The sequence below is a fragment of the Vigna unguiculata genome, chromosome 10, assembly GCF_004118075.2.
Source record: "Vigna unguiculata cultivar IT97K-499-35 chromosome 10, ASM411807v1, whole genome shotgun sequence".
Lineage (NCBI taxonomy): Eukaryota > Viridiplantae > Streptophyta > Magnoliopsida > Fabales > Fabaceae > Vigna > Vigna unguiculata.
Genome location: NC_040288.1, coordinates 32,294,809 through 32,366,897, shown reverse-complemented (window position 1 = coordinate 32,366,897; position 72,089 = coordinate 32,294,809). Strand labels below are relative to the sequence as shown.

The window sequence follows — 72,089 nt, the reverse complement described above, 5'->3', positions numbered from 1 at the left end:
ATTGATGTTCTATTTCTAAATATACCCTTGACTTCTTTTTTTCTTTCCTGATATTGTCAAGTCTCTGGCAAATTATATTTTTTGCTCAGCTTGTTTAAGACTTAAGTTAGCTTTTGGGTTACACTTTTTAAATCTGTTTCCTTTTTAGTATACGCAAATGCCACTGTAATCCTTTGTCTATGCCAGTGGATGCTATAGGTAACTGATAAGTGGCCAAGATTGGCTCCATAATGTTTGAGCCTAATAGTAATCCTAGTGAAAGGGATACAATATTATGTATTGTGGTATATTAATCATGGTGTTAGTATGACACATCCTATCTCGTTGACGGATATTCCTATGTGTTATTACTGAATAATAATAGAGATTTTGTACTTTTCAGTCATTTCATGTCAGCAGCATGGAAGTGGTGGACTTTCTGGATAAATTCTTGGCCATGAATCCTGATCCCAGGTACTAAGGTCACATTCTTGTAAGTTGTAACTGTAGCTAACTAGAAAAACGTGTATTGCTTAGTACAGTGGGAGGCTAACATTATTAACTGATATTTGGTGGTAAGCATTTGAAATATTGATGATAATCAGTGTTGAGTTTTTACTTGAATTAATGGTGTTAATACATTCCAAAACGAAATAACCTTCTTTGTGGACATGGTTGTTGAAATACTTACGGTTGCTAACTTAATGTATATCCTTGCAAGACGTCTCTTGAAAGAAATTCTTCACAGGAAGTCTTAGAAACCAAGAATTGAAATGAGAAAGAAAATAAATTTTGGACTGAATGTGATCAAAAGAACAAGAAATAGGAGAGCACTCTCTCAGAAGGTTTATCCTTTACGAAGGATCTCCTTTCAATTTACAATGTCATCAAATCTGAATTTCTCCTATCCTTCCCATATATATATATATATATATATATATATATATATATATATATATATATAACGGGAATCTTTAACGATAATCTATAAGGTACAAGTACACCAAGTACCTCTCCATTGAGCTATAGAAACCTATCGCAAGCTAGTTAATCCTCCTGTCCGTGATTATTGCTGGCAATTCTCAGCTAAAAATCTATCCATCTTGCATTTGCATTTATACACATTGGGGTAAAGACATTAAAGTAAGATAATGGTTTTTGCATCCATGTTTTAGTTCAATATTTTTTTTTGCTTTTTTTACTAGCAACTGTAACCTATATATGTTGTATTTGGTGAACTTTACCACTTGTATCACGGACTCTCTATCTTGCTTACAGTGGTCGTGCCCAATATCATGACTTCTTGAGGGTTTTAAGACTTAAGGCTTGCCCGCTATCTGCAAAGGTAAGTCATCAAATAGCTTGAAATTTCTTTAATATCGAGGGATTAAATCAAGATTTGATGTTGCGATCTGCATATCTTGTTACATTCTGTACTTCCATTTGCGTGACATGGTTTATGGTATATTATTATTAGAATGCTAAAAGATTTTTACTTGGAATTTTGAAATAATGTTTTCTGCATTCAGTTTTTCTTCCTTTTCTGTGGCATTTTTTCAGCTTAGCAAAATTTATTCTAATTTCCTCTTTTTCATTTGTCTACTTTCTGTTGCCAAAACCTGAACTCGAGCGTGACTTGAGAGTTCACTTTGCTGCCTTTTTCATCTTATTATATTATGTTTTATATTTTATTACAGATATTTTCATTCATTGATGTGGAGAAGTGTGGGACAATTACTTTCAGACAGGTAACTATCTGTGATGATGATGTACCACGTTTCTGTGCTATATTGAAGATTGTTAGTAGCAAATAATACTATGACATCTGTATGCACTTTTTTTTTTTTTTGTGCAAAACCAATAACTGCAACACAAGGTTCAAATTGTTCTTGTTTGATTACAACACTTACGTCTTGTGCACTCGCTTGTAATTGCATGTTGCTTCCAGTTCTTGTATGGATCTGCCCATGTGATGTCGCAACCAGGGTTCCATCAAGCCTGTGAAGAAGCCTTTGCTGGGTGTGGTGGTGCAGTAAAGCCCTATATTGTAGAACAAGAGGTATTGTAATCTTTCACCTTCCTATTCATTCGCCTTTACAAAGTGTATGGTTATCTCTAACATGTTTTCAATTCCCTTCAAACTCAGTTACGAGATTTCATCCAACCTGTTATCATCAGCTGGAATGCGGATGAGGTGATTTACATTTAATCTTCTTTCTCTGCATTGTTTGTCATTAAAAATTAAAATTCTTAAACTCTTTGTAGCTTGGCTGACTTAAACTGGTTACTTGTAGGTCAATGAACTTTTTATGTTATTTGATAACGATAACGATGGAAGAGTTGACAAAAATGATTTTGTTTCATGCCTTAGAAGAAATCCTCTTCTCATTGCATTTTTTACACCTCAACCAAAGCAAAAGGAATTTGAAGGTAATGGAGTGATAGAGATAGTGTGATGAATGAATCTCACATTTGATAAGATAGTCTGGCTTTTTAGGATGTTGTCTTTTTTGTGGACTACAAAGAAAAGAAATCAGTAGGGGATTCTTGGTGAATACATACAGTGTAGGGTGCAGTTGCCTCATCTTTTTTTTTTTCAATTTTTTTACTTTGCTCTGATTAATTACTCATGAAGCTTAAATATTATGAAGATCTGTGCCATCCGTTCTCTTTTTTTTTTTTTTTTTAATATTTAGCTATAGGTGAGTTTTCACAGGTAGATGTGAGTAACCTGGGTGTTGTGATCACACTGATCCAACATTTGAGTTTTAGTTCAGATGGGTCAGTGTGGTTCATGTAGAGTTTGAGCCATCGTGTCAATTTGTAACAAACATTATAACTGTAATTTTCAAAGATGTGAACATGATGAAAGTTGGATTTAGATTTGAGTCTCAATGAAAGACTGACATATGCTGCTTTAGAATGTTATCATAATTTCGTATATTTGTTATGTTGAGAAATAACTCTCAGATTAACAACCTCCATGCTTTAGAAATTAATATATAAGAATTAGAGTTAGCACATTCTCATTCTCTTACATTAGATGGAAAGAAAATAATATTGAAAGAAATCAAATATGTATTATCATGTTTTATTCTAAACAATGTTTATCCAAATGTAATCAAATATTATTTTAGTAATAATTATGTTAAAGTCTATTATTAGTATTACGTGTTAAAACTATTTAGATCTAAATTGGTTAAGAAATTTAAAATAGATCTTTTTTTTTAATAAATCATATAAAGGAATCATATAATAAATCAAAGGTAGATTTTTTTAATTAGCATTGTATTAAATTTTAAACCCATCTTAAAACAATATTTTATTTTTAGGTAATTATGGTGAGTAATTTCCATAAAAAAGTTTAGGCCACCCTTTATTTTAGCCACAAACCGACCCATAATTTATTGAAAGAAAAAGTGATACCAAACTTTTTCAATGAATTAAAATTATAATATATACGAAAATTAGCAACATAATATGTGTTATAGGTTCATTTTGAATTATGAAACGTTTGGATTATGATATATAATTTACATTATAAGTTAATTGTGCAATGTTGAATTAAATTTAAATTTTATTTTTTGAAATGATATTAAAATCGGATAAAGTTTGTACTAGTTAAGTTTGTTAGATTTAATGTACCACATATTACGAGTTTTATATAGTTATACATTCAAGATGTTTAGATGTTTAGTTAATAATGTGAGGAGTGTATTAAAAAGTTTGTTACCAAATATAAAATAAAATTATGATATATAACTGAATGTAAAATTTATTTTATAAATAACTTTAGTTTCTCTTTCTTATCAATCATATAACTTTTTTATATATTAATTAATTTAAAATTGTAATTTACATATAAAGTTTCAAATTAGATTTTTTTATTAAATATCGAAATCTTGTTTAAGGAATCCAAATATTAGTTATTTTCATAAAACTTAATATAAAAAATTTTACTTTTCAAATATATTTTAACATTTTCATATAGTAAAAACTAAATTGCTATACCCAACACAATCCATAATCTTAAAAGATACATTTTAAAACAATTCAATTTCCAAACATTTAATTTTTTGTAAATTTGAAATTCCATAAATGATTTGTAACTATAGATTGTATCTAACCACCAAATTGACATGAATGAACTTGTCTCTCTTTTCCACTACACTTGCCTCCACAATTAGATGGAAAATCTTATTCAGTTAAAGTAAGGTATCTTCAACTTATCATCACCACCATTCATTTTTATCAAATGATGTGTATAAATGTTGATCACACAAATTATTACCCTTAACCATTAAACAAAACCTAACCAATCCCCTCATCCTATAATTCCAATGTCAACACACAAATACCTTACTTTTGTCATAATATATCTAATATAGTGGTAATTAAATTCATCATTATGAACTTATAATTTATTTCATGAGTTAGAATGATTTGAAAGATGTCAAAAATACATATGGTTGATTAAGTATTTATATGATGAATTGATATGCTATGTAAAAACAAAAATGTGGATTAATTCACCCGAGAAAAGGGGCAAGAGAATTGTTTGAGATGTTCTAAAATTACAATTTTAAACCTAAAAACTATTTTATCACTTCTTCAATATTACTAAATAGAAATATGCTGTTAAAATTTTATATATTAACTATGGTAATATTGACAAATTTGTTTTATAGTAAAGATTGAATAAGTTAAAAATGTAAATATTTTAAAGTCTTAAATATTAAATAAATAAATAATTAATAAAATTTCGTAATGAAGTTTTTGATTAAGTTGATTGATAAAAAAAAATAAATAACGATTAATGACTGTATTATTTCAGTCGCAACTGGTTTTGTGATTTAATATTAAATTGATTTTTGTGATGGAAACTGTTTCGGTTGCTAATTTGTATTTGAACATTTCAAATATCGAAAAAAACAAATTGGTATGTATGAAAGCATTGATTCTTCTACTGAACTATTTCGATGGCTAAACACTTGTACATAAATACAACTAATATTATTTTTTCTATTTCTTTGCTACATTTTTATAAAACATATTTTTTGTTAAGTAACATAAAACATAGTTATGACATGTCAGTTTTATGATTATTTTTAATATTATTATTTATATAGTTTTTCGTGTCATGTCATTTTATGTTTACTGTTTATATTTATCATTCATGAAATGTTTAAGAGAATATTATTTTGAATTTAACGTGTTATATTATTATATTTTAGCATAAAATAAAAACAATTATATCCCTTTGAACTAAATCTTATAAATGTTAAGTTTGTTAATCAAAATTTCTCATAATTGTTATGTTTACTAAACAATGCTTTTTTATCAACAAAAACTTAATTTAAAAAAGTATCAATTTGAATATATGATATTAATTGTTAAATATATTCACAAGAATTAAAATTAAAGTTCAAACTACAATATATAATATATTTCAATCAAATAAAATTTAAAATCAACATATGCAATAAGTAATATTATGTTTAAGTATATGTGGTGGAAATATAATGTATGTGCTAGAAAGATAAGAAGATTATGATAGAACAGAGGTGTGGATATATGTATGGACTTAGAACAATCATAACAAACTCTATTTTATTTTTTATATAAATTATTTGTCTTCACTTATGTTATCATTGTCATGTGTCCTTGTCATCTTTCTCCTTGTACAACCTTCAAATGTAGGTATGACACTTTTTTTTCTGTCTTTTTTAGTTTTCATGGTTAGGGTTTGCTTCTTCATGTTTAGAGAGAGGGTGGGTTTGAAAATTCATTGTTTTTATTGTATCCTCACAATTTAGATAATAATTAATACAATTGTCATATCTTCATTCTTAGTATTGATATTTTATGTATTTCCATTTAAGACTTCTTTTGTCTTCGTTCATTGTTCCCCTTTATTCAAATAATTTTGTTCATCAAATTATTCATAATTAATTTGTTTTAATTTATGCTTTTACAAGAATGCTGCAAACCATATCCCATCACTACTAAACATATTCAATTTCAAACAAAATACATAAGTGTGTTAATTTTAAATCTTAAATATGTATAGATACATTAATATAAAAGTAATATATATATATATATATATATATATATATATATATATATATATATATATATATATATATATATGTATATATCACTTCTCAACGTAGAGTACTAACAAAATGGTAATTTGTTCTTGGGTCGGTCATGGATATGGATATGAGATTTTGTTTCATGGTATGATTTTTGTAGAGTTTTTTTTTATATAGGGTTAAATATGTTTGTAATTCCTAAATTTTGATTCAAAATTGATATTTATACTTATCCGAAATTTTGATATATTTTAGTCTTTATATTTTAAAATATGAATGGACATAGTCTTTTTAACTCAATTATGCTTAATTTTTTTTATGTGCTTGACAGATAAAAAAAATTAACATGATTAAGTTAAAATGATCATATCCATCTATTTTTAAAATTTGAGAACCAAAATATATCAAAATTTTGGACAAAAATGAATCTCAATTTCTCATCAAAATTCAGAAAGAAAAACATAATTAACTCTTTGATTTAAATTGGAATTTGTTGAAACCAAGATTAATGATCTTCATAATAGATATTAAACCATATGAGAGATGTACAACAAAACAAAAAACTCTTCCACCAATTAATGAAAAAGATATACTTTGTTTTATTTGAAATGCAACTTTCTTCTACTCCCAAACAAGATTAATGAAATAAAGTTTGAAAAAAGTACGACTTGGAAGTTTATAAAATTATAAATATCTATGTTTTGATGTACTATGATACTTTTATGCATCATGATTTTACCATTTTTTTATTCTTTGCTTGGACCAACGAATTCTTAAAAAAACATGTTCTTCATTACCAGATTTTTTTTGTATCAATATATTGTCATAAATTTTATATTTTTGTGATCTACGTTTGTTTTGTAAAAGTGAAAACAATAGTATAAAAAATCTTAAATAGGTGACCGATAATAAACTTAATCAGTCGCTAAAGGACATAACAAATCTTACTAATCATTAAACTTAATTATTCTCTAAATATTGCCAAAATAGCATTATCGCCATTGAAATTGTCAAATCAATCGTCTAATCTATCACTAACCAACACCTTCGAATGGTCACAAATTCAGTAAATAGAATTTAATCACTTAATTAATCAATCAATCTATTGCCAAATTGTAGTCACTAAACCAATTAGTCTCTAATTTAATCTTTGAGTAGTAGCCATTGATTCTCTCGTTTACCTTAAATTTGTTATAGTGATGGATACAATTTTTTTCTTTAAATTGGTTACTAATGAAATTAATTTATTAAATTTAACTACTCACAAATTAGTCATTATTACCTATTTTCTTATTGTCATGTAAGATTAAAATTTTGATTTGATATAACAAAATATTAGGATGTGTGGTTTTTAATACATAATTATAAAACAATTTTATACAAACTAGAGTAAAAATTTTTGTGTAAATTTTTATGAACCTTAAAAAGTTGAAATCAAGTGTTTTTTGTATAGTTTGAATAGACTAAGCCGCTTAAATATTAATATTAAGTTGGTATTAAGGGACAAACAAACACAAATGATGTTAAATATATATATATATATATATATATATATATATATATATATAATATTTATTATAATATGTATTCGAACTTAAATTAACTTGAACGTCGGAATATCTTATTTAATATCATCCGAATAATTTGGACGATTTAGAAGATTGAAAACTCACGAAAACAAATAAAGCACAGTGTTCGACTGAACTTATAAAATTAATTAGTATTTTGTGAGATATTTATAAAATAATATATTTTATTTATAAGATTTTATTATTTCTTTAAGATATAATATCTCATTATATAATAATTGATTATCTAATATATCCAAGATATACTATTTCATTTTCTTCAAATAACAAAATCTCTTTACTCATGGTTAAGGAAGTTTATAAATATAATTTTATAGTAAAATTTTGTAGTGTACGAGTGGTGTACTTAGCGATAAAGTTATGGGTTTTAAATTGGAATCAGTTTAGACAGAAAATTAAAAAAAGAGAGGTGAAGGTTAAAGGGATGAAGGTGCCATTTATGAGAATTTCTATTCTCATTTCCAAAACAAGAAACTTAACCATAATTCTACTTTTTTTTTTCTCTTCTCCTTCCCTTTCATCTTCTTCAAAGATTCCAAGTTCTCATCTCTAATTTTCTTATGCCTCCAATAGATCAAGTTATTAGTTACTTAACTAGTAAGAGTTGAAGTATTTTCTTTGACCAAGTTCTCTTAAAGGTTTTGAATGAAATTGTTTTAGGTTTTTGTGGGGAGAAATGGAAGTTCTAAATATTACATCTTATGGGTATTTAATATTTAAGACCTTTTTAGCTGATCAAGGTGCTATATTGACGTTTTGTTTCACCCTTTCTTTACATTTTCTAGTTTTTTTTTAGATCACAAGGAATATTAAGGTAAGTAAATCCAACTAGCATTTAAATTTTGTTTTAGACATGTATAACACATTTGGGTTGCATGTTGGCATATACGATTTTCATGTGTTGAAAATTTAAATTAAGTTGATGTAATTCTCAAATAGATGGCTTTTTATGATATGTGAATACATGGTTATTTTAATGATTGATGTGGATGCTAAATTATATATGATGTCTTCAAGCGTGTTTTGGATCATAAAAAGTTATAAGACTAAATGATTGGCAAGAAACATTTGCATCGATATATTGAAGCTGAGATGTTGAGTTTAAATTATAAGTGAGTTTGAATAAATTCATACAATGACTTTGAAAGTTGGAATTTTGGATATGTTTTGAGTGCTCATATTTTCATTGATCTTAGTAGTTAGATAACTTGTAGTCAATCATGATAAGGATGAAGTACGTATTTAGATATGTGTATCTATACAAACAAAAACAACACCCATCATTCCTTCATAAATTATGTGTATGCTATAAAGGTTTGAATCAATGATTTCAATTGAAAAAGGAACTCATCAGTAAACTCAAATTTACTAACGAATTTTACCGATGAATTTTAAAATTTAAATTATCGATAAATATTTTTATCGGTAGTTAATCTATAGGTACCGATGAATATTTCCATGAATAATGTATCTGATGGTAAATTTCGTTAGTAAATTTCATCAATAGTTTAATGTATCTAACAGTCAATTTTTTCGGTAAATTTTGTCGGTAATTTATAATTTCTATTATAGATGAATTTTTTTGTCAATAAATTCATTGGTAAAATGATCGAAAAAATTATCACCAAGTTTAATGAGATTTTATTTTTATATATTAAGGAGAGATGGGTGATAAAAAGAAGAGAAGGACAAGGAAAGGAGGATGAGGAATATGAGGAGGGAAAAAAGAAATAGGAAGCGAAAGAGGAGGAGGAGGAGGCTAATAATGAGAGTGGTGCATCATTGAAGGTGGCGCGATGACAGCTCGATGATTGTGGTGGCTGAAGTTAAAGGAGAAAAGGAGGAGGAGGAGCACAAGGGGGTGGCAATGGACGTAGTGACAAAGGCAGTGGAAGCGAGGCGAGAAGGAGAGGAGGAAGAAGAAGAAACAAGGGAAAAAAAAAAGGAAGATGAGGAGGAATTATACTCAATCATGACATTTACCAACATATTTTATCGATAGTCAGAATTTGTCATTAAGTACCAACGGATAATTACCGATGGGTAAGTGGTCATTGATAATTTCCAACGGTTTTCATGATTCGATGGTGAAATTTATCAACGACCATTTTATTGACAAATATTTTGCCATTAGTAAACTTGAATCATTGATGAATTTTGTCTACTATCGACGAATTGTGTTTGTCAGTAATACACAATTTTCTTGTAGTAAAAGTACCACTTTAAGATGAAGATCTTATCTTTATCTTCGTAATGAGCTTTTGAAGAATCAGCACTTGCTTCTTATAAGATATTATGATAAGATTAAAAATATAAGAAACCATCCTTAAAAGTGCTCTCGCAAGTTCAAATTTGCATATATCTCGAAAGTTATTTACAAAAGGTGATGATGGCTATTTATAACCAAAGCCATCCAAAATTTACAATTAAAAGATACCTAAATGCACTTATAATGACATGTAAATGTTAGATCTAAATCTCTTAATGTGTTGGACAAAAATCAAAGAAGAAAAGGGATAAAAAAGAAAAGGAAAGGAAAATTTGAATTTCAAAAGTTTCTGCATCTAGATAAAGGGTTAAGATCAATCTCATATTTTTCATTCTTGTGTAAAATTCCCTATGCTTGCCTCACATTGACTTCACATTGTTTCCTTTCATCTTCAATGAAAATGAGAAGGTATGAAATATTTGGCCATTTTTTCTTTACCTCATCCTTACACCTATGATTCTCTATTTGTACTCCTCTTGACCACACTATTTAATAATATTTGGGCTTGCAAAAGTCTAACTAAAGTCTATAATAAACATTACAAATTGTACTTAAATACAATAGTTTATTCTTAAAGTTAGAAGACAAATTACTAGTAAGAAAAAAGTACAATGAAAGTAAATGTTAAACAATAACAATCAATGTAATTTTTTTTCTATAAATACAAATAATTTATTTTATTTACTAATAAAGATCTTTCCCATCCAAGCACTCATTGGGTATAATTTATACATATTTCCTTGGATTAAATTAATGTATCAAATGATATATTTACATTAAATTTGAGAAAATTTTGAACAAAATTCAAAATAAGTAATCAATATCTTATTGCATATATTCCTTAAGTGAGATAAGATAAAGACTGAGATTAAGGTTTCAAACCTTAGAGCTCATCACTCAAGTGATCAAGTATCACTCGGGCGAGGAGGGATAAGATAACTTAGTAGTTAGATGGAAGGGAAGAGAGAGAAAGATCGTGGGTTTGAATCCTCTATTAACAATTTGGAGAAATAAGTTTGGTTTGATGAGTTTAGAAGGGAAAGTGAGAGATGGGTTTAACTCCTCTACTAACAAAAAAACTAATAACTAACATTTGTCGATGACTTTTTATTTTTTATTTTTTATCAACAACAAAAAATATTACTGGAATAAATATGATGCTTTATCCAAAAAGTTTATATACACAAAAAAATATAAATAATAAGCACAAACAATACAATTTCTACTTCCCAATCATTGAGACTTTTCAATAAATAAACAAGTTCATTGTAAATCAAAATCACAACCTTGATTGTTTTTGTTATCATTCAAATAAATACAAATGAAGAATAATTAGGTTGGTGACAAGTATAAGTCCATTACAAATTGTATAAATAGAGGGTCCAAGTAAAGTAGTTTGTTACATTGATTGTTGCATTAATATTTGAACGTTCAGACCCTTTCTGACTTAAGTATCAGAGTACCTTTTGTAGGTGTCATCCCAGCACTACTACGTGAACAAGAGTTTTATACTATCAAACGAACTAAGGATAACCACAAGCAAACAAAGTTAAGGGGAGTGAAGAATTGAATTATCTGGGAGTTGTTGGTACTTGACTGGCTAGTTTCAACAATACTACTGTGATTGTTACAAATGTACGAGATCAAGTGATTTCTTGGTCCTCCACAGGTACTTGTGGATTCAAGGATACACGAAGGGGAACACCTTTTGTCGCTCAAACCGCACTAGAAAATGTTATTTGAACAATATAAATCAAGACATACAACAAACAGAAATCATGATAAAAGGGCCTGACCTCGTAGGAGATACAACATTAAAAGATATTTGTACAAGTGGTATAATATTAAATAATATATGAGATATAACTGTTATGTCACATAATGGATATAGATCTCCTAAAAAAACATATATAAAACTAAAAATAAACATGAAAAATAGTTCAACAGAAAAAAATAAAATAAAACAAGTCGAGAGTTTGATCAAAATAATTAGTATGGTTCAAGAAAAATTAAGATTTTGTAGTATATATATTATTTTACTATGATGTATATTATTTTATTTTCAATGTGAAGTTACAAAATGTTGCTCTCAAACTTGATATATAGCATGATGGTGATGAAGGTAGTCTACTATGAACCATGGAAAGGAATGCATGTGACTTATATTGGATTTGTCTCCTCAAATAACAAGAATAGTGTTTTGAGTACCTTGTTAGAGTGGGATGTGACATGTATGACCATCATAAACTGAAGCAATGTCATAACATGTTTACACCAGCATAATAAATAGCTAAAGTTTGCAAAGCTGACACATTTATTTCTTTCTTGTGTCCATTTAGACAGATGAGAAAGGGTATTGGGTGGTAATTTTGGTTATAGTAAGACTTAAATCATCATTATTTTTCTTACAGATTATAAGATAAGAATGATATGCATTGGCACATGCCACCAATTTATTGAAAATCTATAAGAACACATACATAAAGTTAAAGTTGGGAAAAATACAAAGATACAACTAATTAAATCCAAAATAAGTCCACAAGATAAGGCTATGACAAACATAATAATGTGACATTGTTTCTTAAGTAAGAGGTCACCTTTACACTATTTTAGTGAATCATTTTCTTAGTTGTCAATTAGCACAACTTATGACAATCATTTACTTGTTTGGATTGAGTAGAGGTGTTATTTAATGATATTTTTTGTTTCAAGAAAAAAATATAAAATTCTTTTATTATGTACTAGTTTATGTATATACTATTCGTCAAATCCTAGAATATTAAATGAGTTTACGAAATTTATGTAGTTTACATCACCTAATTGAATTAGACTTTATTCTATAGACTAAGGAACAAATTTTGAAAAAAATAAGTTACTTACTTCAAGAATGACTTATTATTAGATTGAATAAAAATATTCTTTGGTGATCAATATTCTTTACTTCACGAGAGAAAAAAAAAATCAAATATCCTACTATTCTTTTTGTACTTTGTAATTTCTAACTAAAAAAATATTATGTATATTGTGATTCACTTGTCAAAATCCTAGATATAATTTACAATGTTGGAATTAATTAATAAAATTAATTTAATTATGGAATTGATGCAAAATATAATAATAGATTCAAATGTAATTTAATAAAATATAAAAATCTGTTGATTATTATGAAAATTTATAATAAAATAAAATAAAAATCGAAATGATGGAAGTTAGTTAATAAAAGGATTTAGGTTTCGGTTCTAATTATAAGATTTCTCACGGTTAACCATCACATAATGCGTAAAAAAAAAAGACAAAAAAGAAATGTGGTGCAAAGGAGAATAAAAAAATGATAAAATATATTATTATTGGATCATTCATTGATGAAGTTTATCGAAGATTATCAATGTTATGATTTATGTGAAATGTGAGAATTATAAATCTTAAAATCTATAAATTAGTTTTCTGAAATTGAATTGGAAATATAGAAAAACTATAATATCAGTATTAATGTCAGTAGAACATATTTTCTATCACATATCAATGTCCAATTGCATAAATTTCATCATTTTCGGTTCTTGTGTTTAGAAAATTTAACTGTTTGGTGAAGAAAACTTTATTACATATATTAGGAATACTGTTATTAGAAGAATAAATAAATAAATATATATATATATATATATATATATATATATATAAAATTAACGAAAGATACGATAAATCACATAAAAAATTGACATTATTTTCAACTTAAATTATGAATATTTATGAATTTAATTTTTTATTTTTATTTTTATGAGACGTGGGACTTTTACTCGATCTTGAATTCCTAAAGTATAACTATTTATAAATTAAATAGAATGAAAAATAATATTAAAAAATACAATAGAGGAGATAGAGGAGGGACCAGAATTGAGTGAAAATAATTGAATTGATGAAAGGAAGAAGGCCTCGCGAGCCGACAAACATTTGAACTGACAATGATATGATATCTGCAAAAACGTTATCTTGTACGCTCACACTTCCCTTTCACAAACACTATAAATCACAATTTTTCCAAACTTTCCCTTTTTCTTTTTATCAAATTTATATTCCTCATTTTCTTCTTCCGAATAAAAAATGGATAATAATTAAAATATTAAAAATATTCAACAAAATTCATTAACAAATGTAATGACCGCAAAATTGAAAAATACTATCAAATGAAAACGTTAATGGAGATACAATGATAACCTATCAATTATTCTGTAAATTGGTATCTAAAAATTTTTAATAACTAAAATTAATTATTAATGAAATTTTTTTGTATTATATTTTAAAAAACGTGAGAAACATTAGTACAATTTAAGGGGAAAAAATGTTGTAGGGTCATATCTTATGTAGGATTAATTTTATGGATAACTATTGTTTTTTATGAGTGAATATTTTTTAATGTTATTGTACTTATTTTGTATATCTGACTTTAGGCTATCAGAAAGTACTAATAATATTATTCTTGTTAAAGATAAATAGTGACAGATTCATAATGTATAAATATGAAGTTAAAAGTACGAATTTCGTTTGAAAAATTCGTGTTCATTCCATAGCATATACAATTTCCACTCCTTTGCATGCAAATAGGATGAAACAAAAATGTGTATGAAGAAAGATTAATATGTTTAGGAATTTTTTGTTGCAACTTGTACTGAAAACTAGTGTTAGATTTTCATATATACAATTGTAAGAATAATTTGGTAAGGCATGAAATAACACACTCTTTAAAGAACTTCACTGCAACCCAAAACCTATTCGACAACAATGCATCAAAAAATCTTCACAATTGATAGACTATGACAATTGTCGTTGACAAAGAGATTCAATGATAATTACCACTCATGCTCTACATTTTTATGTGAAAGCGACAGATTAGTTTTCTTCCTAAAAACAATATAGGATTAAATATGTTTAGTACTAAACTTAATTAATTTAAGGGTTAAATATGTTTTTGGTCCTTCAAGTTTCAGCGAAATTTGGAATTAGTCCCTCATCAAAACTTTTGACCAATTTAGTCCTTCATCTTTCAAAATACGTGAATTTAGTCCTTTTAACCAAATTTTGTTAAGTTTATTTGACGTTTCAATCGTATTTCATGATAGTATTTAAATTATTTACATTGTTTGACACATTTTTGCTTCAATGTTAACTTAAATACTATCATGAAATGCGCTTGAAACATCAGATAAACTTAACAAAATTTTGTTAAAAGGACTAAATTCACACATTTTGAAAGATGAAGGACTAAATTGGTATAAAGTTTTGATGAGGGACTAATTCCAAAATTCACTGAAACTTGAGGGACCAAAAACATATTTAACCCTTAATTTAAAATTCACTTTTGTCTCAAAATTTTTTGATATAATATAATCTCAAACTTGAATACAAACTTAGATGTTTTTTTCCTTTGTTTTCGCAACTCATCTTTGTCTTTAAGAAACATTATTAGGGTCCATCACTTTCTTTCTTGAAATATGCCTCAAAAAGACTAATGAATGAAGGGTATTTAAACTTTTCTTATCCTAGACTCCTAAGTCGGAGTCTAAGAGAAATAAGAGTTCATCTCTTAATAGAGGACTAAGAAAAATTGTTTTCGCTTTCATGAGACGACATTAATGTTCAGATCCCAAATCTGTCAAGTGACATTATTATGATCAATCATTACATTTGAGATATTGTTCGTTTTAAAACTTGTAATTCCGTCACAATTTTGTTCTTTAAAGATGTCTCAAAAGAAGATTAAATAAAAAAGAGGTATTTAAATTTCCCTCATAAACTATGTGAGACGGTTAGGTATACTCGAACACTATATAAGTAAATTATATATATATAAAATTGTTGTTTTGCATATACAGGTGGGGCAAACGTGCATAAGGGTGTGGTGGATATTACACAGATAAGGTCCTCTCACACTTATATTCATATATTCGTGGTTGTTTCCTTCATCTGAATCTTTATCTTATCCCCAACAAAGCGTGGACCCATATTTGCATGCAAATGCTCTTCTCTTACATCTTTCCATTTCATTTTTCTGTTACTTTTTACGCACTGTTCTCAGTTCTTCTGAATTTCCTCTCACAATCTGTTATCTATGATTATTATTAGTTAATTCCTGTTCATGTGATCTTATATGGAAAATGAAATTATCGGTAAGAATCCAAGTGTGAGTCTAAATCCCATGTTGAATAGAAATGAGAAAGTATGAGTACTATATAATAATCAAAATCCATAAACTTATTGTCTTAAGGTTTTGGATTGAGAATGATGCCGATGCCTGATGTGATTGGGCTCAGGTCTCATTGGTATTAGTTCTCTCCGGTAAAATCACTCTGTAAACCTAACCGTCATTTATAAGTTCAGAGTTTAAAGGTTAAGTTGAACAAACTGGTAAAGAGGATTGAAGAATAATTAATTAACACTTAATAGCTCTGATATCAGCATTTGTTTTATTTTTTGACAGAAGCAATGTTTGTTTATGTTTAGAGACAAAAATATAGAGAAGAAGCCTCCACTAAATCTGATCTATCATATTTTTTTATTGGAAATCAAATGTTAATATAATATTCTGTCAACAATGTAATGAATAAAAAAATGCATCTCCTCAAAGTGATAATATAAATAATATATATTATTGTTAAATTTGATGACTGTTATCAAATTTATCTCCCTCTTACAGCGGTAATATAGTAGTTAAATTATAAACTTTTATACTATTATATTTAAATTCAAAATTAGACCTATTTTATTTTAAGTTCCAAACAATCTTAGTGTATTTAAAATATCGTTGTTATGGTTATACTACCGTCTTCAAGTCTTAATTAAACTCATATTTTTGTTAATTTGACTCATCAAAAGAGTATAATACAATAATGTTAATTTATACAAATTAATCATTTTGTATTGGATGTGAATTTTGTTTTTGTTTACTATCACTCGAAACTATTTTTTACACAAATAACTTTCCTATTGCTATATATATCATATTCATGAAAGAGATAGTGTGGTAAAGAAAATTAAACCTTCTTAAGTGTTTATATTAAAAAAATAAACTAATTGTAAATATAAGTGGTTTTGAAAATATTTTTTATAATTTTCTAGATAAAAATAAAAAATAGAAAATAACTTATATGTGTAAAAAAAAATTGCACTTATTTAATCATAAATAAATTTATTGACTTTTATGAAAATGATTTGATGTAAGAGGAAAGGAAAGAGTAATTTGTTCTAAGAATATTAGTGGTTTAAATAAGATAAAGTATAAACATTTTATCAGTTAATTTAAAGAGTTATAAGTAGAAAATTTTAACTGTTCAAATAATTTCTATTATAAATAAAAAATTATATTTAGTTTGTGAATTCAAATATAAATCAGTCTTTAATATTAGTTATTAATGTTTTACTAAGGATTTTGTCCTTAAAAGTTATGTTGATGATATTGATCACTAAGTAATTCTTTACCAATTATATTGACGACTTCATGTAATATTTTATTTATTATGATTTTTTTAATTTGGTTTATTAATACATTATATATTTCGTATCCATCTCTACACTAATTTCTTTTCGATTTAGTGTATTACTATGTAAAAAGAAAGGAAAACACCCAAATTATGAGACCCTTTATTAAATCGATAGACTTCTTCTTAAAATAATTATGAATTAATCTATTAATTTATAAAATATTTTTGTTTTATTCTAAACTAGCATACACACAGACACTGTCGCGTCTGTATGTATGTATTTTTTAAATATACTTGATATTACGTTAATTGGTGATGATAATGTAATGTTATTAAGTTAATATATAAAAAAAATTATATTTATTAAAAATAAAGTGAAATATTTCAGAAAAGATGAAAAATAACTGTCGATAAATAGAGAAAAAGAGAATAACAAAAATAGATAATTTTATAAAAAAATTTGTAAAAATAACGGTCAATTTTTAAAAATTTAATAAATAATTATATTTTAAAGGATAAAATTGATATTTTAAAATATAGATAAAAAGAGACAATCACTTTTATATATTGTTATAAATAACTAGCAGACAAATTTAAATTAAAAGAAAAAAACAGTTGATAAGCTATTAACTATTGGACCAACTAGAGAACACATTAATGGACCAAGCACAGAAGATATGATAAGGAATAATGTCCGATTAAAGAAGATACCCACATTTTTGTGATTATATTTTTTGTATTGAATTGAATATGAAACTTAGTTCAGAGATTAATAAGACGATGAAATTGAAGAATTTAGAAATTCTTTTACAAAATTAAATATTTAAAGAAATTATTTTACAATGAATTAAAAAGTCGTAATATCAATAACTATTTGTTTACAAAAATACGATACAGATTAAGGAAATACAATGTGAAAATGTAAAAATAAAATCCAGTTTAAAAATCAATTTTCTTATTTACACAATTTCGAAATTTATTTTTAATCATGTACATAATTATTAGAATTATTATCATAATTATTATAGGAGATATACAAAAAATAGTATTTTCTTATACGAATTATTATAAATTAGTATCGTTTAAAATAATTCTTTACAAAAAATAATTGTTACATTTGTGAATATCTTAATTATTATATTTGTTAAATAAGTAATTTAAATTATATAAAATATTTTTTAAATAAGGTCGTATTAGACATTGGTATGAACTTTGACATTTCAATTATGTTGACACTTTAAAATTCATCAATCATATGTCATGACATGAAAATTCACTAAAAATAACAAATAAAATAATATAAAAACATGGGGGATCATACTAATTCTATGATAAAAATTACACTTTACGTACCATACACAAATTATACCTATTGTGAACAAAATCTAAATAAGTACATTGAGGTAAAACGTTAAACCACATATTATTTCTATGAATCAAAACTATTAGCAATATAATTTCGCTCACAAAAAACATGAGAAACTTTGAAATGCATGTTTAATAATTGATGTTATTTTCCTCTAAAACTCTAAAGAACCACTCATTAATATGAAAAGTCATGATAAATTAAAGAAGAATTACTATCCAACAAAGCCTCTGAAAATTTTCCCTTCACGCATGCTTCAAAGTATAAATGACCTTCATAAACTTAGTATAAATAAAAGTTTACACTTCTAAAAAAGCTGAAAACTCCTCACATATTCACCCCAATTTCCTCTAAACATATTAACATATGAAGTTTAATAGAACAATCCTTCTAGTTTTAGTGCAAAAAAATCAAAGACAATATTATTTATATATTTATTAGATTATTTACAATCACACGCATTAATTCCTTAATTTAAAAAATAGTAGAAGGAAAATAAGTAGATCCTGAAATTTAATCATCTCTAAATCATCCAGCACATAAAATAGTTTCACTATATTTTTCTATAAAATTTTCCCAATAAAAATTTCAAAAAAAGACTATTTCAAAAGTTATAAAAGATGGTTTTACTAATAAATTTTTCATATTTTTCTTTATTTTAAATAATTATTGCTTAATATATATATATATATATATATATATATATATATATTGTAAATAATTGTTTTAATATTTTTTACATAAATATTTTTCTAAAAAGGATTTTTTTTTTCAAACCAATTGCTTTTCTAAAACAATTACTTTTAAAATCCCCAAAACTATACATTCTATTTATTTTTTAAATAAAAAGAAAAAAAATTCAAAATTCTGCCATGGTATTCTGGTCAAACTTCCGTAATCTCGTATAGGATTTGAATTCTGAATCAGTACAATAAACCATTCTATTTAACTGATTTTTCAATATATTGGATTTTGGAATAAAAAAATAAAAGTATGGTGGAAAAGAATTATGAATTTAGTACTGTATTTAGAAAGAATATTCTCAAATAGAAACTCATGTAAATAAAAAGAAATGTGGCACGAAATAAAAGGAAGAGAAGTGTAGTGACATCATTAGATTAGGTTTAGGGTTGAAGAAATGAGATGATTTATAATTTTTTTTGTGGTGTTGGATGTTGGATAATAAATGCATGTCTGAGTGTGGTCCCCTTCATTGGTTTGTTCTCTCTTACATTGGCATGTGTTGTGTCAGTGTCCACACACGTTTTGGTTGCCACATAAACCTAAGTACTTTCACATAAATGGCATATCTCATCTTCACTCACCTCACAACGTCACAACGGAACCACTGCCACATAAATACTCACATGCCATCCTCTTCATCCATTTCAACAACTTTTAAATTTACTTCAAACAAGATTAACTTAGACATCACATTCTAACTATTCCTCCATCATTTATCGTCATATTAAAATTTATTAAAAAATTATATTTTATCAAATATATATATATATATATATATATATTATAAAAAATATTGAGATAAAATATTAAACTACATATATTATTTTATTACGAATAAAAATTAAATTAGTTATTTATCAACACAATAATTTTTTTAACTTTCATTTATTCATTATTTTTTTTCTCTTCTCAAACATCACTCAACAATATAGAAAAGTAGATTTTACTTGACGAGCCAGCATCTTAACTTGCTAACCCGACTACAATTAAGTAGGTTAGACTAGATTTTTGAACCTGTGAACCCGATGTAGTCTAGTCTGCCTAGTTCGTCAACCCACATATCTACGGAACGGATTGGGTTAGCCCGTCAACCTGTGAATAAATAAAAATCCTTATACTTCAACCTTTGTTTGATTGTCACACAACACTAAGAGAGTTACACGCACATGAACGAAGCAAATCACTATGAAATTCGATGGTGCCATTGTGTTCCTCTTCTCTTTTCATCTTCACTACAAACCAGTCGTTCTTATTCTTTACTGTGAAATCAATGCACTTCACTGTGTTCTTCTTCTCCTCTCGTCTTCGTTGTGAAATCTTGTCGTTCTTCTTCTTTATTGCAAAATCACATGCAAATCATGTCACTTTCATTCTTCTCCAATGACTGTGGGTGTGCCTCTCCTCCCTCATTTTATTTTGATTGTTCATCCTCTCAGTTCGTAATAGCTTGATGAATCATGATTGGTTTAATCTATTTTTATTGTTTCCGAGCCTATGTGAGGCTTTACTTGTTCTATGTTTTCAATCCTTGAATTTTTTTTTGTGTTTTGCCCTTATTTTCTCCTTCTTTGATTAGGGTTCCTTTGCATTATCTTCCTTTTTGGTTTTAGCAATTGATTTTTTTTTGCCTTGATTTTCTCATTCTCTCATTAGGGTTTCTTTGCACAAATTTTGTTGTGATTTTCTCCTTCTTTGATTAGGGTTTTTTTGTATTGTTTTGTGTAAGATTTTCTGTGTAAGAAACAAAATTTAAAATTGACGGATCAACTCGTCAACCTACTAACCTATTTTTAAGTAACAAATCAATCAAACTCGATTCACTTTTAACATGTCAACGGTTCGGGATAAAACACACCAAATTGGTCCGTTTTGCCATACTTTCTAAACAAAACCTTCATCATTTTTCTTTTCATCTCCTTCATTTTCCTTGTTACATCAAACAACCGCAACAAAATGTTTTAAACCAACCACATTTCATGGATTACTATACTATGTTAAATTAGTGATATGTGTAGGTAATGTTTGTAAGACAATAATAATTGACAGCTATAAGATTGATAAAAAAATGTAGGGACTAAAGAGGAATTTAATTTAATGAAAAGACAAGGTACTAAGACCAATAATAGAAACAATATTGAGAAATTGCAAGTTAATATCTCATGGAAACAATGATATAAAATCATATACTGAGTAACTATCATGTCAAATAATTTTTATGAATCTTCTGTCGTTCTGTTGTCCCTGACAATAATATCTAACTACGAGGACTAGAAATAAATAAATAAACATATACAGTAGTGAATTTTATGAATATTGCTAAACACAAATGCTCAATGTTCCAGATGTTATTAGTCCTTATCTTTTGCTATAAATAATTTGTAATAATATCATGATTAAAAATAGTCAAATTTTTGTTTGGAGACTAGGAATAAAATTAGAAATAAAAAAATAACTCAATTTTAAGAAAATAGTATATGGAAACAAGGTAATTAATATTGCCGTAAACAAATAAAAAGTGGTATATAATGCAAGTTTGTCTTTGATATTGGATTGTGCAGAACTATAGGGAAATACCAGTTAACGTAATTTTAAGTAACTCTTGTCATACGTTTGGTTCCATATTAAAAATTATTTCCTATCCGGTAAGAATTCCATGTTTAATTAAGGTTTTTCTTTTTTAAGAAATGTGCCAACAATAATTTTCCTTTACTTTTTCTTATATAAAATAATATAGTGTGAAGATGAATTTGTGTAGATTTGAGTAGATGGATATGTGTGTTTTTTTTAGTAAATTTAGAAAATAAAGTGAGTAGATTTGAAGATAAATTTTGTGAGAGTTAGTGAGTGATTTGAGTATGTGATAAATTAAAAAAAAAAACTTTTAATAAATAAAATTTGAAGATTACTAAAATACCCTTGATGGTAAAAATATATGAAATGATTTTTTATTAGTTAAAAATACTAAATTTTAAAAAATATTATTTAATAATTTTTAATAAAAAAATTAATAAAAACATAAATTACATTAAATTATTATTATTATTTTTACAATAATTACTATTATTTGAAATATTATTATTAATTATTATATATATTATTTTTATAATTTATTGTTATATTTAATTACTATATATATTATTTATTATGATTTAATTATATATATAATTTAATATATTAATATTATATATTTAATTATTATACATATTTATATATATATATATATTATTATTAATTATTATTATTATATATATATATATATATATATATATATATTATTACAACACATTACTCAACACACACAATACTGGTTACGTAACCGATGTCACTCTTCACACTGCACCAGCACCGGTTACGTAATCGGTGCCACAAACACATACATCATTGCACCAGTATGTAACCGGTGTGCAACCCCTCACATGCATTCACACCCCAACCCATCTCCTTCACTCACATGCCCACACCAACACCGGTTCACTTCCTTCACACCAGTGCATGCCATTACATAACACCACCACCACTGGTTCACTCCACCCACACCAGTGCATCACCACTCACCTTAGAACAATGAGAGACAAGCATGGTAATGTCCACCTCCAAACCTTCCAAGAACATTCACAATCACACACGCACACAACAACCCATTTAATGGCAAAGTTCACGTGCTTGGTGAAAATAACCGAACTGTAGGGTTAATTTGGTAAAATTAACTATAACACTCTCAAATCCTTGCATATATGTGAAGATGGAATATGGTAGGGATCCTGCAAATCGATTCACATCCGCGCAAAAGAACAACGACCAACGCATAAATCCATATGTGCAAATATACACAAACAGTGTCATCCACACAAAGGACCACTGCATAAATATAGGAAGTGTATACCTACTATAAAAAAACAATTAAGAGGAATTCTCAATGACATAATATAGTATCATTTATAACAAATTTTATTTTCTAATTTATAATAGTACCTATGATGCACTGATATTTCAATTTGGGTAACATATTCGTGTTTAACATATATATATATATATATATATATATATATATATATGTGTGTGTGTGTGTGTGTGTGTGTGTGTGTGATACTTTAGTATACTTTACCAATACTAAAGTATCTAATCTAATCTATAAAGCAATGATATTTTTATGATGATAATAATTTATGTTGATAACTTTCATACATATGATTTTAATTTGGACACAATAACAATCATATTTTTAGGAATTATTATACATTTTTAATATGTATATAACACATATCGTATCCTATCATTTTCAAAATAAATGTATCGACGTATCAGATACATATCATATCTGATACACAAATCATATTAAATATGCGTATCATATCAAATACACGTATCGTATTTATACATCATAAGTTAATACATAATCAATTTTCAATCTAACACGTAAAAAGTCATTCTCATTGTGAATGCTCAATAATAAGAATGGATCCCATAATTCAAGCATATAAAACGTTTATTTATCCATAAAAGTACATAAATATACATTTGGTCCCTATTTTTGCTGTTTTTATTCAATTTGATTCTTATTTTCGTTTTGTGTTCAATTAGGTTTTGATTTTCGTCAAATTGTGGTCAATATGGTCCTTTTCACTAACGGTGTTTAAATAGTTAACGTTTTTGAACAGTACATGTCACGTGTCAGCTCCTAATTTTTTTGATTTTTTAAAATTTTTTTATTCAAAAAAATTTGTCCACGTGTCAAGTCACAATTGTGCCACGTGTTAGTTTGTAGTATTATTATTTTTTTTGTTAAATTTAGTCCCTATATTCGTTATTTTTGTTCAATTTAGTCTCAATTTTTGTTTAAATAAATCAATTTTCTCCCTTTTAATTTGACACTAAATTTAATATCTTTTATACAAATTATATTAATATTTTTCAAATTTGACATTTGAATTTATTATTTTTTAAATTCAATTATAAATTATTAAATTTAATTATAAATGGAAGAAATTTTTTATATTTAATTATTAAATAGAATATAATTATTTAAAATATTATAAGAATATAGTTATTAAATATTTTTTTCTAATATTTATATTCTAAAATACTTTTAAAATTGATATATAAAAATATTTTAAATATTCAAAACATTTTAAAAAAATAAACTAATATTTGTAAAATTAACATTTAAATATAAAATATTTTAGATTTTAATATCTAAAATGCAATAAAAATATTAAATATTTTAAATTTAAATATGAATTTTACAAATGTTAATATATATTTTTAAAATTTTAATAATTATATTTTAATAATATTTAAATAATTATATTGTATTTAACAATTGAATCTAAGAATTATATTCAATTTATAATTAAATTTTATAATTTATAATTGAATTTAAAAAATAACTAATAGTAATGTTAATTTTAAAAATTAAATGATTATATTTTAACAAAATTTGGGACTAAATTAAACAAAAATAACGAATATAGGGACTAAATTTGAATAAAAATAACGAATATCGGGACTAAATTGAAAAAAAAAGAAATAATACAACCACAAACTGACACGTGGCACTAGCATTGACACGTGACACAATTGTAACTTGACACGTGGACATATTTTTTGAAATTAAAAAATTTAAAAAAACTTAAAAAACAATTTTTAAATTTTTTTTAAAAATTTTAAAAAATTTTTAAAAAACCAGGAACTGACACGTAGGATGTACTGTTCAAAAACGTTAACTATTTAAACACCGTTAGTCAAAATGACCAAATTGACCATAATTTGACGAAAATGAGGACCTAATTGAATACAAAACGAAAATAGGGACCAAATTGAATAAAAATAACAAAAATAGGGACCAAATATATATTTAAGCCTTTTTTAATATGTATATAGCACATATAATATCCTATCATTTTCAAAATAAATGTATCGACATATCTAGGGATGTCAAAAATATCTGTACCCGCGGGTATCCGCGGATAAAACCTGCAATGGGTAAGGAACAAATATTAAAAATGGATACCCGCTACCCGTGAGTATGAGTATTTTTGATACCCGCATGTTAACGGGGCGGGTACGGGTATCATAGTATCTGTACCCGTGGATACCCGTACCCGCTAAACTTTAATGCACAAAAATACCCTTATATATATATATATATATATATATATATATATATATATATATATATATATATTAGTAAAAAATATTCTAATCTAATATTTTCTAAGCTGCACATCTTATTTTCTTTTGTCTTCATTCTTCCAGCTTCAAGTATTGGTACGTCGTCTTCTTCTAAGTACACCCCTTTGACATTCTTCTCTTTCCCTTCTTTGAAATTAGGCATATACATTAAACTCTATATAGACAATGACATTTATGGTATGCTTACTGTCAAAAGATGGAATCAAAATAAGAATACTTGACACATGATAGTTGGAGTTTATTATTTGATTATTTTTCAGGAATCAATCGCAGAAACTGGACTTGTTGATCAAAACACTAATTAAAGAATTTTCATTGTATTGAACGTCATTTTATATTTATTTTTATAATTATTTGGACTTGTATGGACTTGAGTTTGTTTGAATTTTATTTAAAATTTATGACAGTGATGTATTTTATTTTATTTTATTTGAATTTATGATTAAATATTTATTTTTTAAATAATTTTGTAAATACCCGCGGGTACCCGTGGATATCCGTCTATGAAAAAAATAGACAGGTACCCGCATAATGGATACCCGACGGATATGAGTACGGGTACAGAGCAAATATTTATCCAGCGGGTAGGATACGGGGGAGCTACTACCCGTACCCTACCCGCCCTGTTGACATCCCTAGACGTATTATATACATATCGTATCCAATACATGAATTTGTATCAAATATACATATCATATCAAATACACGTATCGTATTCATACATCATAAATTAATACATAATCAATTTTCAACCTAACACGTAAAAACTCATTCTCACTGTGAATGCTCAATAATAAGAATAGATCCCATAATTCGAGCATATAAAACGTTTTTGTATCCATAAAAGTAGAAAAATCATTAATATATTAACTCATACTACCTATAAAAAAGTCAGCACAAGTTGCAAAACCAAAACTTTCACAAACTATATTATCATCCATGTTAACCTTAATCCAACTAACATTCGAAAACTAAAAAAAAAAAACTTATATATGAAAAATATTTCTCACCAATCTATATTTGTGTCCAACAATATTTCAACAAGTTACTTCTAATAGAATATACATATGATGAATAAAGAAAAAAAAAAGAGATAGGTAAATAGAAAAAAAAATGCTTTAAAAAGTAACTGATAGAAAATAAATTAGAGGATATATATCTTATTCACGCAAATCGGTAAGTTTACTATTCTATATTGTATTCGTTTCTTTGTTAAATAATAATTTATATTCCAATTTTAAGAAGATGTCGTTTTTTTCAGCATTATTTTGTTGCAAAGTATGATATAATTAGTAAACAATTTTTCTTTTAAGCATGAGATTAAAAGTTTAATCTTTGGTCGATGTGTCTTGTTATAAAAAATATAGTTATTGAGAAATTAACCACCTATGCACCTTAACTTTAAAACTAACTTCATATCATCAAACCACTTAAAAAAGAGAATTAGGCTAATTTTAAAGTAAATACATGCTAATTAGATTTTTTATTTGCAGGGTATTCTCTTGTAAAAACAAATGTGGTTTCATTTTTTTTTTTAAATTTATCACATTAAATAACGTGAAGTATTAGTTAAATAGTCATATACTGTTTTTTACTCCTAAAATTGTACATAATAAATATTTTTATATAATTAAAATGTATAATAAATAAATGCTTTTGAGTGTATAAATCATATTATAAAAATTCATAATTTTTCCTACCACAAACCCAATAGTTCGACATCACTTAGAAGCTCAAGGCCTAAAACGGTTTAAATACTTTTTCCTCCTTTCATCCACCAAAGTATAGCTTATGCTCTAAAATGGACAATATCTCGGATAAGGGATCAAAACATTGGTGTTCATCATGGGGTCGATAACAGAATCATCGATCCCGTGGGACTGATAATGAAATCCTTAATCCATCAAATTCTCCTTCAGGAATGATCTACTCATTCTTTTTAGATTTCAACTGAGGGTTTATGTTCCTACCACATACTATCCCTTAGACCTCAACAGGTAGGCTTGAGGTGAGATTATTATGTTTGTGGCATGAACAATACTAAATATTTTTTTTTTATATAACTATGTTAAATCTATGGTAAATAACTTATAACCTATTACAATATTTTCTTAATTATTGTTAAATTTTAATAATTAAAATTAAATTTAGAACTAAAGACATGAAAAATGATAAGTTGAAACATGTAAGAGGTTAAGAAAATAAAACTCTAAAAGCTTTACCATTAAATAAAAGGTTTAATTAATCGTAAGGTACCCAGTTTGGTACTAGAGTGTCAAATTAGTACCCGCTTTTAAAAAAGTGTCAATTGCATCCCAACTTTTGAAAATTGCTTCAATTAGGTCCCTTTCAGACAGAGTTGACTAACGCCGTTAGTCAACGTGCCACGTGTCAATCTGTAGTTTTTTTGATTTTTTTTTAAAAAAATTTAATTTTTTTTTAATTTTTTAATTTTTTTTAAAAAAAAATTAAAAATGCCACGTGTCAAGTCCCTGTGTGTGCCACGTGGCATTGTCAGTGCCACGTGTCAGTGTCACTATTAGATGTCATTGTTTTGATTTCGATTTGGTCCCCACATATGTCTTTTTGTTTCAATTTAGTACCTAAGTATGAGTATCTGATTCAATTTTGTCCCAATTTTTTTTTAATAATTAAAATATTTTTGTAATCCATTTTTTATAAGATTAAAAATAATTAAGTATAAATATTTTTACAAAATTAAGTACTAATATTTATAATGTTTCTCTCAATTTCAGACCAAATTTATTATTTGTATGAATGTTATGCTATTTATAAGTACTAAAATGACTTTTACCACTAAATTTTAATATAAATATCAAATACTTAATTTTTTTTAAACTTTTATACTTAATTACTTTTAATTTTATTAAAAAATATTTTAATTATTAAAAATTATTAGGTCAAAATTGAATCAAATACACATAAGTAGGTACTAACTTGAAACGAAAAAACATAAATGGGGACCAAATTGAAATCAAAACAATGACATCTAATAGTGACACTGACACGTGGCATTACAATGCCACGTGGCACTGACAATGCCACGTGGCACACACAGGGACTTGACACGTGGCATTTTTATTTTTTTTTAAATTTAAAAAACAAATTTAAAAATTAAAAAAAAAATAAATTTTTTTTAAAAAAAAAATCAAAAAAACCACAGATTGACACGTGGCACGTTGACTAACGGCGTTAGTCAACTCTGTCTGAAAGGGACCTAATTGAAGCAATTTTCAAAAGTTGGGATACAATTGACACTTTTTTAAAAGCGGGTACCAATTTGACACTCTAGTACCAAACTGGGTACCTTACGATTAATTAAACCTAAATAAAATGTTCTAAAACTATTGTAAAAGAAAGACAATGAAGGACATTGTTTCATTTTTAATTTATATAAACGGCATGTTTATTTTTATAAATTTTTGGAAATAAATATTCGTCGCTAAACAAGTGGACCAATTTAATAAAATCTTTTTCTCTTTTGATTTATATTGATTATGATATGTATTTCACTTCGTATCCTTTTAATTAAATTTATTTAATAGTCATAAATTTCAACAAACTTACTATATATAACAAAACAACTAAAGAATATTATAAACAAATATTATATTGTCTTGTATGGTAAAATTAAATTCTAATTATAATCTCCCTGATAGGATTAGTAAGAGGGTTCATAGTAGTTGCTTTTTAAAGTTAAATAAATTTTAAACAACTTCATGTCCACCATTAATGACAATATTTAATGCAAAGAATGTAAAAGGATCTAAGTCCTACTAATTATAATTTATTTTTGAAAGAGCTTAGGACATAAATATATTAAAGTCGAAAAGTCTTCAATTCGTTCGCTTTAGAAATCTCCACCCAATTGACTAAAAATATGGTATAAAACTATAGAGAATTTGTGAACAAAAATCACTAACTGACATTGCTCATACCATTCATTTATACAAACAACTTGTATAAGAAAATATACATTTACTTGTATAGAAAGATAACTTTTCTTTTCTTCAAGTTTAAATATTAGAACATTATAATTATATAAATATTAAATAACAATTAAAATAATAATTGAATAAACATTAAATAATTATATAAAAATAAAAATAATTAATTGTAACTTTAAAAATAAGTTGTGGATCTAGAGATTAAAGAAAAAATAGTATGAGTTTATTAATTTAAAACAAGAAAGACATGAAAATAAATATTGAAACGAGTATAAAGGCAAACATTTAAAATATATACATTTTCATCATCTATAAAAATAAAATATTAAATTAAATTAAATTATAATTATAATTAAATTAAATTAAATTTTAATTATCATTAAATTTGACATAATAAAATATACTACTAATTTTAATTTTAATTAAATTTAACTTCATAAAATATAAATTAAATTTTAATTTTAATTTTTTTGCGAGTAATGGGTACCCGCGGGTACAAATAGTATGATACCCGCACCCGACCCGTTTATAAGCGGGTATTAAAATACCCGCTATCCGCGGATAATAAATACCCGCGGGTACTAACTATCCGTCACGGATTTTATCTATGAATATCCACGGGCACGAGTATTTTTGCTATCCCTAATTACGATTGAGGGAACGATTTTCCTAAATTTTCTCATTTTATATTTATATATATTTTAAAATTATATTAACATCTTATTATAAAAAAATGATTTACATTCGATCAAAATTAACTCAAATGACAAAAGGCGAACATATAACTTATGATTAGCATTAACATTATGTCTATGAATTAGTTGATTCTAAATGCCTCAATATTATGATGTTAGGGTGTGTTCACTTTAATGGTACGGAGAGTGGGTGGATGAGTTTAAGTGAATTTGAAAGTATTGCATGTGTTATTTTTTTTAAAGGATTTAGAGGTGATGTTGAATGAATTTAAAACTAAAATTTGTGAACGTTTGAGTGATTTGATATATGTGATAGATTAAAAAAATGCTTTAATAGATATAATAGATAGATTACCAAATTGTCCTTTATATAAAAATTGGTATAAATTTATATTTGTACGAGTTACATGTATTTTGTTTTTTTTTTAAATACTAAAATCAATTTTTTAATAATATATTTTTTAGTAATATATTGTAATAAATTTTAAGTAGTAATTGTGAAAGCCAATATTTTTTTTATTAACAATGTTATGGAAGTGTGTAAAGTGGGATCGAATCTAAGATAGGTGAGATCGGATCCAAGGAAGTGTTTCGATCGATTCTAAGGTAGATGAGATTAGATCCAGTTTGTAATGGATCGATTATGCAGAAATGGGGATCAGATCCCTCTCTCCATACTCTTGTTTTAGATCCGTTCCAAGGTGATGGGATCAGATCCCTCTCTCCATACTCTTGTCTGGATCCATTCCAAAGCATGATTTGATTTGAGGGTAAAATGGTATTTATTGAAGGTATCCACTAAAATCTGCTCCAACAATGCAAAATTGAAAAATCACCCTATCCCGCAAATCATCACCTTTCCTCGCTCTCATATCCACTTAAACGAACATCCATCTAACCTCCTAATCCTTCTTCGCATTTATTTCGAAATAGGTAATTCCCTTAATGTCGACTTGCATCAACTGACTAACATTAACTTAAATTATATTCATTGATGATTTCTTCACATAAAGTGTTGAGAAACTTAATGAGATCGTACATTTGACTAGCAACATGTTTATGAACCACTCTTACATGAAAAACTTAGATAAGTTTTTATCAATAGTGTATTCAATGAGTTAGGTGTTAACTTATGGTGGGATAAATTTAATATGAGTGTTAAGGTGTCAAGTGACAAAATCTACAACATATTAAAATATATTTAAAGATTATACATCTTATTAGCCACGTGCCAATTTATATGTATGATTATGGTTTACAATGAAAAGGGAAAATTCACCCTTCTTTATTATCAACTCAGTTCTCATGCTCCACAAGAATACAAGTTTATCTCGAAGCCTTTCAATTGTGGTGGTTAATTTGTATTTTCCAATCTTTTTTGTTTTATGGGTTAATTTTGTGTCGTTAGATATTAAATTGTTTGTGCTTGGTGTTCTTAATATGCTTGTGCTCGTGCTTGTAGTTTGATTTGCTTGATACTGACATATGATTTTATTTGTATTAATTTTGATTATTGATGTTATTTTTTGAAAATAATTTTGGTTGTTTGATGTGTAGGTGATATATGACCTTCGTTGCATTGCCATGTGTGACTTGTTTTAAGTATTTTATCAGTTCTAACAAATCTCATGCTATGTGTTTTAGTGGTCTGTCTTACCTCTTTATTCTAAGAACATATGATTTGAGTTCTTACCAGTCAAGATTGGAAAAAGTAAGACCTTGAATGTGTTTCATATTGTTTTTTGTTTTAGATTATGCAGTTTAATGTTTTTCAATGTTCTCAAAACCTATTTTTTGGTTCTTCATTTATAATTTTGTTTTCTTATTCAATTTGTAGTCTCCTGCTTGATCCAAATTTGTTGTTTTAGAGTAGATTAGTGATTTTAAATATATCTCATGCATACTTATATTCATTCAAATATGATCCAACCATCTACATTGCATAATTCACAGTTTTAGTTCTTAGAGGCATTTTATCAAACAATTTGTTTAGTTTTCTTTTGATTTCTAGACTTGTTTGTTTTATCCTAAATATCATTTGCATATTGCTAAACTTTTGCTCGGTTTGAATGGCCAAACTTATACAAAACAACTACTTAAAAAATCGACTTCCTTGGATTTTGGATATTTGTTTGAATGTTATGCAACTATACAATTCAACAAATTACATTTATTTGAATCTTATTGTTTTTTTGTTTTCCTAGTTTAATAATTTAGTTGGTTGTCTTTTAGTTTCGCATGTTCCTCTTTTATCTGTTGTGCCTGAGATTGGTAGAGTAGTCTCCTTGCATGTGATGAATGTATGAGATTGGTAGAGTACCCTCCTTGTATTTGAATTCTAATATAAGCAACTATGGTTTCAACCTTGGATTGAGTTGTGATTGTTAATTATGTGTATACTTAACCTAATCAAATTGCATTTTCCATCCATTCTCATCATTCCAAACTAATTCCATTCATTGTGGTTTGATAATGCATAGTTAATCATGTATTTTCTGCATTTTAATCTTCATAGCATATTTCCTTACATCATTCATTTTATAGGTTCATTGTGAATTCTAGGAAGAATATCATCACTTCATATAATATTTTCTCATTTTAGCAGATTGCATTAGTTTTGCCCTGTTTTAGTACTTTCATACAGACTCTTTCTGTTTTTTTTCTCTAGTTAGAATTATTTAGTTTGATTCCCCTATCATTGCATCCTTTTATTAGGCTTAATTTATACAAGCACATAACTTATTTTGTCATTGGTTTGAATTTGACACGTGTCGTTCCCTAAACTATGCATTGATACACTGCCAATTTTTGTTTTGATTATGATTGTATGGATTTTGGGTGATTAGACAATTCTATACATGCATAACATACTTAGTTTTAGGTATATAAATTTGTCCCAAATAGTCATTACATAAAACATAGTTTTAGTTCACTTGATGATTAGAGTATGATATATTTATGTATGTTAATATCAAGTATGATGTCAAGTATGATATATCAATATGATATATTTCTAGTATTGTTGTGTATGTTAATATCAAGTATGATATGTTAATATGAAGAGTGAGATATTTCTAGTGTTGTTGTATATGTTAATATCAAGTATGATATATGAACTTTATTGTTTTAGTTTACCATCATGAAAAAGTACTTGTATGTTTTATACAAGTATGAAATGTATTGTTATAATTTAAGGTAGAAAGGTCAATTGCATATGATGGATGCCTGAGATCGGTAAAATAGTCTCTTTGCATGGTCATCATGAAAGAGACTTGTATGGTTTATACAAGTATGAATTGTATTGTTCTAGTTTAAAATAGAAAAACGAATTACATGAGATGAGTGCATGAGACTGGCAGAGTAGCCTCTTTGCATGGTCATCATGAAAGATTACTTGTATGATTTATACAAGTATGAACTCTATTGATTTAGTTTAAAGTAGAAAAACCAATTGCATATGATGAATACTTGAAATTGGTAGAGTAGCTTCTTTACATGGTCATCATGAAATAATTGAACATCTTAACATCTTAAACTCAATACAAATGACATCAAGTTTCTTATATGTGTACTTGATTAAATATTTTTCCATCTTTTCTAAATAAATATAATACTTTGTCTCTCGTTGAACTCCAATACATTTAACAAGACCATGTGAATAATTTTATTTTCTTTAAAAAACAAACATGTGAATAGAATGATACATAAATCAAGAGAAAAAACAAGAAAATAAAAAATATCTTAATAATTTTTTAGTCTCTACTTTGTTTAATTTTTGTGTTTTGCTATTTCTTATAACATATATTATTAAAAGAATTAAAAATCTACATAATTTAATTTCTATAAATTCTCAAATTCTCATTATATATACTATGAATTTTATAAATTCATATGATCAGATCATCATTTATAATTATTAAAATTAACCACTCAATTTATAAATTTTAAAATTATATACTTTTTCTTGACTAATTAAAATAATTTTTAAAGACAAAAATATTTAAAATAACGAATGAAAAAACCGTTCAGGAAATTGAGAAGAATCGGTACAACAAATTTAGTTTAAACATGATGAGTTCTGCTTTGAGTTTTGAACCCGAATTTATATCAGTTACTTGCTGTGAAGGAGTCATTTATTTATGCATTATAATTAAAGAAAATATTTGTTAAATTAAGAAAAGAAAAAACACAGAGTGGTGTGTCAATGCAACATAATGGTCATAATTACTTTTGATGGCAAGTTTCTTAGTTTTCGAGGTATCATTGGTGAGTTTGTGTACGATGTTGTACGGACGAAGTTGACGTGTTTCTAACACTGTACCGTTTTCTCTATTTTTTTTAACTGTGATGCTGTGCCACCACAGTTCCTGCACCACCACCACCCCACTTTCCTTTTCTCCTTTCCCATGCCTCACTTTTCACACTTCCTAAATATCAAACAACTATAACAACCATTATTTATAAACCAAAACCAGAACAAGGTTTACTCTTTCAACATTCACGCTCACTGTTTCTTTCTTCACTGTCATCACCACGTAAATATATATACCAGTGAGTGCATTTTTCATCAAAAAAAAAAAGTGCGGATATGTGTTAGAGGGTAGCAATGTAAATGCATAATTGTTTAATCTTCAGAAGCCACTTTTTGAAGGTATCGAATATTTTTTTTTCTTCTTTTATGAATAATAGTACAAAGAAGATGAGCCACGAAGAAATTTGAAGCTTGCAGTGATGACTGATATATAAATAAAGGTAAAGGTTTCCATATATATATATATATATATATATGGAGTTCCCTGTCGTCCTTTATATGCATATTTTTTTACATGTCCCTTTATAGAAAAATGGAAGCATCATTTTCATATTTTTTGTATTAATGAGGAAATTTCTTTTTGGGACGGTTGGTGTGTTGTTTTACCAAAACAAGCAAGAGATGAGGTTTCGATTTTCCATAACCATGTATAAAAAATAATTTGTTTCTTAAAATGGTGTTGGGAACACAAGGTGGATGAATAAGGAAAGATGTGGTTTCTCTCTTGGCTAAATATAGGTCAAATCCAACTCATTTTTCTTCAACGTATCTCAATTATGTAATGCCATTCACTTTTCCTTCTCTTTCTATTATTTATCTTCAGTTTCTGAGCTTTCTCTTTTGGGTTTCTTGCTTTCTTTGGATTCTTCCCTCTCATTTTCTCTCTTTCCCTTTCCTTTTCTAGCCTCAAACCCTTTACTATTCCTAGCTCCTTCTCTTGCTTACAAAGATTTCCTTTGATTTTGCCAATTTGGTGCAAATCTTCACCCTTTTTGGTACCTCTACTTTTTCCTTTACTTACTCAGAGAGGCCTGCTTCTGTTTTTTCCTCTGGTGAGTATTTCAGCAGCAGAAGAAAAAAAAATGAACTTTTTCTCTTTGGGTGTTTAGATCCTTTGCTGGGAAGAAGCTTCAATTTGCTCATTTTTTCTTTTCATAATGTTTGTAGGGATTTTGTTTCTGTCATAGTCTTTATTTTCTTCTATACTTTTTCTTTGACTTAACCTCCTTTCCTTCATAAATATTTCACTTGCTTTTTGGAATTTAATGAACCCTTTGACTAGTACCACTTCTAATCTCTTGCATTTTTCTATCAGCTAAAGCTTTCTGTGTCTTCTTCAACTCTAACTCGGAGAGGGTTCATATTTGCTGCAAATCTTTCCATTTCTCCATCATCACAAGGTTCAATTTCTTGGCTTGCTCTCTCTTATTCACCCAATATAGTATGTATGCGTATAAACTATTTGTTTGAGTGTCTATGAAAGTAATTTTCTGGTATTTTGGGTTCTGACGATTCTATGAGCAGAAAGTAGAAGAGATGGTGAGAGGAAAGACTCAAATGAAGCGTATAGAGAACGCAACAAGCCGGCAAGTAACTTTCTCGAAGCGGCGAAATGGGTTGCTGAAGAAGGCTTTTGAGTTATCAGTTCTGTGTGATGCTGAGGTTGCTCTTATCATCTTCTCTCCAAGAGGGAAGCTCTATGAATTTGCTAGCACCAGGTACCAGTATTCTCCTCCTTCAACTTTCCCTTTTCTTGTGTGAATTAATGCTTCTGCTTCTGGTAATTATAGCACCCCTCTTGAAACCAAGATCAGTTACTTTAATCTGTGAGCTAGTAAATTTCATGCATACCTATAACACACATATGCATGTATATACTGTTATGTAGCTGTCCTAAACACGAATACACAGTGGTGGATACTGCATAGGATCTGGTTTTATTTGTTATTTGTACTTTTTGTATTATTTTTTTGGGTTGGATTGTTGGAGCTAATCAAAGAGATTTTCATGGAAAACTTGAAATAATGCATGAACCTACATGCTAATACACACCCTATAAAACAATAGTTACAATTTGATTGAAAGAAGGAGATAAAGAGAAATGGTGACTGTCAGTGATTGTGTATACCAATTGGCGATTATTCATATATAATTACTTGACATCAAGAGACAAAATTGACTGTAGTTGGCAATGTTTGAGATCTGCAATGAACTTGTTTAGAGCTTAACACAATGAAGCAAAACTTCAGACCTCCTCAACCAAAGGTTGGTGGAATGAATAAAGGAACCTTGTTCCCTCAGTAACGAGCAAAGAATGAGCTTGTACATGTAGGTTAGTGATTAGTGATGTATCATATGTACTGAAAACTGACATTTACAATATTCATGGGAAGGAGAGAGAGATAAAGATATTCTTGTGCAGTACCACATAACGATGATTTTGATTCCTCCTGTGATATCAACTGATCAATAAGTATTTTATTTAGAATTAACTGTAGGGTCGACCCTACTTTTTATCATCGAACAATGTGAGGAAAACCTTAATGTGATGTTCCAAAAATAAAGAAAAGGAAAATGTAACTCTATCTGCAAGAAGCTAGTGTTGCTCCATGAAATAATGTGCAGTGTGGTTTAGTATAACGAGTTCACACATTCTAAGGTGTATAATATTATTATTGGTCGAAGAATCTATGTATATATACATATATATATATATATATATATATATATATATATATAGAAAGTTTTTCTTTTTTGTATGAATCATCGTGCAGGTGCATTCATAACATTAAATACCACAATTCCTTTTATATATGAATTACTCTAGCCTTCTTATATTTGTATTTGTTTATTTGAAACTGCAAATGTTGAACTTAAGATCCAGTCTTAAGTAATCAAGTCCCAAACAACAATGTAGCTAAGACTCATATGTGCAACAACTTTGAAGTCACAGTGTTTTATGCATATATTCTTAAGTAGACAAGATTTTCTAGCTGGAATTCAAACTTTGGAGCTTCTCTTTGTTGGAGCACTTGAAAATTGAAAGTTTCAACATTTCCTATAATAAACTAAGTTAAGGGTGTATATGATTACAAAGCATAATGAAATGCTGCATAAAATAATTGTGTTGTCTGCAAACTGACTTTGGAGAAAGGGCTAAAAAACAAGAAGAAACTTATACATGAACATAACACTTTGCTATGCTTTTTCCTACAAATTTATTCATGTGGTTTTCTGAAATTTACTTAATTTTTAGTACTATTCAGTTGTGTCTGTTTTTCCTTTTTTGAGGGGGCAGAGGGGTGTGGTGGTGATGATTGGCTCTCTTAATTAACCCTTTCTGAAATGCTAAGGAAATTAAACAAAATGAAAAATGGACTGAAACACAAAATGATGTGAGAAGACATGCATTCAAATGAACTTATCAGTATTAATTTCTTCTGTCCCTTCTTACAGGAACAATGAGAAATATCAATTGAAAACGGAACTTCTTATACCTATAACAAATTTTACATCCACTAGGAAAAACGATGCATATTGATGTATCTTTTGGATCACTATTTTTTTCCCCTTAAGTTACAAGTTATCATGGTGTTAGTATCTACTCCAAATAAAAGCTTTTATAAAACCTTGCAAAATATACTATTATAATGAATATATGACTTAAACTCTCTAGATGGCTTTTATATATAGCTCAACCTTTTTTGTTGTAGGAGAATGAAAGTAGTTGATTATACTCTTTGCCAAGGTAAAAATATTTTACAACATTCATTTGGGACCAAGAAAGATTATCTTATTAAGGGTTGATGTCATAACAATACTCAATGCTAAAATGTTTTCAGTAAACCATTTCTTTAGTTAAAGCTTACATTCTCTTCTATGTTTCTATGTGTTCCTTAAATTGTTTACAAACACTTGTTTGCATTTTCTTTACTGTTAGATTTCCAACCATTTTTCTTTGAATTTTATTTTCTGCTTCTGTCTTCTTTTTGCAGCATTTACAAAACAAGTTAAAAGTTTTCAAATTTTGGGAACTAAAATATGGTAAAAAGTTATACATAGGCTTATATGTTATGTTTTTCTATGCAGTTTGCTCTTTTGGTCACTCAGTACAGATAAATCAACTTCCTTCTTTACTCAACAAGTTGACTTCAGTAAACAGTATTAATAAAAATAAAAATAAAATAAACTACAATTTAATTTCTTCAAGCTAATATCAAAAGACTTGGTTTCTTTTACCCCTATAAGAAAATAGGGGTCCTATATTTCTTTTAGTCTTTTATTTTGATGCATTAATATAATAACATTCATTAACTAAAAGATTAACAGCATTTTTCTCTCACGAAAACTATTAAAGGGTTTTTAATGTACTAAGACTCTAGAACTATATTCATGTTAAAGAAAATGCTTTATATTTTGTATCTCATAAAAAGTTTACTTTATTTTTACTTTCATTCTGATTATAAAAGAGAGTTGCTAAAGTAAATAACAACATAAAATATGTTCACAATTAATTTGTTGTATACATGTTTGACATTCTCTTATGAAAATTGACAATAAATATCCCATAGTTTGGTAGAAAGAGAGGAGAAAATAAGAGATCATTAATTTCAGTTTTTTTTTTTTTAATTTATCTATTCTCTACTTTTACTCTCTCTTTTTTCTTTTCCTGTAAACTAAATACACATGAGAGAGAAAAAAAAAAAAACAGTACTCTGAAATCAAACACCGTTATTTCTTTCCTTGTCAAGATGTCACCTCTGATACAAAGAAGTATTTAATTAAATGCAATAGTTCAGCTTTAACACTTAATCCCTCCAATAAGTGCACTTCTATATATTACAGTCATTATAGTTTGTCAGATGGAATTGTCCTTCATCCTCACAGAACTGAACATCTTAGCCTCTTTAATAGAGTTCCTAGTTCAGACCAAACATAGTAGAAAACCGAAACCTTCTATCACGTGATCAAAACCAACACATTATTATCCTTCTATATAAGGTTGAAAAAAAGGTTTCCTCTTAATGGTTGTAGTTGAAAAACTCTTGATTCAGATACACTTCTGCAATACTTTTATTGTCTTATTAGGTTGTTTTTCATGTAGTTTATTAGCTGGGTATTTGGTAGAATAGAAATAAGTGATAAATAGAAAGATTAAAAATAAATGAAAAATTATAAGTAGACATGTCCTAATTTTCTTTTATGAGAAAATTAATTTAAAAGATACATGACTATAAACTTATAAATAGACATGCCTTATGACTATTTTTTATCATTAAAATTAATTTATTTTACTAAGCATGTCTATTTATTGGCATTGACTGAGAATTCATATACATGAGATACAGAAGATACCTCTAACCTGCCAACCAATGTAAATATAAAGAAAATTTTAATATTGTTTTAGTAATGCCATTTTTATTTTATTAAAACTCTATCCCTTGAATCATGTCATCTCCTCCCAAAATCCTTCATCTGTAATATGCATGAAGCTTAAAAATTTTGAAACTCGAAATTATGTAGGGTTGGAATTAAGTTCATTTTATCTAAGTGTTGATATGAAGACATGTTATGAAGTATGATTTAAAGGGATTTGGTTGTAAGTAATAAATTTTGGCTAAGTTTTGGTTTGTGATTACACTAGAATAGCTTTTATGAAGTACTTTTCAACCATCCTTGATTAGTCTAGGGTTTTTTCCTATCATGAAGAATCGTAACAAAATTGCCACAAGACACTCCAGAAATAACCCTTGTATGTGTTTGGTTGGATGAAGAAAAATAAATAAATTTAAAATAAGTAAAAAAGAAGAAAACTTTTGAATTATTTTCTAGAAATAAGTCTTCGTTTTCATTTAGCAATCATATATAGTTTCCCTTTGACAAAGGGAGGATTTTGTTTTACATTCACCCTATCATAACATTAATTTATTTGAATGCATAAAGATTAACAAAAATGCAATTGTTTGTGTGTTCTTATTTACTTGTATATTCATTTTAATTGCCTTTGTTTTATGTAAAAGTAGGTATGTATAAAAGGTTGGAGATTCTAAATACTCCATATCTATTAATTATTATTGAAAAAGAAAATATATGCTTTTGAAAATATTTTACTTTCAAGTTGAATTTAACATTGGTTAAACATAAGTTAATTTTGAAGAAACATACTTAATTTTATTTGAGCTAAACCTTGAAAGGTTAAATTGAATCATTACTAATCCACTCAAAGCAATAATAGAATCATAGAAGAATCTTAAGCAAAACTCAAGGATGAGAATGAATTCTTATAGGGATCTTAATTTTCAGTTTTCTTTTTGGGAATTACCACTTCAACTTTTATACAAGAATAGAAGAAAAGAGGTTCCATTACAAGTTTCACTCTAGACAGAAATTTGAGTTCTAATATCACTTGCAGAACATAAATTCTGAGCTTAGTTGCTATTTATGTGTTTAATAACCAAAAATTTGAGTTCTAATCTGCAAGTGTTTTATAGCTTACTTAAATACAGATCATGTGAAAATTCCTCTTGATTTGGTGTATCTCTTATTCAAAAATTACATAAAAACTGATAAAACATTTTCCAGGAAATATTTCATATTTCTTTGGTGGTTCATATCTCTTTTATTTGAGTACATGGCTTTCTTAAGTAAATATGGTCAATTTTGTTATATCTAATGTTAATTCAAGGTCGTGTTTGAATGTTGTTACATTACTCTTCTCTGGTTTATTCTATACATAAATTTTAAAAATAAAATCATTAATGATAAATAAATATATACCCTCAAAAAGGTAAACACAAACTAAATATAACAAAAAAGTTCTAAGTAAATCAAGTTTTGTCTGCCATGATTGCAACATCGTCATAGTGATGTAGTTGATACCAAAACTTAAAAGCACTTTGACCTAAACTTATTAGGGTTGACCTAGTAGTAGGAAGTTTGAACAGTATGTATAAAGACTTAGATTCAATTCACTCTGTGGTCATTATGTAAAAGAGATATTTCAATCATAAAATTATTTACTTGTCACAGTATTTTACAAAGAAGTTATATGATAAACTATAATGATTTAAATAACTACATAATTATGCATATATATTTAAGCATTCAATCACAATCTCTACATTTTTTTTTTCAATCAAAATTTATTACTTTTCATTTTCTTTTTATGTAAAGGGAGAGAACCCCACATGGTTGAAGAACTCAAAGAATATTAAGAGCTAAAGAGAAAAAAAAAATTATAATGATATAGCATGATAGAAGAAGAGAAAGAGAGAAATAATGAATATAATTAGGTGTCAGAAAAATTAAGTGTTAAAAAAATCATTGTTTTTGTTTGCATGTAGACATATATAAGTGATCGTCATAAAGAAATAGTTTGACTCATTTTAATTTTTCATAAGTACTTTTTTGTCATGGTGTGTTTGTTTTTTTGCATTTTGTTTTCTTTCAAACATTATTTGGTCCGTAGTTTATGCATTCAGTAACTTTCAAACCAAATAGTTAGTTGAACCAAAGAAGAGATGAGAAGAACATAAATTTTTTCACCCCATTAATAACAATGATAAAGTATATTAAAGTGTGAGTCTAAGTTACATATTAGTTAGAAATAAGAAAGTTGCGTATTTTATAAGAAAAAATATTCATAAATTCATTGTCTTAAAGGTTTTGGGTTGAAGGTAACGATAAATCTCTTATCTGGACTGAACTCAAGTCTCATTGTTGTTGATTAGAAGTGTCTAAGAGAGTCAACCAAGCTCACACACACATGTTGGCTCACTACAGATTGAGTATAATCAAAATACTCATCTATTTCATCAAACATTATTATAAAGATAGTAGTTGAAAATTAAAACATCACCTACACAATTTAACAAATAAATAAATTAAACATTCAAACTGTTAAAATATTTGAACTACATTCAAGTCTTTAAATAGTAAACAATTGTAATAAAAAAACTTATGAAAAAAATGGTAAAAAACAATAAAGGATCGTTTAACCCGCCACCTAAGTAAATCATGACCCACATTAAAAAAATTGATTTTTTTCCAACCTAACATTGCTTGAGCCCATGGCAAGCCGAGTTGGGCCACGAGTTTGAACTTATTTTGATATCTTTATTGTTCGAACTCCTCGGTGAAACCTCCCCTGAAAAAAACACATTAGTGGTATCAAAGTCTAGTTCATCTTGCTAGTCGGTTCAAACTAGAATAATATGGGTTAAGAATCCTAAATGTGGAGATTCCTTCTATCGAAAGTTTTTCTGGTAGGAGTTTCAAACAAGCATGTTCTCTTGAGGTACAACGACCATATAAGAAAGTCATTGTTGAGGTATTGATGTTTGGAAATGTTTTCATTAAAGGGGAACATACTAATGTGAAAGAAACTCGTCCTTGAGGAGATTATTAAGAATCTAAATATTAGTCTAAGTCCCACATTCAGTAGATATGAGATAGTTGAACATCTTACAAGAAATAAAACACATAAATTCATTGTTTTATGGTTTTGTGTTAAAGATGAAGTCAAATTTCTTATATAAGGTAGGCTAAGATCTGATTATTGTTAAATCTCCGCAGTGAATCTTCTCCTAAAAAAAACATCACCTATGTGAGAATGGTTACATTGTGAAAGAAATATTAATATTTTTTAACCAAGACAAGTTCACTACAAGAAAATGTCTTATTAGTAACCAATTTTAGTGACTAAAAGTTATTAGTCACTATAATGACCAATTTAGATACCATTTTACAAAATTAAAATTTATTGGTTACTAAAATAGTCACTAAATTTGTCACTAATTAATTAAAGACCAATTTAGTAACTAAGTTATTTTGGTAGCCAAAACTTAGGTAGCTAATTTTTAGTGACCAGTTTTCTTTGGTAGCCAAAACTATGGTAGCTAATTTTAGAAACAAATTTAGTGACCAATTATAATTTTTTATTCATAATAGTAACTATTTTAGTAACCAATAATTTTTTTACTTTGTAAACTTGTATTTAAATTAGTAATTATAGTAACTAACAACTTTTAGTCACTAAAATTACTTACTAATGAAGCATTTTCTTGTAGTGGTTATATTACTTATAACCTGTAATATATACTTATTTCTTATAATAAATAAATTCTCCTAATGAGAACTCATGAATGTACGAAGTAAAGAATATAATATATATATATATATATATATATATATTATTTTATCCACAGTAACTAATAATAAAATAGGAATGAGATGTACACAAAATGGAGAAGATAAATATATTAAGACACTTTGGATCTATTTTCTTTCCAAAAAGTAAAGTAAAATCTTTTTACATCACTATACTAATTGAAATCCAACCTAGATTAACATCAAACTAATATTAATATTTATTATCCTAGCTAGTATTAATTGACACTTAACGATCTAAAGACAGACACAAAAGTCATCATGTGCTTGTTTATAGAAACTATATTAACTAGCTTCTTCAGAAGATGAAAATAAAAAAGTCCTAAAAAGTGAATAATAAAGAAGATTAGTGTTAAGGCCGAGGTAAGAGTATTAGTATGCTTGAATAAATGTTTAAAGATAAATTTAGAATATTCAAATTTAGAAGTTTAAAATCTTTAGAAGTTACTGACATGTCTTTAGAGTACGATACAGGAGAAGTTGAGTTAAGAATACAGAACTTTAAATTTAGGTTGTAATTTAACTGAGATTACTTAAAAAAAGGTAATTTGAATTTTAAAATAAGGTATAAGAATATATCAATTTAAAAAAACTTATTAAAAGGATTTATAATTTCGATTTTGAAGGATTTATAGAATATAACATTATAGGATTTGAAAGGATTTTATGAATTTAATAACAATTAAAGAATTTTTAATATTTTAAAAAATTATATAAATTTCCTATTTTTGCCTTTTTTTTCCAGTGAAATTCATTTTTATATATTATTCTATTATGTAAAATTCCATAAAGTTAAAGAGTGTTTAAGTCGCACTTAGTGTTGATATTACGTTAATGATCCGAGGTAACAAAGTTTAATTGTAGTTTTATAGGTCATAAGTGAAAACAATAATTTGTTCTGTGGTAGATAAAATGTTAAATATCTAATTAAAAAGTTAAGTGTTCATTGTTTCTAGTAAAAGTAAACAGAGTTTGTTAAGTAAGAAATTCCAAAATGACTATCACAATCAATAAGAATTAATGCAAATAAATGATAAGGCTTGAATTTACTAAAAGTAAACTGAATTTATTGAATAAGACATTACGAAATAACTAACACAATTAATAAAAATTAATGCAAATAAATGATAAGGTTTGAATTTAAAGGTGTAAACCCATTTTATTGTATTCTTATATTGTATTTAAAGTTATAATCTCATTTAATCGATAACTTCGAATAGAAAGATTTTATACTGATTTAATAGGAAATTTTTTACTGAGACAAAATAATAGAAATGGTTAAAGTAATTACTTTTAACAACTTTTTAGTATATCCATAATGATATTTGCAACTCTTGTTTCAAAGAATACAAAATAATTTTGTTTGTTTTTTATTTTCTAACTTTTTTATAACACTTGTGGATACTCGTTGACACACTTGGATATATATATATATATATATATATATAAATAAATTGCAGTAGCTTTTAAATAGATATTCATACCATTCACAAGAATAATTAAGTTTTTGGAAGATTAAAAAAAATTATTTTAAAACTTAAACCCTAACCTTTTTAGTTAATTATCCTAAAAGATTTATTTAATGGAAAGAGCTAGGGTTTTTGTTTTCAAACAATGCTTGAAAATAGGACAAAAGAATTCCATGTTATCATATATCTAAGATTGAGAAAAAGTCTCAATAAATTTAGAAAAATCTCATATTTAGGTGAGATAGTCTCACAGAAATATTCTACTATATAACTGGTATTTTAAATATCATACAATTTATTAATCTTTTAAAATCTCATTTGAATGGAAATATATTTTGTTAATTTTAAAAAACAAATTCTGATAGTCATGATGATATATTATATTTTTTTATTGTTTAAAAATCGTGATATGAATAGATTTTTTTCTTCTATAAAAAAAAAATCTTTTTAAAGTCTCAGTATAGAATAACCTTTATATAAATAAATATATATAACACAGTGAAATATTGTAAATGGTGGATTGAACTCCCAAGAATCACCTACTTTCTTCCTCCAACTCATAGTCTTGATATGCTTCGGAATATCATATTTCACTTTTTAATCTATTTTAGAATTAATTATGTCTGCATTTTACAATTTGAATTATTTCCTCTTTACACATTGGAATATTTATTAAGCAAAAAAACATCAAAGTTAAAAAGAGCTTAGTAGTAACTAACAACTAAATAAAGTACTGTCATTAAAAAGAATTTTTTCGCTGCTAAGCTATAATTTGTTTTTAAATAGTATGAAGATTATATGCATGGAAGTTAATGAATTTGTCACTTTTCTGTCTGACATTTCATTGGTTTCAACTATTTATATTGCATTGAAATTATAAGTACTAGAAAATTTAAATTTTTCCTTCACTCTTTTCATTCTCTTAGCTTGTTTTTGAAACAGAAGTTAAGATATTGATTATGTGTTGATCTATTTAGTTTTGGGTTTCTCATGATACAGCACGCAGCAGTCAATAGAACGATACCGCAGACATACCAAAACTGAAACCTCAACTTCATTCAGATCAGTTGACCAAAACATGCAGGTATTTACATACTTTCTCACATCATTGTTCTCATGCTCATAGAATGTGTATGCTTTTAGTTTTACCTGTTTTTGCTTGTTCGATTTGTTGTTTGCATGTAAGAATACTTTTGGATACAAAAGTGTTTTTGAGTGAAAAAGTTCTACATTTCTGTCAGAAAAGCTTAGGAAAGCACTTCTCATTAATTAAGAAGTGAACTTTAAACGTAACTCAACTTTACAAAATTAGCGTGTAAGATGAGATTTGTACTTATTTATATACTATGAAATTTTCTTATTCCTAGTTGATCTAAGATCTTCAATGCATCCCCTTCATTCTAAGGTGTATGCATCTCGATAGAGGCCGATAACAGGTTGAACGATATGTTCAATAAATAACAAATCTCGATAGGATAGGTTATAATCCTTAACTTTGTTTGATATTATGTTAAAAAGTGAACTTTAAGTCCAACTCAAGCTTACAAAATCAGTTTGTAAGATGAAGTTTGCACCCACTTATATATTATAAAAATACCTTATCTCTAGTTGATCTACGACCTCCAACATTTCTAGCTTTTATCCAAATAGGTTTGAAGACTAAAACATAGAAGCCTTTGGTGTACCATACATCACCGACTGATTTTACTTTCCTAGATTGTTTTTCCAACTAAGTTTGACCTTGTTTGGCAAATGATGTTTAACTTCCTAGTATAAGTGGTGCTATTGACACCATGCTTTAGTATTGAGGATGATTTATGTGTTCTGCTACTTAAACAAAAAAATTGTTTGTGGTGACTCTCTCTTAGGATTTGGCCTGTTCAATGACTTAACCTAGCAAGTCTCACATTAAGATTCTACTAGAAATATAATTTCAACTAAAGATTGAGAGCATAAATACTTTGGTGAAATGTCTTCTAATAAATGACTAAAACTAATTTCAATATAACCAGAGCAATAAATATATATATATATATATATATATATATATATATATATATATATATATATACTTGTTCTCAAAGGATGTTCTCAAAAGAGTATGTTTAATATCTCAATTTAATTAGTTGTAAAATACACTTTATCATAGTAAAGTTTAATAAGTTTATCGTGTTATTCGTCACCATACAACTATTATTTTACCTATAAATACTCATGCTCAACATGTCAAATTCTTGATGTGAGTTGTATATCGGAGATTTACATTATTTAGAGTTATGATTAAAGTATTGTATGTAATTGGATGTAAATCTAACTTTATAGATTGATTTTTTTGAAGTTGAATTAAATTTTTGTTGCATATCTTACCCACTAAAGATATAATCAAATTATGGTATATAAATGAATATAAACCTCACTTTTAAAACTAGTTTTGTTAAAGGAATTGTAATATGATATCATAACCAATTCTAGTAGTTAAATTTATTGTGTCATCTCCTATCGTTATTAAGTCTCATTCTCAAGATGTCAAAATTTTAGCATTAGGAAAAAAGTATAGAAAATCTCAAATCAATTAGAGATATGATCAAATTATAACTTTTTTTTATCAGTAATAATGAATGTATTAATTGAAAACACTTTGGACATTCCAACCCTTTTACAAAAACATCTGAAAAGAAGGTTCAAACAATAAGATTTTACACGAAGAAGTTAAGGATAGAAATGTAAATAATAGATAAACACACTCATTGAGTTTTCTTTCTTCCATTCCTGCTACACTTTATAGATTTGAAAATTTGAAACCTTCAGGTGTTTCTTTCTTTAGACAGATTGACTCTCAGTATCTCCACCTGCAACAAAGTAGAAACACTCTAGACTAAACTATTTTTATTGTTTATCCCTAACAAGTTAAATTGTCGAAAATGCTTTTTTGGTATATTTTGGTGTATCATGACAATGTCAACCCATTTATTGCACAACTTTCACAAGTTTTTTGCTACTATACAATCAAAAAATAGGTATTGCTTTGATTTCTCACACATACACACGTGACTTGTTGCATCTACCCCTCTTTTGAACACGTTATCACAAATTGCAACTCTATTAATTACTAGGTCAACCTATAACTTAAAAGAAAAGACAATCGGCATCTTACAAATGAGTTTTTATAGAATTGGACTTATATATACTTTCTAACGTCTTTCTTATACTTTTGTTTTATTTTAGCGAGCCCATTTTAATTAAAAGAAAAAGAAAAAAAAAACTTGTTTTGTCATTTTTCAATAATTTACATCTCTAATAACTGGGGTGTGATGATTTATGGGCTCTAAATGGTGAGGAGATTTGGTAGTATTACTTTGATGCTTATGTATATTTTTAATCTGTAATTTGTCAAGGATGCTAAAGTTGTGAAGCTCAGTGTATGGATATTTTCCAAGAGTATGTTTTAATCTGTAATCTGTAATTAATTAAGGGTTGTATGTTTTTTATATGGATATGGATTACTACATCTCAAATTCTTTTTCACTGCTAAAAAAATATCCCAGAAACTATAGTATACTAAAGTTAACCTCATACTAATTGCAATTGGCAATGAAAACCTACCAAAAAGAAGTGACTCCTGAGTAAGTTTGCAAATCTCATGAACACTAGAAACTAATGAATTTGCAGGAAAGAGATTCACTGAGACACACATGAGAGTGAAACAACTAACAGCACAATTTTTCTTTTCTATTAGTAATTACTAAAATATAAATAAAAGAACAAGGTATTAGTGTCGGGAATAATCTAACTATGGGTCAAAATTTCACATTGGATAGAAATGACAAAATTAAACATTATAGAAGAGAAAATACTCATAAATCTATTGTTTTAAAGTTTTGGATTAGAAGTAGTGTCAATTATCGTCTTTTTCAATATAATTTCTTTTTTTATTCTTCTTATATGTATAATCACCTCCCTTACAATAAGATTGCCTTAAAAACCTTAATCATGACTCTGTCATAGTACCATCATGGATTTCCTCAAAATCTATAACAATATATAAAGAAGATTTCCTTTTGTGTCCACATTTCATAATATCAATTCTACCCTTTATAATATAATTATTTATTAAACTTTTTAAAATTAACAGTTATTTTTACCTAGTTTTATAAAATTGTTTATCTTTTTTTCTCTTTTTTTATTTATCAACAATTAATTTCTTTATTTATTTCACTTTATTTTTAATAAATATAAATTTATTTTATATATTAATTTAATAATATTACATTTTTATCACTTACTAACATAATATCATTTATATTTAAAAAATATGTACACACAGACACGATTTTATAATAGCGCCTGTGTATACTAGCGTACGCTAGTGACCATCAAGTTGAATCCATCAATTTCAAAACATTCTTGAGGTCTCAACCATGTTGTTCAAAAGACAGTCCAACCATCACAGTTTCCTTCAAAGATCAGCCAAAACCCATCACTCAAAACAATAGTATACCCAAGAGGTAATCCTTCATAGTAATATTATTCAACACATTCAAAAAATATAAAATAACTATAGAACTCCAAGTTCAATGAAAGAGTGATATTAATTAAGATAATTATTGACATCCCACATAATAATATTTCATATTTTAAGAAGTTTGTTACTTCATCCAATAAAAGAAATATAATAATGAAAATGGTCACTAAAAAGTGTAAGTTATGCACTTTCAACTTTGGAGAACCCTAACTAAACATTAGGGTTAATTAAATGAAATCCTCTAAGAACCCATCAGAAAAATCTACTAAACATTTCTTCTCGTCATCATTTGCTTACATAGCCACTACTAAAAATCTCTACTTTTGTACTCAAAACAAATTTTCAACTGAACCTAAACAATTGCTTCTTCACTTTACATTAGTCATCATTAAAACTAATAAATGCTTTATATATACTGTAAAAAAAAGTTTACCAACAAATAATTGAAAAAATTAGTAAGAAAAATCTGTAATTAATTTTTAATTAATGTGTAATAATTCTTTATTTTTCAAAGTGCTTTCCCTTATTGTCGGAGAGATGAAGCCTTTTTTTAAAAAAAAAGCAATTTTGGATAAAAGTAAAAAATTATTCCCACATCGACTTTGTATTACCTTTGTTTAAGACAGGTAGAAATTGTTTCTTCTTAGGAAGCTTCATTTGTTGTTTTAGTTAAGTGCTAATGCTTTTTATGTATAACCAAAATACAATTTCTCAATCTTACAAAATCAATTTGTAAAATAAAGTTTAGATCGCATGTAACTTTTAAGAATATATTAACAATTTCATTATCATGTAAAAATGTATATATACTTTGCAAAGTTAATTCTACTTACTTTATTTTCTTATCATATCACTGTTTCAACTTAAAGTGCCGAGATTTGAATAACTTGTCTAATAATATTTTGCAGCATCTGAAGCTAGAAGCAGCAAACATGATGAAGAAGATTGAACTTCTTGAAGCTGCAAAACGGTTAAGATTTTTAAATTCTATTCACCTTGACAAATTGTTTATTTTCACTCATTCACTCACAATGGAAGAACATGGTGCATTGTGATTTCATTCCTTCAGGAAATTCTTGGGAGAAGGTGTGGGGTCTTGCTCCGTTGAGGAATTGCTACGGATTGAACAACAGTTGGAGAGGAGTTTAAGTATTGTTCGAGCAAGAAAGGTTAGAATGATTAACCATTTTACTATTAAAATTTCTAAAAGTTATATTTGATATTTAAAAATCTCAATTTTCGTTCTTCAGCTCCAGGTTTTCAGGGAACAAATTGAGCAACTCAAGCAAAAGGTAACATGTCTGCATTTCTTCAAAATGGTTGCAAGTTATAGCCTCTTTTGTATCACTGAGAAGTGGAAAAATGGATTTTTGCTATGGTTGAGAGAGATTAAAACTACTTTCATTTCAGAAGTAACAGTGTTTTTTCTCAATTTATGGCTTCAAACGTGTGATTTTGTGTTGAAATTCGTATAGTACTTCTGTATATTTAAACCAAACAAGCATTTAGCAGCATATTTGTGACCAATTATGAACCTGAAGGTTTGTCTTAGAAGCATCACTATTCTGTATTATTCTGTGTTTATGATGCCTGAAAAGTTGCTTCAAGGTTCAATTCCTTTTCCATAAGTTCTGAAAGCTGGAAAAAATACATCAAAGAGATTCTGACTGAAGTGTTTGTAATTTAATTCAGGAAAAAGCCCTAACAGATGAAAATGCCAAGCTCACTGAAGATGTAAGGCTCACTGAGAAGGTAAAGTCACTGCAATATTTGGAATCAGTTCATTTGGAGTTTGAGATTTTTTTTTTTATATTCTTCAAATGGTAACAAAAATAGAATAGCATGAACTTCAAGTTTTTTAGGTCAAATACATGAAAAATCCCCCATAGTTTTCATATCTCAGTAGCATAAAACAGAAATTTTGTGCAGCATGGCATGCATCTACAGGTAGCAGCAACAAAGGATCAGAATGAAAATCAACCCCAAAACTGTGCAGAAAGTAGTCCAAGTTCAGATGTGGTGACTGAATTGTTCATTGGACTTCCAGATACAAGAACAAATTTAGGCCTCTCTAATCAGGTCTAGTAGAAGATTGTTTAATCTCTGGCTATGCAAAATTGAAATAAGGGTAAGATCTAATTGTATCATCAATGTATATGTGTCCTAGATGCTCTTGAAAAGAGAATCATAGAATAATTCTAAATCTTCTTATCTTACAGTATCTTTCTGATAATCCTTCTAAATTATCAATCACATGAAGAAAGTATTAAATATTTTTGGTGTTTGAAAAGTGTTAAATGTTTTTGCATTTCTATTTGATACTTTCTTTATGTGAAGAATCAAGGAAATTATTGGAAGGATTTTGTATGATGTTGTATTATTTTAAGTGATAGTGGTAACTGTGTTGTGGGAGTGATTTGTTTTACTCCACAGTATCCTCAAACCTATGGGCCAAAATGACCCTTTTCTATTCATACTTATATTTTGGACTCACCAGTTTGTAAGGTTGTTAAATGCATGACTTTCCTTCATTACATTTCTGCTGCAATTCTACATTTTAAGAGAGTAAGAACAAGTGAAGTAACATTTTAAGTTTTTTATTCATGGAGTAAATCTTTCACCAGTATTTACAGCCCCTCATTCACTAAAAAGAAAAATTACTTTGCTTCAACTTGGTATTTAAGTTGTGAACTTTCTTCATATAAGATACTACTAAAAATTTTCATGAGAACTTTTTTATAAATTTGTTAAATAAATTTTACAAGAAAAGATTTTTTTTTATTATTTTTTCTAAAAATTTTAATCAACTAATTCTTTTATGGATAATTATTTCTTACAAAATTATAAAATTATATTAAAATTTATTATAAAATTGTAAAGTTTGTGACAAAATTGAATAGTGAATAAGTGTAACGAATTTCGTGGAAGAATCGTATCATCGCTAACTATTTGTCACAAAAAGTCTCTAAAACCAAATATGGGGTATGCATTTAAAATATAATGCATAGACATCCATTATTTCCTTAAGCGATTCCACTTAAAGTAAAAATAAAAAAGGCCTAACGAACCGTATTTTGAAAGTTCAATTCTTTATAATTTATTATCTTCTTGTTTTGGTTTATTCTATTTTATAAGAAATTATAAATTTAGAATTTAGTTTTCTTATTGATTGTTTCAGGTAAATTAAATTTTATTTTTTTAAGAAAATGTTGCAGATTTAAATTTTATAAAATAATAATTACGTTATCCATTTTTGTGTATTTCTTTAATTTAAAAAATATAATAATGCACGTTTATCATGAATGTTACTTTAAGTGCCATTAAAAATGTGTAATATTTAATTTTAAAATGTTTGTTGGCTTACTTTTAGTTGGAATATGTTGCACATATTTAAAATTACAACCCTCACATATCTTTCAACTTATAATTAACACTAACTCTACTCTACCTACATAAGTGATGCCAAGGTAAGGGTGATAATAACTTATTTATCATGCTAATTGACCCTCTTGATTTGGTTTATGTCATGAACTTTGTTTCTTTGATGTTGAAATGTATGGTTTTCACAATGTTTTGGGAAGTGATGACCATTTTTTTCATCATCTTTTATAGTGACATGAAAGTTCTTAAGTCAAAGAAGAGATTAAGTCATTTCAAGATTTTCTTGCCAAGTGACAAAATGACTTATCTTTTTTTTTTTATCAACAAAGAATAAAATTAAATTAGCAGAGCACTTGAGGGGTGCTCTAACTCTTATACAAAAAACCTGTATGATTTGATGCATTAGCTTAGTATCATAACATCACCAGCCACAACCCAACCAAAACACTTGGTTACAATCTATATAAGCATTATGATCCACAACCAAAAGGACCATAAGTGAGCATCTATATCAGATCACCTAACATAATATATACCAAACGCTAACAAAAACTAATTCTTCTTTTTGATACAGAATAATATTGTAGATTGTATATAACGCTGAAAGCATGAGCTTTGGATTCCCTAGCCAAAAAAATATATGCGGAAGTTTAGCCTTGACGGAAGTCTTGCTAGTGTCCTGGTCTGTCTGTTTTCATCCTTTCACACAGCATCCACCGACTTTCCTTCAAGTTGTTTTATGGCTTCCTCCATCTTGTTTACTGATTTGCCTTTTTACTTTAGTTTATGTAGTCTTCCTTCTATCCTTCACTTAAGAATCATGGCTCTCTTAAACACATATCCTTCATCTGTTTGCCTGAAGCACTTAAACACACAACAATTATCATATCAAAGAGATTTTAAGCAAGTATAAGGAGATAGACACCAATCACTATATGAGAATTTTACAGATGAAAATTTGTGTTTCATCCATACCCATGCATTTACCTGTGCAAGACCAAATATCTCAATAGGGTCTACTTTATATTGCTTGAAAATAACCCCATTCCTTTGTTTCCAGATTTCTCCTATGATTGCTAACCACATTCCTTTCCAAACAAGATTTTGCTGCCTATTAAGGTTAACAATGTTGAAATGTTGAAAGTTGTTCCTTACCATAATATGAGATACAGTGCTTAAGCCTAGCCACTTATAACACATGTTCCACACTTTTTGGGATTCTTTACATGAGATAAATAGGTGCTCTATAGTCTCTTCACATTCTAAACAAAACTCACAAAGACTATGTTGTAAGTAAGTCCCCCTCGCTAATAATTTAGTCTTTGTTGGAAGCTTGTCCAAAAACAGTCTCTAACCTAGTACTTGTACCTTCGGCGGAACTCTCATTTTCCATAAAATTTCAAACACTCTATTCTCTCCCCCATCATGGGTTCCTTGCAGTCTAATTATAAGCAGACCTAACTGAGTATATACCTTCCCCATCTTCCTTCCATTTCCACATATCTGGATTCCCTTTAGTAAGGCTCTGGTTGATGAGTATTTGAAAGAGTTGTTCCTCCAACACTGTCTCCCATAATAGTCTCCGTCTCCTCCAAGTTAGATCCCAAATCCATTCATTCTCTTCCCAATGTCTTACCTCTTGTAGTGATTTTCCTTTACATTCTGATATAGAGTACAGTCTAGGGAACTTATGACAAAGTGATTCTTCCCCTATCCATTTATCTTCCCAAAGTTTGACCTTTTTTCCTTAACCGATCACCCACTCTATGCAGTTGTCAAACCAACGCCCACTCTTAGTATTTCCACACACTTTGTGGATGTCTTTCCACCTCTTTGAAGTTGTCCTAGAACCCTCCATGAACCATACTTTGAATCCAAGATCTGTTTCCATACTCCATGATCTTCCACTCCCAATCTCCACTTCCATTTGGCTAGGAGCGCTGTGTTAAAGTTCCCAATATCTCTAATGCCTAAACCCCCCATCTCCTTTGGCTTACAAATATTTTCCCAACTTACCCATGCTATTTTCCTAGCTTCAGATCCCCAAACCCAGAGAAAATTTCTTTGTATTTTGATGAGTTCCTTTTCGACACTCTTCGGCATTTTAAAGAAAGACATATAGTATAACGGGAGAGCAGAAATTACCGATTTTATGAGGCACACTCGTCCAGCTACGGAAATTAGTTTTCCTTTCCAACTAAAAAGCCTATTTCTAACTTTATTTATCACTAGTTGCCAAAATTGACTCCTCCTTGGGTTTCCACCAATTGGCATTCCAAGATACATGAATGGGATTTTCATATGTTTACAATTTAAAATATTGGAGAATTGTTTAAGTAATGTTGCCTCCAAACCCACTCCTCCAATTTTAGTTTTGAAGAAATTAACTCTAAGTCCTGAGGCCAGTTCAAAACTTCTCAATATAGATTTTATGACCCAAGCATTTTGAATCTTTGCTTCACACATAAAAAGGGTGTCATATGCAAATTGTAGTAGTCCCACGTTAATAGCCTTAGATCCCACATGTACTCCATAATACAAATTTTTTCTTTACAGCTTGTCTGACCATCCCTACTAGACCCTCTACTACTATAAGGAAAAGGAAAGGTGCCATAGGGTCTCCCTGTCTAAGCCCTTTTTTAGGACAGAACTCCCTAGTAGGGCTCCCATTAACCAAAATGGACACTGTCGATGATTCCAAACATTCTTTTATCCATCCAATCCACCTAGCACAAAACCCCAGTCTAACCATCATATAGTATAGAAACTCCCAACTAACTGAGTCGTAGGCTTTTTCATAATCCACTTTGATTATTGCCAGTCTCTTGTTCTTAGCTCTATATTCTTCCACCACCTCATTGGCTACCAAAATGTTATCTAGTAGTCCTCTTCCTTTAATAAATGTCGATTGAGAGTAATCTATTATCTTAGGTAATACACTTTTTAGCCTATTTGCAAGGATCTTAGATATAATCTTATACACACAACCAACTAAAGATATAAGTCTGTAATCCTCCATACCTAGCAGGTTTAGTTTTTTTGGAACAAGTGCTATGAAAGAAGCGTTACACCCTTTTGGAATTTTCCCTTCAGTCTGGAACCATCTTATCGCTTGACAAACATTCGTCTTTATTGTGGCCCAATTATGTTTTATGAATGAGAAATTGAAACCATCCGGGCCTGGGCTTTTATTTCCTTCACATTCATTTATGGCTTCCTCTATTTCATTGTCGCTTATATCCTTCGTTAAATGCCTATTGTCATTCTCTGAAAGGTTTGGGAATTCAAAATTGTGTAAATTAATGCTCAGACTCTTGGGTTCAGAAAAATGTTTTTCAAAGGTTTTTCTTACCTCCTCTCTTACCTTAGTTGGATCCTCACACCACACTCCATCCATATCCACTCCTTTTAGCTCATTCATGCTTCTTTGCCATCTAATCTTAGAGTGGAAATATTTAGAGTTTATATCCCCTTGTTCAAGCCATTTAACCTTTGCCTTTTGATTTAACAGAGAGCTTTCCTTCTGTAGGAGTAATTTTAACTCACTTAGAAGGTGCATTCGTCTTGATCTATCACCTTCATCTAAATTACTTTCATCATCCTTCTGATCTAGCTTCCCTATTTCCGAACTGAGGCTTTGTATCTTTTGTCCTATTATTCCAAATACCTCTTTGTTCCAGGCCTTTAAATCATGTTTAAGCTTTTTTAGCTTTTCTTTTAAAGTTGTCATTGAATTTCCTATCCCAAAATAAGACTCTCAAGACTGTTTGACCGTGTTCTTAAAGGATGGATCCAAAAACCATATATTTAAAGATTTGAATGGCTTAGGTCCCCAATCCATTGTAACCGATTTAAGCAGAAGTGCACAGATACTTACCTCTAGTGGGAAGAACACTCTAATCGTTGGGCCAATTATGCATTCATTAATTAATTGCAAAATAATGTACATAACTACCTCTCTCCCAATGAGAGAATATGCTAGTCCAACAAAAAGTCACATTTTGGTAGTGGTTTCAAGCTGAAAGTTGAACATGTTGAAGTAACTTGTTGGAGGGAAAACAAATTTAAACATTGCGTTAGAGTTTAAAGTTGTTTTGAGATACTTAAGTGTTACAAAAGTATTTGTTTTTGGGATATATTGTGTAAGAGCCATGACGAGCGAATGCAACATTTGGTGTTTTGAGCTTTTGGTATTAGAAGCAAAGAGGAGGTTTTAATCTGTGTGTTGTGAATTTGGAGTCTCGATATTAAGAAATACATTATATTTTCTATTAACAAAAATTAATTTAAACTAAATTTAATTTATTTTCACTTTATTTCTAAAATTGAGACAAAAAAGAAAGTTTTATTTAAAGTTATTAATACACATCTCTTAAAAATATATCTATCAAATCATTTACAAATTTTCAAAAAAAAATTCTTCAAACTTTTTCACCTATCCCTTCACACATAATACCAGCATTAATTAAAAACGAAAATTGTGCTGCCTAACCTATCAACAATTTCTTGATAAGTGGAAGAAAGAAAATAAAATAGAAAAAAAAAAAGGTATAACTAATAAATCTTTACCGTTTATTTTAAGAAAAAAAACGGTTAGAGAGATTTCTTTTTTTGTCGTGCTTAGAACAATTCTTCCAAGAGTGAATAAAAAAAAAGTGATATAGCGATTCAACTTTTTCTTTTATTTTTTGAAAGAATATTGATAATAAAAGTATATAAAATTTTGTATATATTTATTTATTTTTCTTGGCTATATTTCATTGATTCAAATAATTGGAATAAGTATTTTCCCTTTTTTCAATTTATAAATTTGAAAAATGTAACCTTTTTATTCTATTTTCTTTAAGCTTTATTCTTCAAACTGGTCCTTCATCGATTGAAGCATCAAGCTGCAAAAATCTGAGCCCATGAAAATATTGTTTTTTTCTTCATCAAAATAAAGCACAACTTTGTTTTTAAAATTTATTCATAGTGAGTTGGATTATTAACTGCATGCATGAACTCTGTAGTTCTGTTTCCATAGGGTAGCATTAACACTACTGTATCCTTATTGTTAATAAGTTGTCAGAAATTGGATTATTCTTTTCAGTGAAAATATATTTATATTCCAATTTTCAAAGAATGTCCCAAAATCACAGGAGAAAAAGACAAGAAGGACAAGAGTAATTAATTATTATGTAAAGAAAATTTTGGCAATAATAAAACCAAACATTGTGATAAAATAAACCTAAAATATAGATAGAGTTTGGATTTTGAAGGGTGAAACACGAATTTCAATTTTAATTTTTTCAAAATTAATATATTAAAAATTGTTATATATTAATGTATTTTAAAAATTCAGTACCATGAAAAGCATCTTCTCAGTGCAGATTTATTCACTCTAAAATGGAGAAACCGAAAGACAAAAGATTGAACTCTGACAATAAAAAGCTTGAAACACTCACAACCATCAAACCCAGCCATGTCAAGAAACTCAAGAAAAAATGTTATCTTAAAATGAAAAAGACTCAAAAAGACATCATAGAATTCTCCTAAATTTTTTTTTTCTAAATATTAATGACAAAACAATAACCCTAAAACTCACCATAATGTGCAAGTTGCTTCATTTTGTTTTTTCCATATATCTTACCATATAGCAATCAAACCTAGAACTGAAACAAAAACCAAAAAACAAAGAAAAAGAGTCAAAAGACAAAATCATTGAACAAAATAACCAAAATGGAATGAATAAAATGAAAGAAGAGAGGAACAAGACATACCATGAGAGTAACTTGTAACCAGCAACATCAGAAACATGAGCCTGCAACTTTTTCCTACCACCATTTATTACATTTTGCTGAAGACCACAATGTGAGAAACTCAAAATTCTTGAAACTTTGCTTAATTTCTTGATCATAAGTAACTTCACATATTATGCAGTAAAGAAAGAGAGGAAAATGATGAAGAAAGTGTGGCACATTTTCATTGAAGAAGAGGGAGAAAATGTTAGGTGGAAGATGAAGTTGGTGATGAAAAGGGAAGAAAATAAGAAGCAGAAAGAGAAGAGTATTGAATAATGGAAGCAGAGGATAGCAGAGTGACAGAGAAGTTTGAGAAGCCAAGAGGAAAAGCAAGTACGATGTGTGTCAGAACTGCATCAATATTTGAACCTCTTTTCCTTCTTTTAAGATACTTTAGCAGTGGCCAATGTTCTATCTTTTCTTCATATTTCATCATTTTGCTTAAATCAACGTCTACATTTAATTTTTCTTTCTTTAATATATAAAACATATAAGAAAATTTTGACATACAGTACTAATCAACCAAAAATTTTTTAAAGAACCTTTCTGCATTGACTTTCTTACCAGAACCACAATTACTTTAAAGAAAGAAGAAATCTTTTACAAACTCTACGAGATTACTTTTTATTTGTTTTTCATTGTTCCAAAATAAAAACTGTTAAAAATTCTCTTATGGAATTTCTTTTTATAAATTTATTAAAAAAGTTTGTAAAGAAATTTTTTTTCTGTTATTTTCTTTTAAGAATTTTATGGATTTTTTTTTATAAATTTATTAAAAAAGTTTGTAATGAGATTCTCTTATGTTAATATTTTTTTAAGAATTTTAATCGACATGTAATTATTTTTTATAAAATTATAAAATTTGTAAATATTTTTTAAAAAACTTATTATAAAAATTATTTTATATAAAATATTTTACAAAAATATTTGCAACAATTTTTTGTAATTTTATTTTTTATAATAAAATTTATAAGTATTTTTTAAAAAGAAATTCAAAACAAAGTTGACAATATATATAAATATATATATATATATATATATATATATATATATATATATATAATTTTACAACCAATTTTTTTCAAAATAGCATATAAAGCCACGTTAAAATTTTCATATAATTTAGTCAAAATGCCAATATAATTTTAAATTATTATAAATTATAATAATAGAACATATAACGTAATCATGATTTTAAAAATTTTAAAAAGTTAATACAATTCTAAAACACCTAATAAATAATCATCCCAAAATATTAGTATTTTTTTAAAATACAATACAAAAATTTAAATTTTATTTTTAAATTTTAATCTCAACCCAATATTCATTTGGGTTATTTATTTATTTAAAACTATAATCTATGTATGTATGTACATTTCGGTTATTTATTTATTTAAAACTATAATATATGTTTGTATGTATTTGAGGCTATTGATATTAAATATAAACTTTTGGAAAGGGATGAGATTGGTTAGAACGAGAATGGTTTCATTATTTCATATCCATTTCTATAGAAAAAATTTAAAAAAATTATCTTCATTCTCATACTCAAATTCAACATGTATTACACTTTTGTTTCATTTATATCTTCATTTCCACCAAGTAACGGGTATATACAGGTTTCTATAACTGTTTTTTTACTATTTCAATATCAATTAATTAATTTTTATAAAATAATAAAAATTACGGTAAATGAGACATGATATCATCAAATATTCAATACTAAAATGAGTGTTTATTTCTTCAATATCAAATATTTATAAAGAAATTATAATTGTATACATTTTAGAATATCAAATAAAATTATATGAGAACCAAAACATTTATTAAATTTGCAAACATTAATGAGATCTAGTTGATAAAATTTAAAAATATTTTTAAAAAAAAATATACAAGAAAAATATATTTAAATTATTTTTAAATGTCTATTTACTTCAATTTTTTAAATTCTAATGAAATCTCTTTTTTTATATGCTAATAAAAGTTATAAGGCTTTTTTGTAAAAAGAGGTCACTTTGACCAAGAATTTGTAAAAAAGGGTCGTTTGAATTTTTTTTGCAAAATAGGGTCAAGTCGTGGTGGTGGAGGATGACATTAAAGGTGAAGTCGTCCTCCACAGTGCCGGTTTCTTTTTTTTTTTCCAAAAAGCGAAATCGTGCTCTCAGAAGCCGGTTTCTATATATTTTAAAAGTGAAGTCGTCCTTGGGCCTGACGACTTCACTTTTTGGTTTTTTTTTTTTTTACACATTCAACTTTATATATATATATATATATATATATATATATATATATATATAATTATATATTATTTAGTTTTTGTTAAATATTTATTTAAGTAAAAATATGAAAAATAGTTTTAAAAAAATTCTAAAATACTTAATCGTTAAACCTTAATACAAAATTAAGAAGATAAAATGATACAAATTAAAAAAATATTAAAAAATCCTTCGATAATTATATTTGAATATTTAATTTGTTAATGTTTATTTTATTTGTGGTTTAGTTAGTCTACTAACTATCAAGTATCATTTAATAAAATACTAAATTTATAAAATCAAACGAAGAAGTAGAGAACGTTTTGACCAAATCAGAAGAAACTGGCGAAAAAATCGCCATTAAGAATGACACTTTATTTCTCTACTGTAAACAAATATTTAAAAAAAAAACTAAATAATATATAATTAATATATATATATATATATATATATAGCTGAATGTGTAAAAAAAAAAAAATAAACCAAAAAGTGAAGTCGTCAGGCCCAAGGACGACTTCACTTTCAAAATATATAGAAACCGGCTTCTGAGAGCACGGTTTCGCTTTTTGAAAAAAAAAATAAAGAAACCGGCACGGTGGAGGACGACTTCACCTTTAGTGTCGTCCTCCACCACGACGACTTGACCCTATTTTGCAAAAAAAAAATTCATCGGACCCATTTTTACAAATTCTTGGTCAAAGTGACCCCTTTTTACAAAAAAGCCAAGTTATAATATATCACTTTATCAAAATCACACAAAGAACAAATATAAAAACTAATAATAATTAAACATTAACATAGATCTTTCATCTTTTGAACTTCAATATATGCTGGATGGTGATATAAAAGATTCATAGTTCTAATATCATGTTAAGAAATGGACTTTAAGTCTAACAACTTTATAAAATTGGCTTGTAAGGTGAGGTGTTCACCCACTCATATATTCCAACATATTTGAATTGTAACCACAATTTGTCACCCCGTTTTTAAAATATAGTTATTAAAAGGGTAAAATTAAAAAAAAAATGTGTAGAAAAAATGGTGAGTTCCTTTTATTAATGGTATAGATTAATGATATAATTGAATTATGAATGCATGCAAATATGTCATGAGAAATAATGATTTATACATAATATAAAAGTGAGGCATGATGAATTGTGAGAAAGTTTTGGGATATTAAGATTTTGAAAATCACTATGTTGGATATTGTGGATGAAGAGTTAGTTATGAATTGATTGCTTGGTCGATCTCTTTTGAAAATTACTTGTGGTAATTTGGTTTTTTAAATATAATGATTGAGATATATGATGTCCTCATAGTACTAAATTTTTTTATATTATATGAAAATTTTCTTGCAAATTTTTAAAAAACTTTACAAGAAAATTTGTTGTGAAAAGTATTTTATACAAAATATTTTGTAAAAAACTTAGCAACAATTTCTTGCAAATTTTTTTTCATAATAAAATTTGTAAGTATTTCCTATAAAAAAAATTTAAAATAAAATTAATAGGAAATATGAGTTTTTTTAATAATGTCAGTTGACAAGTAATGATTCATACCTAAAATAATATTATTGGTCAAGTTATAATATATTAGTTACAAAATCCATAAAATAAAGGAGTGAAATATTTGTTTCATGTGTGAAACATGATTAGTACGAGGCTTACGAAAAATGTCGAGTTGTATATTTATCCTAATATGATGAAGTTGAGGCTTACGCGTCAAAATTGTTTACATGGAATCTTGTATAATTTATTGAATGATATGTTTGATTTAAGAACATTTAGTGATGTTAGTTTTATGGATTTTTAAAATACAAGATGACAAAGATAATATATATATAAACATGAGAATAAATATGTTCTAGGTTCGGATAAATATATCCAACAAGTATAGAAATATTTTTATCTTCTCTTTATATGGTTGTGTGAGGGAGGGAGATGTCATAGATATAGATAACATAATTATTTAAAAACTAAATTAAATTTGAAGTGAAAGCTGAAAATCACAAAATAAAAAATAAAAAATCATGAGTTAAATTAAAACTAAGGAAATATTTATAATATAGATAACAGAGATGAAAATAAAGAAAAGGTTTTAAAAGTAAAACTTTGAGCCTCACCTATAATCAGCAATGTAGAAGATAATATTAAAAGATTCCAAAGATCGAAAGAACAGAGAATTGATTGACCTAAAATCTTTTTCACCTTTGATTTATTGGGTTTGTTCCCATAAATGGAGAAAGGTTTTGGTGGTGAAGAAAGGAGAAATAGACATGCACAAAGTTAGAAAGAAAAGCATTGCTTTAACATATGGTAAAACCATTGTCTGTACTTGTATCCAATTACAGAAACCACTAAACAAGTCTGAAACTTTAAAAACAGCCAAAACACAAAGATCAGTCCTTGCATATAGACAATAACATAAATCATATACTTAATTCTTCAACAACATTCATTCTTCATCAAAGGATCCATCCCTGCATGAAGTTTGTCTCACAAGCCATGCTCTTTGGAACATTAGATGCCTCAGCCTGAACATATTGTTGGTACCTGTTCAAAAGTAAGACCCTAATTTACAATTTCTCACATATTCATATTTCAAATGAAAGTGTGCATAAAGGAAAATTTGATTAATTACCCTATTTGCAAAAAGGGTTCAGTCTGGTAATCCAAAGGGTTGGTTTGAGGAGGTTGAAAGGGAAAGCCACTATTTCCAGCAGCTGAAGTAGAGCTCCACAAGCTTTCCATAGCTTTAAGATTAAATCCCTCTGATTCAAGCTGAAAACAGATTCAATTCGTGAAGAAATTAGAATCAGAAAAAAAAAATGACAAGACATGTATCTATCCTATGTACTAGAATGCTGCATTTGTCTTAGGTACAGAAATTGTTTGGTTCCAAAGTATAAAACCTTCAGTCTGAGCTGCTTGTTCATATCCCCAAGATGACGCTCCTGCAACATGGGTCAAAATTTCTGAGCTTAATTTTTTGGATGATTACAAAAATGAAAATTTTAAAACCAAAAGTGTGTGTATGTATAACAATCCTCACCCTTCTGCGAAGCTCTTCCATTTGTTCAATCATGATTTGTGTCTGCAATTCAAATCAAATTTAGGTAATAAATCATTATATATTTCTACCTTAATAGATTGAAATCAGCACTTTATGAATGAAATATACATAAAAACTAAACCTGTTTTGAGATTTCTTCAAAACTTCAAATAAAAATTTGTTTAGAAATCATTCTCAAGATTGCTTCTCTTCGGATAATACACATTTTATTTCATTTTCACAAATTTACTCTTCTTCCATGGAATGCTTTGGAATTATTAAATCATGTTAGAAGTAAAAATTAGGACTCTGACACACAAGAAAACAAAACTTGCTAACTTTACATAACCTTCCGGAAATTAAACTCCCTTTCTGTTCCTTCACCTTCTATTATTATATATCTGGTAACAGTGATTATATTTACACATACTATATATATATATATATATATATATATATATATATATATATATATATATATATATATATATATATATATGAGAAAGATTATGAAGCATTAAAGTACTGCAATTGTTGTCAGTTTGTTGTATATAGGCACATGGTTTAAAAGCTAATTAAGGTAAAGCAGCAAGAAGAAATCCAAAGAGCAATAAAGAGAAAATTCTATAAATATGTTGGCACCTTCCTTTGTCTGGCTTGTGCTAATGCCCCTTCAAGCTGTTTCTCAAGATTCTGCAACTCCTTTATGTTCAATGGTCCAAGATCTTCTCCAAGCAAATGCCTAAAATCACAATAAATTCCAAACTTTATTTTTACATTTTCTAAACCCTGTTACCATATTAACTCATCTTTGTTTCTCATTAACACTCACTTACATGTCATCATGTATATAGGTATTCAAAAGTAAAATAACTTTTTCATTCCCTCTAATGTTCTTGAAGTTCAGTTGTAGTCTTCGGTATAAAATTATCCATTTTTAGTCATTGTGAGAATGTGCCACTTTTCTATGATTTAGAGAATATTTTATTATTTAAGAGACAAAGGATTGCATTATATAGAGGAAAAATATGATTTTAAATAACACTTTGAAGGATTAAAAAAGGGACAATATTTCTAGAGAAATTTAAATATTTCATAAATATACTGTAGAAATAGTGAGCATTACCTCTGGGTTCTTTGCAGAGACTCGTACTTTGCCTTCAGCTTTGACACCTCTTGGTACCAGCTCTGATTGCAAAAACAAAAATTCATTAATTGTGATTAAGAAGATCAAATTATATAAATATAGAGATGCATCATATATCATTAAGAAAATAATAACTATGAACTAAATTAAATATTGTTGCAGACAAGGCTATTTTTTTTGCATTCTTTCAAAGAAAAAAAAAATTATTACTGATGGATGAAATTGTGGTTAATTGCAGAACATGCAAGAGAAAAAAAAAATGTGCTTTTACCCGTTTACTCTTGTTTTAAAGGACAATCCATGAAAAAAGAAAAAGAAAAAACTTCACCTCTGTCGTTAATCAAGACCCAGAGACCCAACAATGAACATGTAGCAGACAAAATTCTCATGTAATGTAAGAATTTTAAAAGCAATTTGTTTTAATTGAAGTGTTTAAAATGTACCTAATAATAAGTCAAAAGTGTTATGAGGTGGAAAATGGAGACAGAAAAAGTTGGTGAACACGTACCTGAGTTTCACATTCAACGTGTTGTTCATCTTGAGGAGTAAACGAACAACGTTGGTATCGGTCAATAGTTTTTGTAATGCTGCGAATTCAAGGAAACTGATTAATCAATATTTACACCAATTTTTGTTTTTTGTAATAATGTGGGCGATGATGAACATTTCAAAGTTTTCTGGATTATTGAAGTTTATTTATGTAAACAGAACTTTGAAACTCTAATTAATAGTTTGATTATGTATGCAATTCCAACTGGTGAACTCAAATTTGTAAAATAAGGACTTCAAAAATTTGGTAGGTTTAGGTTTAAATTTGAACGATTTCAATAAGTGGAATGATTAGAATTTAATTTGGAGGATAAGAGTGGATTAACTTTTCAAATTATAAAATTAAGCCATAGGGTTTGCACCAGATATAATGCATTATTTTTGCATAATATATTATGACACACAAAAAGGTTTTATGGCTAATTATCGATGTTTGGTCAACATTAAAAAAATGTATATGCACACAAAATTCTTCACATTATTTTTCTGTACTTTGGTTTCTTGACACAAAATTATTTAAAAAACTTATCCTTATAAATTCACCTCTGTATAACATAGAATCAGAAAAACAATATTTAAAAGCGACTATTCGATGATCATTGTACTCAAAAGAGACAAATTACTCAAGTATGTTTCAACCTGCAGACATGTTCTTCATCAAACCAAAATATCCATACAAGACCAATGACAACCAAGAATAAATTATTTTTCACAAAGAAAAATGACTCATGTATATAAAAAAATTCATCAACACTTGATATCCACCTAAAAAAGAGTAGAAGAAGTAGATTTACAGAATATATGAACAAATAAGAGGAATAAGATAGAAAGAAAAAATAAATGTTTAATATGCTGTATATAAAATGAAGGTGAATGTGTATTATTATTTTTTCACAAATAATCTTTATTTAACCCATTTGATCATTGTGAACACAAAACATTATGATTGTAACAACTGAAGAGGACCCAATTCTTATATTTTGAAGATGTAAAAACAAATGGAGAAATTATGGCAAGTGTTTCAGATCAAGTACAGCTACACCTTTCCACAAATCATGAATAATTTCATATGTATCTCTTATTCCATGACAGATAAAGCTAAGATAACGAAATGATCTGAAAATTTTGAAAGTGACTCTCCCAGATTCAAAAAGAGTTTCTCTTTGAAATAAAAAAAAATGAAATTAAATACAATACATAGATATATTAAGTAAAATGTTTCATGTCCAAAAGAACACCCAAATAATTGTTTTCAGAGAAAACTAAATGGTGAAATAAGTGAGAAGATAACACACAATTCGAAAAACGGTAAAAGAAAACAAGACAAATCCACTTTCTCAGTCTCTAACGTTATGACCACATAAACTCAAACATTTCAGCAGCACATGCGAAATTTTGCGACAGATGTAATCATGTTCACAATAATATGTTAACATCTCAGAAATTGTAATTTTAGCTTAAATTTAGAACATCTAGAAACATATTTTGTTCTTTTTCTGGTTATAGTTTTCTTTTCTTTTTCCTGTTTTCATATTTTCAACAAGTCGTGCCATGACTGGACTCGGATAATACCCATTAGGGCTAGCAGAAAAGGAAGAAAAAAACATGCTCCATGTTTCTTTTTCTTTTCCTTTTTAATTTATCATCACCCAACAGATGAAAATAAAACCTAATTAACTAACTACAATAAGCCATCATTCCTCCATAAACATGAGAGAAAATGCAGGATAAGATAATTAAGGAGATTAGATTCCCTGAAAGAGAGAGAGAAAGAGAGAGAATCATCTGATCATGTAAAAGACCTAAGAGTAAAAGACAACAAAGAGAAGCAGCACCAAAGTGTTTGATTGCAGAGTCCAAACTCAATAAATAGTATTTTTTTGAGAGGAGACAGTGATAGAACCGGAAGATCAAAGAAAGAAAGGTTAAGAACCAGATTGTTGAGTGTTAAGAAGTTGAAGGGATTGTTGGAAGGTGATGAAAAAGTAATATTATAATGTTGGCATGTAGAGGAAGAAGGTGTTGTGAAAGCCCTAGATCTTGCACAACGGTACAAGGAGTTATCAGAAGCATGTCCTTTGAATTAATTACAGTATGTTACGAAACTGGGTACATATGATTGCTTTGTTCCTTTATTTTCTGAGAGAGAAGGAAACAGATTGTACTGTTCCATCAGTAGATCAGTGTGCAAAGCTGAAAGCTTTATCTCACAAATAGAGAGATATCAGGTGGAAGGAGTATAAAACGTGTCGATCTGTAATTGGAAGAAAGAAAAACTCCTGAAATTTTCCCCCTAGAATCCATGCCATGAAAGTTCCTAATAGAACCCCACAGGGGTAAAAGAAATGATAAAAAAGAAGGAAAATAGGCTTAATTTATCATAAGGGGTGACAAGATCCAGTGATCCAGAAAAGGAGAAGCTAAGAGAGAGAGAGAGAGAGAGAGAGAGAGAGAGAGAGAGAGAGAGGGAGAGAGGGGGGTCTGGTGTCAGGTGCAAGTGTTTGAGAAACAAGTTAAATTAAACCAAGAACGGTGACTGATAGAAAGAAGAAGAACACAAGGTACAAAGGAAAAAAAAAATGAAAAATAATGGTGGAAAGTGAGTGATGAAAGAGGTGTGTTGGGAAAATCTTAAAAACATCAAATTCAGTCGTGGCAAAATAAAGGAAAACAGAAGCAGAAACCAGTGGCCATTTTGGTGAAAGAAGCTGATGCAAAGAAGAAAGTGAGTTTGCTCAGAGAAGAGAAGAAGGTATCCATCTCAGCAACACACACACACTCACTCACTCAGAAAACCCAAAATCTAAAATTTTAATAGCTATTGGGATTTGCACCTCACAAAAATGGACACAAAAAAACTTTCAATTTTGCAGTTCACACACAAAGAAAGAGAAAGAGAGAGAGAGAGAAAGAGAAAATACCCAACATTTCCAAATTCATAGAGCTTCCCTCTGCTTGAGAAAATGATGAGGGCAACCTCAGCATCACAGAGAACTGAGAGCTCATAGGCTTTCTTGAGCAAACCGTTCCTTCTTTTTGAGAAAGTAACTTGGCGGTTGATTTTGTTCTCTATCCTCTTCAGCTCAACCCTCCCTCTTCCCATTTTTTTTTCTCTCACTCTCTTTTTCTGTGTGTCTCGAAACAATAACTCTAACTTTATGAATTATTATTAGAAATTGTGTGATCAACCCTTGATATAGAAGAGAGAGTGTGGTTTAGTGCAAAAGGGGAGAGAGAAAGAAAAGAAAGTAGTAGTAGCAGCAGTAGTGGTTGTTGTTGTTGTGTTGTTGTGATGAGATACAATATGGTGTGTGTTTCAGAGAAGTGGAAGTTAGTGTGCTATATAGAAATAGACAATGAACACAGAAAGGGGCACACTTGATCTTCTTTTACAAAAAAATGGAAACCCCAGTTATTCTTATTTTTATCTCATTCTCTTTTCCCAATTTAATTTTAGTAAATATGGTCCCTTCTCTATACCTCCCTGCTCTCTCTTCCTGCTATACTTTTAATTTTGCTGCAGTTTAGGGCAAGTGAAAGGGAACTCCCACTCCCACGCGCCTCTCCCCTCCACGCTCCCATGTGAACACCCTCTTCACACTTCACAAGTATTTGTGGAAATGCACTAACCACTGCCTGCTAACTCTGTTTACCCTAAAACTCATATCATCACCAAACCTTTTGCACCAGGTTGACCAATAACTTGTACAAAATATCACTGAGATATCATACTCATCATTTTCACACCATCATATATATTTATACTCAACTTCACTTTTAACAATATCATATATACTATTATACTCTAAATTATTTTGGTATAAGGTGACTTAGTAATCAGACAAAAAAGAAGAAGAAAAAATTGATTTTTTCTGATAACGATTTAAAGAAATAAGGTTGGTTTGATGAATTTAAAATCGAGAATCAAACAAGTTCTGAATTCACTAAGAAAAACTTACAACTTACCGATAAAAGAAATAAATTTGTAATGGTGCTAGTTTTGTAAAAATTAATACTTTTACTATAAATAGTAATCTATTATTGAAGGGCAATAAATAAAACTGTTTTACATTATGGATGACATATATTTTCAATGTTGAGGTTCTGATCATGATTAATAATTTCATGTCCATGCAGTTTTGTATTTATGAGGAGAGAAAAAATAAATAAATGATAGAGTGCAGAAGGGTATTACCTTTTAAAATCACTTTTTACTGTCATATTTTGCTTAGATGATTAAAACATTATTATTGATTGTAGCTTAATTGTTATATAGTTGTTTATCAAATGTAAGAAACAACTAATTAACCAGAGACATCAAGTTTTTCAATTCAAGAATGTGTTCTAATGGAAGAGATTTAGTTGACTTTAAGTTTGATGTTGTTGATGCTTCTAATCAGATAAAAACTGGTTTGGAAGCACATATTTAAAAGGTTATGAAAAGGTTGTGGAAGACAAAAAGCTTTATACTTTATCCATATGATAAATGGCACTATGTATGTACAAGCTAGAACACAAATTCTATATTGCCAAAAAATTTGTGCACGTTTTGCTCAGACTAAATTAATTAAGCTAAAATTGAACCTAAATTTCTTGTTCCTAAAGTTTGTCTTCTCCACTTTAGCATAGACCAAGACGTAGTGGTTGTAGAGAATCATTAGATTACAGACATTTGGAAAAGGAGTTCATGACTTCACAATACTCAGATTTATCACATATAGAGAAACCATAGCCAAAACTACAATAGAACATGATACACACTATAATAACATGTCAGAACTTCTCAATACATTAAAACAACATACCATTTACATGAAATTCAAAATTCTTATGCAAAATGCTAAAAAAAAACAACAACAAAAATAGTAAAAACGCGTAGAAATATGTAGATGGAACTGTTCAAACACAGTATATGATTAATTAATGACTGGTGACTGGTGTGATAAGAATTAATATGTTTTTAATGTTTGTATCTTGACTAAAATTGCAAGTAAATAATTTCAACACGTAAGAAAAAAAATAAAATAACGTGTTACTCGAGTAGCTATGAAATATCTTTCAGATATAGACAAGAAAAATTGGTTGGCATTGTGGATAGTAATGACTTCAACCCCACCAAACTCATACATAAAGGTACTCAGCAGATTCAAAGAGTTTCAATTGGCTTGAAGAGCATCACACTATACCACTGGTCTCACACATAGCCTTATAATATTCATGAACTGACAACACCTTTGTATTGAAAGAAAAATCTCATATCAGATAGCAGAATTAGAAACTTGTTATGTCTTTATGTCTTTAATTTAATCTCTTAAACTGTGTTTCTAAGATAAGATCATAATGGAACAGAACAACAAAACATGTAGAGACAATATATAGTAACAATGTCAATAAGATGGAATCTCATACCTTGTTATGTCTTAACCTGAAATGAATACAAAAACTTTGACATGTTTTAAGAGTCAAGGTGAAGTATGGTTTAGAACAACTTTTAAATGGACCATACACTGGAACAATGTGTGTGATATGTACTTTGTGACTTCTCATGAATTTCATGTGCAAAAAATGATGAATCCCATTTAAGGTCACTTCTTCTTTCTACCCCTATCCTTTTACCTGTGGTGGATCACATCTGAACCCTTCATATTCATCCGTAGGGCACACACCCCCTTAAAGTGTAAGGGATATTGTAAATGTAGATTTCCATCCACATATATATACATGTTCATATTATTGGTGTTAGTTTCCTTTCACCATGCTTTTTGGGTCTTAAAAATTTTCATTTAGAATGATTCGCAGATAAGATGGTTCAAAGTGTCAACGAATGTCAAGACTATGTATATATATTTGGAGAATGAGAATTTAAAATTTAAGAAATTTACGTTAATTTATCCAAAAAAAAATGCATTTTTAAAAGTAGGAAAAAGCATTTAAAAATTTTAATTGTTGCACTCATGATCATTGTTTGGAAAATGCCATTTAAAGTTATGATACGAAAAGTTGAAAGAAAAAAGTATAAGTAATTAGTTCAAAGGAATAATATTTGAATGAGAAATTTAAAAATAACTAATTCGTGAATAAAA

General features: G+C 27.9%; 4 protein-coding genes across 5 annotated transcripts in view; 2 read left to right on the top strand and 2 right to left on the bottom strand.

Annotated features, from left to right (window-relative positions):
• Positions 1–2,874, top strand: part of LOC114167110 (lysophospholipid acyltransferase LPEAT2) — an 8,060-nt gene extending 5,186 nt beyond the window's left edge. The window contains exons 9-14 of the mRNA XM_028052068.1: positions 383–453; positions 1,258–1,324; positions 1,677–1,727; positions 1,928–2,038; positions 2,126–2,173; positions 2,274–2,874. Of these exons, the coding sequence (XP_027907869.1) occupies positions 383–453; positions 1,258–1,324; positions 1,677–1,727; positions 1,928–2,038; positions 2,126–2,173; positions 2,274–2,435 (510 nt within the window). The 3' untranslated portion in view covers positions 2,436–2,874. The remainder of the gene's footprint in view (positions 1–382; positions 454–1,257; positions 1,325–1,676; positions 1,728–1,927; positions 2,039–2,125; positions 2,174–2,273) is intronic.
• A 32,482-nt stretch (positions 2,875–35,356) lies between these two features.
• Positions 35,357–52,377, top strand: LOC114166445 (MADS-box protein SOC1-like). Of its 2 annotated transcripts, none has more exons than XM_028051180.1 (9): positions 35,357–35,462; positions 36,000–36,084; positions 36,209–36,402; positions 46,321–46,405; positions 50,752–50,813; positions 50,913–51,012; positions 51,094–51,135; positions 51,536–51,595; positions 51,773–52,377. In XM_028051180.1, the coding sequence occupies exons 3-9, from the start codon at positions 36,221–36,223 to the stop codon at positions 51,926–51,928; spliced, it is 687 nt and encodes a 228-aa protein (XP_027906981.1). In that variant the 5' UTR covers positions 35,357–35,462; positions 36,000–36,084; positions 36,209–36,220; the 3' UTR covers positions 51,929–52,377. The 2 variants fall into 2 exon arrangements, with proteins under 2 accessions (XP_027906981.1, XP_027906980.1); XM_028051179.1 differs by lacking the exon at positions 35,357–35,462 and adding an exon at positions 35,465–35,736.
• A 2,611-nt stretch (positions 52,378–54,988) lies between these two features.
• On the bottom strand, positions 54,989–55,327 carry LOC114165552 (uncharacterized mitochondrial protein AtMg00310-like). The gene has a single exon (XM_028050144.1). It carries the CDS (start codon positions 55,325–55,327, stop codon positions 54,989–54,991), a length of 339 nt encoding a protein of 112 aa, XP_027905945.1.
• An 8,217-nt stretch (positions 55,328–63,544) lies between these two features.
• Positions 63,545–69,397, bottom strand: LOC114166639 (agamous-like MADS-box protein AGL6). Its single transcript, XM_028051391.1, has 8 exons — positions 68,928–69,397; positions 65,966–66,044; positions 65,437–65,498; positions 64,953–65,052; positions 64,311–64,352; positions 64,171–64,212; positions 63,900–64,039; positions 63,545–63,811 (listed from the first exon to the last, which is right to left on the bottom strand). The coding sequence occupies exons 1-8, from the start codon at positions 69,107–69,109 to the stop codon at positions 63,724–63,726; spliced, it is 735 nt and encodes a 244-aa protein (XP_027907192.1). The 5' UTR covers positions 69,110–69,397; the 3' UTR covers positions 63,545–63,723.
• Positions 69,398–72,089: the final 2,692 nt, after the last annotated feature.

Bases quoted from the DNA above. Each gene is read 5' to 3' on its own strand.
- LOC114165552 (XM_028050144.1), bottom strand. From the start codon at position 55,327: ATGCCGAAGAGTGTCGAAAAGGAACTCATCAAAATACAAAGAAATTTT.
- LOC114166445 (XM_028051180.1), top strand. From the start codon at position 36,221: ATGGTGAGAGGAAAGACTCAAATGAAGCGTATAGAGAACGCAACAAGC. The intron at 36,403-46,320 runs GTACCAGTATTC...CTCATGATACAG, and splicing joins TATGAATTTGCTAGCACCAG to CACGCAGCAGTCAATAGAAC. The intron at 50,814-50,912 runs GTTAAGATTTTT...TCATTCCTTCAG, and splicing joins CTTCTTGAAGCTGCAAAACG to GAAATTCTTGGGAGAAGGTG.
- LOC114166639 (XM_028051391.1), bottom strand. From the start codon at position 69,109: ATGGGAAGAGGGAGGGTTGAGCTGAAGAGGATAGAGAACAAAATCAAC. The intron at 64,353-64,952 runs GTGCCAACATAT...TTTGAATTGCAG, and splicing joins CACAAGCCAGACAAAGGAAG to ACACAAATCATGATTGAACA. The intron at 64,213-64,310 runs GTGAGGATTGTT...CCCATGTTGCAG, and splicing joins TGGAAGAGCTTCGCAGAAGG to GAGCGTCATCTTGGGGATAT.